General features: G+C 44.7%; 2 protein-coding genes across 2 annotated transcripts in view; both read right to left on the bottom strand.

The window, feature by feature from the left end:
• LAMB1 (laminin subunit beta 1) overlaps positions 1–24,536 on the bottom strand; it is a 42,327-nt gene extending 17,791 nt beyond the window's left edge. The window contains exons 1-23 of the mRNA XM_032105248.1: positions 24,349–24,536; positions 24,025–24,194; positions 21,582–21,717; positions 19,532–19,605; positions 17,482–17,670; positions 17,320–17,383; positions 15,639–15,841; positions 14,302–14,422; positions 13,944–14,132; positions 13,490–13,669; positions 12,960–13,072; positions 12,036–12,115; positions 9,384–9,519; positions 7,166–7,324; positions 6,322–6,449; positions 5,744–5,867; positions 5,003–5,207; positions 4,700–4,843; positions 4,372–4,603; positions 3,704–3,867; positions 3,025–3,249; positions 1,998–2,215; positions 1,794–1,890 (exon numbers count right to left, since the gene is read on the bottom strand). Coding sequence (XP_031961139.1) covers positions 1,794–1,890; positions 1,998–2,215; positions 3,025–3,249; positions 3,704–3,867; positions 4,372–4,603; positions 4,700–4,843; positions 5,003–5,207; positions 5,744–5,867; positions 6,322–6,449; positions 7,166–7,324; positions 9,384–9,519; positions 12,036–12,115; positions 12,960–13,072; positions 13,490–13,669; positions 13,944–14,132; positions 14,302–14,422; positions 15,639–15,841; positions 17,320–17,383; positions 17,482–17,670; positions 19,532–19,605; positions 21,582–21,717; positions 24,025–24,194; positions 24,349–24,385 — 3,388 coding nt within the window. The 5' untranslated portion in view covers positions 24,386–24,536. The remainder of the gene's footprint in view (positions 1–1,793; positions 1,891–1,997; positions 2,216–3,024; positions 3,250–3,703; positions 3,868–4,371; positions 4,604–4,699; positions 4,844–5,002; positions 5,208–5,743; positions 5,868–6,321; positions 6,450–7,165; positions 7,325–9,383; positions 9,520–12,035; positions 12,116–12,959; positions 13,073–13,489; positions 13,670–13,943; positions 14,133–14,301; positions 14,423–15,638; positions 15,842–17,319; positions 17,384–17,481; positions 17,671–19,531; positions 19,606–21,581; positions 21,718–24,024; positions 24,195–24,348) is intronic.
• Positions 24,537–28,899: 4,363 nt separating this feature from the next.
• Positions 28,900–70,743, bottom strand: LAMB4 (laminin subunit beta 4). Its single transcript, XM_032105249.1, has 35 exons — positions 70,254–70,743; positions 68,604–68,666; positions 67,235–67,392; positions 64,075–64,210; positions 62,388–62,461; positions 61,572–61,760; positions 61,355–61,418; positions 60,618–60,832; positions 59,648–59,768; positions 58,822–59,010; positions 58,033–58,212; positions 57,222–57,331; positions 56,679–56,758; positions 55,567–55,717; positions 54,494–54,625; positions 53,550–53,735; positions 52,245–52,366; positions 51,441–51,561; positions 50,331–50,508; positions 48,823–48,966; positions 48,361–48,592; positions 46,606–46,763; positions 44,869–45,093; positions 43,542–43,762; positions 42,276–42,372; positions 41,584–41,959; positions 41,060–41,220; positions 37,760–37,965; positions 36,680–36,883; positions 34,961–35,105; positions 32,927–33,131; positions 32,186–32,324; positions 31,751–31,927; positions 30,593–30,746; positions 28,900–29,252 (listed from the first exon to the last, which is right to left on the bottom strand). The coding sequence occupies exons 2-35, from the start codon at positions 68,635–68,637 to the stop codon at positions 29,113–29,115; spliced, it is 5,424 nt and encodes a 1,807-aa protein (XP_031961140.1). The 5' UTR covers positions 68,638–68,666; positions 70,254–70,743; the 3' UTR covers positions 28,900–29,112.
• Positions 70,744–71,048: the final 305 nt, after the last annotated feature.

The following is a 71,048-nucleotide window of genomic DNA, read 5'->3' as shown; positions in this document are numbered from 1 at the left end:
GGCCATACTGGCTGCTTGGGCCAGCCAGAACACACCAGGTGGCAAACGGCATGGCCAGGAGCCCAAGTGTTCCCCTGCAACTGGAGCAGACATCTTTGTGACAAAGCCTTGTCTCAGTTCCAGCTTCACTTTGGCTGCAAGCCAGATCTCAGCTATTTTTCCAGGGACACTGCTCAGCAGCTCCTTAAACAGCACGGTTTTCCAGCTCACCTGCAACCCGCTTACCCTTGAGAACTGCTACCTGCCCACGCAGCAGCTGCACGTCTGCCAGCCTGAACATCACCACTCACTCCCCAGGGCTAAATGAGGGCCGAGAAGTCAATTGTCTCCTTGCCAAGGAAAGACAGGAGACAGGCAGGAGGCACTGACCCCACCACACCAGGGAGAGTCTGCAGCACCACCCGGCTGGATGTGTTCCACGCTTGGAGCCTGTCCAGAGCATCACGCCGCAGACTGCCGCTGCTCAGCCCTGGGCAGCAGCTCTCCCCACCTGCCAGAGACCTCCTGCTGGATGTAATCATGAAGGAAAATCTGTGTTTCCACCTGAGTGAGGCTCCTCTATCACTAGGGCACAGAAGGGATGGCAGGCTGGAAGGGGAGTGTAGATCTTGCATGGTAAAGATGGGCTCTGAAGAATATATTCTCTTTTTACTTCAGAAACATTAGAACAGGTTTTCACATGTTCAAAAGACAGCAGAAAACTCCAAGAGAGACCAGAAATGCTGGTATGCTGCAAAATCCTGCTGATGCGGTATGCAGATGGACTCCATCAATAAACCCTGATGGAGACAACCGATACCAAGAGACAATCCCTGCCCTGGAGCCAGCAGGGTCAGCACACCCCTTACCACGTCAGAACACACACAGCCTCTGGAAAGGCAGCCTTTTCCCCAAGAAACCCAATATGTACTCAGGAACTAGGACAATTCCCTAGTCCTTTCATCTGCTGCAGTAACTAAGTAGCTGTGACTTGACTATCTACCAAGATAATGGGCTCTAAGGTATCTCTATTGTAAGGGATTGATTAAAGACCACAGCAAGCACATTCCTCCCTGCAGGAAAAAATACCTTCATCTATTGCAAACCCTCTTGGCAAAGGCTCCTATTTGAATAGATCAGAGATATAAGTTTGTTCTGGTCTGGACAATGTTTGAAGATTCTTTTCCAGCTAATGAACAGACTTGTTTATAATGAAAGGACAGAGGCCATCCAGTTTTCTAAACAACCTACTCCACAGTGCTCTGTTTCGCAGCATGTAGCTATGGCTAACCCACTGCATGGTCTCTGCTTTCTCCTTTATTTTCATGTGAAATATAAGGAAAGTCTCCTACTAAATAAAAAACCTTATTTATTCAGGGCAAGTCTCTGTAAGAAGACACAAGAGACAGTGGTCTTCAGCTACATACAACTGAAAGGCAAAGGGAACTGGTTTCCAGACCAATTCTCAAACTCAAATGCTTGTGATATGTTTTCTTATCATGCTGGCTTACCTGACAGCATAGCAACCTTACCCTTAAGGAAGAGTTGCTTCTAAACAGAGAGGTTTGTTTCTAAATACAGCTCAGACAAGAAAAACACAGACAAGCACAGGGCTGACCTCCTGCCTCACGTCCCATCCCAAAAGGCACCAAAACCCCAGGGCAGACCCCACCATGCCTTCCTCCCTCTTTTCCAAGGCTCAAGTGGGCTGCTCCTGCCAGGGGTGTCCTAGTGAACCAGGGTGTGATGGTGTGCCCAGCCACACGGACATTTCCAAAAGGAGCAGGTGGAGCAGGCACCAGGGCTGGACTCACCTAAGCACTCCACAGCTGGGTCGCCCCAGAAGAGTTCCTGGCACTCCCGGCAGGTCCGGCCTCCAAAGCCTGGCATGCAGTGGCACTGCCCTGTGAACTGCCAAAACCAAAAAACAGACCCATCAGGAGATGTGCACTCCTCAGCAGCTCAGCACTGCACCAGAGCAGAGGCCAAACCTTGGGCACATGCCCGTGCTCCCTCACCTCGTTGCAGGCTGGGCCGAGGGAGCGCGCAGGGTCGCAGTCGCACTGCTCGCAGCCGGTGCCGCTGGCCAGCCGCCACGTGTGCGGGGCACAGCGGTCACAGGTCTGCCCCACCACGTTTGGGAGGCACCGGCACTGCCCCGTGGCCGCCTCACACCGGCAGCTCTCCGAGCCCTCGCAGTCCTCCCGGACAGTGCCCAGGTAGTTGCAGACGCACTCTGAGGAAAAGAGCACGGCACCTCCATGTCAACCTGCCCTCCTGCTACCAGACTGCCATGGCTTCATATCTAGTTTATTCTCCGAGTCTGCAGAGGTGTGGGCATATGCCAGCAGCCAGGCCTGACTGACCCAACACTGAATGACACCCAGCACTGCCCAAGAGTCCTCATAATGTCTGAGGCTGGCCACCTCACACAAGGCCACAGGAGTTCCTCATTCAAGCAGCCCAGCCCTCCCTGCTCTTCTCTTTTCCTCCCTCTGTACAACCAAAGCCCAGGTCTGCCCAACCCTTGTCAGTCAGCTACGGTGGCAGATCCGCTTGAAGTTGCCAACTGGCTGATGGCGAGCTCTCCTACTCAGTGACCTGCCTGTCCTGCTGGGCTGTGCCTGATGCTGCAGGAGAGGTAGCTCTGCCTCCCCACCATCCACTTCAGCCTCCTGTCACGGCCCTCATTCCCACTGCCTGCGCACACCTGTAGGGAGCTGCTGTAAACAAAAGCTAAACCCTCCCCCCACCACCTTATCTCTGGAGAAGGGATAAACAGAGACCTCTATCAAGAGGGTTAAAAGCTGCCCTCCTGCAAAATCCTCCTCTTTTCAGCAAATGTCTCTGTCCTCCCTCTAAAACGTAGAGGACCCCCTCCCCGCCAGGAGCCCCACCCACCTGCAGGGCAGCTGCAGGCAACTCCAGCTGGAAGTAATAAGGTTTTCCCTCCACCCCAAATGCTCCCAGGTAAAAAGTGTTCAGGTGTCTGCTGCTGCCCCCGACAAGGCTCGTGCAAGGGCTGCAGCCGTGCCCCCCACTCACTTCTGCAGTCCTGCTGCAGGGCGCTCCCGTAGTAGCCCTGCCTGCAGAGGTGGCAGTTTTCACCCTCGGTGTGATACAGGCACTTCATGCACGCTCCGCTCCTCTTGTCACAGGCCTCTGGGTCAGTGGTGTCGATGTTGTTGTTGCACTGGCACGGCTGGCAGGCGCCGCCAACCTCATCAGGGCTCCCAAAGAAGCCAGACGCACATTCATCACATCGACTGCCTGTTTGAACAAACAGGCACAGTGGGAATTGCCAGCACTAGTGCTAGTGCGCAGCCCCGTAACCAGCAAGGCAATGAAGACCATTAGTGGGGGGCATTAACTGGATCACGTTTAAAGAAACAGAGACTGCACTTGGTGAGACCACAGCAACTTGCTGCAGAGCACGGATGGTACCACCCAGGGCCCCAAGGCATGCTGCTCATCCAGTGCTGTCCTGTCCACCCTTTGCTGACCACTGGTCATCCTTCACCACGCTGCTGGAGATGAGGTTCGTGCTGGCGCTGGCATCACCTGCACAAGTCACTCTGCCCTGCCACCTTCCAGGTGAGGCAAGCCCCCAGCAACAACCCACTGATGCTGGTGCTGTGGTCACATCTAACCTATATACATACAATACCCTTCTCCCTGAGAGGTTCAACCCAACCAGCCACCCCTCCATACTCCCACCAAGTACCTATGTATCCCACGCTACAGACACACACGACTTGCAGTGTAACTGGATCCTGGTAACAGCCACTGGCAAACTGGCGTCCACTCTCGGGGCCATCAGGGCAAGGGCAGGGGCGGCAATGGTCACCTGATCCCAGGATGGGGTCTCCATAGTAGCCAGCCTGGCACCTGCACAAGAGGGTACACAGCATACAGGGAAACACACTGCAGCCTTGCTGTAACCATGCTCAGATTTTCTACCACTGTGAAGAACCAAAGGGCAGAAACATCCTCATGGCTGTCCCTTACCACTCACACTCCTAGCAGCTGTGTCCACAGACACAAATTTGTCTGGTTTACACCGGTGTAAGAGCAGGAGACCCACGGTTGGATGTCAGCCCTGCCACTGCAAGGCCTCTCAGGCGGCTTGCAATGGCTCACTAAAGGCCTGGGGTCCTGCAACGTGCTCTGGGTCACTTACACAGGTACTGCTGTGAGGTGCAAGGCTGCAGGCAGGGAAGAGGGGATCCCCACTCCCATCATTTTCCAGGACCACAAACCCTGCTCTGATTCCCAGGGCCCAGGAACTTTCCCTGTGGCTTCACACCCACCTGAGCACTAGCACCTGCAGCTGCTGCACCCACCCTGCTGTGGGGAAGGAGAGGGGCCAGGGAAAAGGCACACATGCCGTACCTCTCGCAGTTGTGTCCGGCTGTGTGGTCGCGGCAGCTCAGGCACTCCCCGGTGTAGGGGTTGCAGTCGTCAGCGTGGCCATTGCAGTGGCAGGGCTGGCAGCTGGGGAAGCCCCAGAAGCTGGGCAGGCAGCGGTCGCACTGCCGCCCGTACACCCCGGGGAAGCAGTGGCACTGGCCCGTCTCCATGTCGCAGAAGGCGTCGTAAGAGCCTCGGATGTGGCACTCGCACGCTGTAAGGAGAGCAGGAGAGGGGCTGAGTTTCCACGACAAGCCATAAACTCAGGGTCCCAACCACAGCACAGCCCAGAGCCAAGGGTTTAACATACGTCGGCATCCACTTGGCCCAAACCCAAAGGTGCCAGGGGCACATCTGTCACACTGTCTTCCAACAACATTGGGACGACACTGGCACTGTCCTCCATTGGGGTCGCACACTGAACTCAGAGAGCCCTGGGGGTCACACTGGCATGCTGAGCAGAGAAAAACATTGGAAAGAGTGAGCACTGTGGCACAGGACATGAATCCCCTGCCTCATCCCACAGACACACCTTCCCCATGCAAACTGCTCTGCCTGCAAGTGCCATCCAGCTCCCAGGCATGGTTTGCCCTACAAGTAGATGGTTACGTACATAAAGCAGTCTCATGCAGTAGTGCAGAAATGCTGAATATTATGTTCTTGCAGACATCTGTCATGGGAGTTTTCACAACACTCCTGCTGTTTTCCAAACACCGGTATCTTTGGAAAGTTTCCCACGCACTGTTCATGACCACGTCTTCGCCTGAGCCTCCCACTGTGAATATGTCCAACGATTTGCAGTATGGCATGAGAACAAGCTACAAAACAATTTTACAATGACAAAGTGTCACTACTTATAAATATCTTCCACCAAAATCGTGAAAATTCAGTATTATCCCAGTTTCTAACCTTTTTTTGGCTAAAAAACAAACAGCCAGACAGAATTTGGAAGGGAAATGACAGTATTTTGCTAGTTTTGGTGGAATACTTCTGGGTATCTGACAAATTCTAACCAAATCTACCAAATTCTATACATTCTGAAGAAAAAGATTGACACTGACATTGATATTCATGACCTACATGACACACATTAGCTTCCCCAAAGAAACTACAGGTCTGTGGATTAGCTGCAGTTCTGTAAAACACCTCAAAAGCCTCTTAGCAAAAAAAGAACTCACATACTTTGAGGAACTTTTGAAGAAACCTATATTGCTTTACATTGTTCAGTTGAAATCTGGCTTCAGCTGCAAGGAACAACACTGCAAAATACTACTTTGGATTTACACAGACACATGCCAGAGGAGATGCAAACTTTCAGGATTTTAAGAGCCTCCCTGGAATAAATTCTGCTCACAGAGTCAATGAGTGTGTATGGGTTCTCTGTCTCCGTGTCCACCGAGGAGTACTGGGGCAGCTCCAAGCGGATGGTGTAATTCAGCCCCTTCTCGAAGCACACAGGCCGTGGGAGAACAACATATCTGAGTGAGGAACAGGAAACAATCCTTACTTCAAACATACGGCACCATAAAGCATTTCAGGTGCCCCATAAAGCAATCAAGATAACGGAAAGCAGCCAAGACCCAACCGAACAAAAGCTGTGATGTGAGAGAGGCAGTTTGGAGGGTTGTGCAAGTCGGAACTGGAAAAGGCTATCAACAAGGTAAAGAGCCAAACCAGTGTTCACTGACAGGCTGTGCAAACACCTCCCCCTCCCTTTACTCAGTGAACAAACCATCTCAGAAAATGAGAATAAACTTAAAAAAGCTTTGATTCTACAGACACACCACTGAATGTTTTTATAACCCACTGGAAATTAATTTTCACCTATTTTCATAGAGGCTACAGCAAACTGAAAATGTGACATTTTTCTATTTCAATTTTTAAATGGTTTTTTTTTCTTTCCTCTCCTTTTGCCCATCCAGTTATACCAACCTGGATCCAGGTGACAGTGAGACCACTTGATTATCGTCATCAGGAACTGTGTTGCCACACCGGCTACCTGTGGGGATCTTGCCTGGGCGCGAGACACTGATCACAGCTTTTTCCCACTGATCAGGCAACTGGGGGAAAAAAGAGGCTCATCAGTATCAAGTAATAATCATAAACTTCTGGAAGCATCCAGAGCTCAGGCCAGGAAAAGTGTGGGCATAGACGGGGTGGTCACTGTGCTTCAGGGTGGATGGGGCTACAGCTGCTACATCAATGGGGCATCTACCAGCTGCAGGCGTGGGATGAGAGCAAGAAGCAGGTGGCCAGCAGCCCCATCTGCATGGGGTTTGGTGACCTCCTCTTCCCTCATCTTTGGGTCCTGCATCTGAGTATTCACTGCAGTTAGTTGCTGACAAACTCTAGGCAAGGAGATGGAGGGATTTTTCTCTTTCCCTTCATTCCGTGAATTACCAGAGCCAACTGCTTGCAAACTCTTGGCTGCAGGCATTCAACATCCAAGGTGGGCAATTTGTTTCCCAAGGTGCATGATGGCCATCTGGCCAATAACAAATTTATAAGCTAATCTGTCCTGATGAGACTTGTCATTTTTTAATTTGCGCATTAAACAGGTGCTGAAACAATGCAATAGGGAAATAAACTGTAAAGCAAATAGTACTAGAAATAGTCAACATCATCTTGGATTTTCATGCATCTCAGACATTTAACTGAGCACCTGTTCTTGTCTTTGAGCCCTGATGACTCCTGAAAGTGCCAGGCTCATGTCAGTTGTGAAGCAGGACAGCCAGCCCCTGCTGAGGGGCAGCAATGCCCAGACTCACAGACCCACCTGCGGCTCATAGCGGATCAGAACATCATATTCCATGGAGTAGGGGATGTTGTCAATGTAGAATTCCAGGTATGCCCCCTCAGGGACCCTCACAAATCCTATGCCTGTCCATGATGGTGTACGGTCTGGCGTGTACTGGCGCTCTATTATGTTCACTCCCTACAAAACGGAACAGATATTTCAATACCCCACGGGGGCACACGAAGTGGGGGGGGTCTGCTGATGAATGACTTCTGAATCACAGTATCCACTGTTTGCATCCCAGACAACACAAATTCTCTTTTAAATCCATATGTGTGCACACCATTGCCCCTTCACTTAACAACATAACAAATGCAAGAGAGATAAAGCAAAACAAGACTGCACAACTCTTCATTTATTTCTCTGCTATGGTGCAGAATTAAATTTAAAAACTTGCTGTGAGTAACTAATTCACCAGCTATGACATCTCTTTTACCATACAGATTTCTACATCGTACTCGTAGCAGTAGGATTTACTGCAGTGGTACATTACTGTTCCATCAACCACCCAAGCCTGAGTGCTAATTGCTTCCTGACTATTCCAGGCTGTTTCAAACCAAACCACTGCTCAAAATAACATTTAAAAAGCAGATCATGGCTTTAATGAGCAGGGTGTCACTAAAGAACAGACATCCTAATCATCAATAGATAGTTCATAGCCAAATCAACACATGGTCACCCTTTTCAGTCTGAGGTGTCAGGTTTTTATCTATTTTTTATATAAAGCAAAGAAGAGGAAAAAGGTAACAGAAAATAGAAACATGGTGCTCAAATTTCCTGTTTCAAACATATCTGTATCCATGAATAGTTCTCTCCACAGAACAACATCCTGTGCATTCCTAAGGAAGCTGCTTTAGTAGAAAGGGATAAATGTAAGGAAATGTCTACATATATACGTATCACTTCAGGATGTCCTCTAACGTATTCTCACACTCTTTGAATAGAGCCTGGCTGTAAGTTATTAGCCTTTGGCTTTGCATAAAGATCAGAGCTCCCCAGAAAGGATGGCAGGCATGACACGAACAAGGGCATGCAGCTGTGAGGAGCAGAGGGGCTTGGCACTGCCTGTGAATCCCTGCAACCACTTCATTTTGTCTTGTGCTGGACCCCCCACCTGGGAATTCAGAGTTTTAGTCTATCATCGGATTTGTGAGAAAGCTTTTCAATATTGGTGTTTTTTTAAATTGTTTGTTCTGAAGGTTTCAAAAGGCAAACCAGCAGCACATCCCCTTCCTCTGCTTGGCAAGGTGGATTTTCGTGCTGGGCTCCTCCATCCCTGAGCCCTGGAAGGCGCTTGGGTACCACCTCTCCAGTTGGGCAGACACAAATACACCAAAAACCCTGTGCCAGCTCATGTGACCTCTGCTGTGGTACAACTTCTGCTCTGCGCTGTCTTCCCTTTCTGCAGTTATCTGAGAGCAAAAATCCTCTTCCTTGGCTGAAACTGAAAAGTGGTTGCATTTTGCTCAAATAAATTAGGGCACCGAGTGCCCTGATTGTAGGCAGACAAGGATCTGCTGCTTTAGAGAAACCATTATTTCCATCTCCCTGACTCCTTGCTGGAGGCAAAAGTGATTGATGTAATCACCTAGCTGCTGTTAATGAACTAAAAGCAAGGCTGTGTGATGGGCAACAGAAAGAGCCAGAGACCCTGTCGAACAGTACCAGCAGGCAAAACAAGCTAGAGGCAACCTCACTTACAAAAACAGTTTTTTGCACAATCAACTATGGTTTTAGTCACTAATAAAAGAAATGTTACTGATGTACAGAAACTATAAAAGCTGTGGCAATGTGCTTAAATGCGCGCTTTGTTCACTCCCAGTTTCAGCGGCACCAAAGAGAAGAGCCAGTGTCTGCGTCCCACCCCTCTTGAGATAAGAGGAGAAGTGGATGTGGTGGGTACACATGCAGTGGGGTACAGAGGGGGATGGTGACAGAAAACTAACTGTACAGTAATGATCAAAAAAACAGGTTTAAAAAGAAAAATGGCCATTCGTGTCCCCTCAATTACTACCTTATTTATTGATACTAAGATTGAAGAGCTACAGGTTAACGGTTTACTGATACATTTCAGTTTTGTGTTTTCCACGTTAATTGCAAAACACACAGGGTATAAAAGACACCTCCAAGCACCAACTGGTGAAACAACCTGCCCACACCTCTCCAGATACTCCAGACCACAAAAACTGCTACTCACAGGACCCAAGCTGGCTTCCTCCGCCTCGTAGATGTAATGATCAAGCGAAATGAAGTAATAGCCAGGCTCCACCTGGTTGCACTGACGTCCAAACATGTGGGGCCGGCATTCACATTGGCCAGATTCACTTGAGCAACTAAAACGGAAGAGAAATGAATTTACAACAGATCTTGGCTATGCTGACACAGTGTTAGAGCGATCTTCCACTTTGACATTTTAAACGACACAGGAGGAGAAGCACCACTGAACACAGCAGACGTGACGTGCTCTGGGGCTCTGCAGCTGGGCCATCTGCACCACTAAAGCAGGAGCACAGTCCTGGGTACAGACTTGGCTCAACCCAACTATCACTCTCCCAAAACAACATCTAGGCTCAGGCTGGAAGCAAGCATGGACCAGAGACCACTTCCAGCAGGCAGTTCGCAAGCAGTTTCCTTTGTTTGGATGGTGAGAGGATTTCATGCTATGGATGCAGTGGTTCCCTGGGGGACAGGAGTTTGGGGAAGCTTCACTTGCTACCAGACATAGCCAAGAGGCACATCTGCCCTGCAAGCCGAGGGCAGCCTTTGGCTCCAAGCTTGCAAGCCACACAGGCAGCATATCTGTTTGTATGGTCTCAGGCAGAACAAGAACATGCATGACCCTACATGCCCCAGGATGCTGAGCTGCTCTCACTTGTTGCAAAGCATCCAGACAGGTCACCATCAGCAGCTACACATGGGGAAAATTATCCCTGGCTGCTTTAGAGTAGGACAGACACAACCAGTGACATGGGGCAGTCAGGGCCATCACCAGAACGTCTGTCCAGAGTGACACACAGATCTCCCCTTCTTTCATAATGAGCCATTTTCTTTACTCAATACAGCTCTAACTCCAAACTGCTTTGGCTGTTTTATTGTCCCCAGAGTGTCTGCCCTGCATCATGAAGAACCCTTGAGCACATTGTAATTTTGCACACACCCAATCACACCTTTCCAAAGGAATGTTTTTTGGTCCACCAAAATACACCTCTTTCTTTAAACTTGAGTGGGATTTAGAAACATTTTTTAAAGGTAAATGCCTCTGGTTTCCATGAAAAATCTCCAGGCTCCTCAAGCCTTCAGACCAAGAGCAATTTTTAACTTAAACTGTTTTTGAAGTTGTAGAGATGCACTTAAATGTTCACTCCGAGATGCCAGAAGTGCCTTAGCTGTCCCAGAAGAGGAGATGGGAAGTTTCCCCTCTGGGGAGGCAGTAACTCCACCACCTGGGTTACACCACAGGGATGAATTTTGGGCGAGGCACAGCATCTCACACCCTGAGTGGGAGCCAGAAGGCAGCAATTCAGCAGCTGAGGAGAGGAGCCCTGAGGAGGGCAAAGCTCCCCCTTCCCGATGACGTGAGAGAGAGAAGTCAGGAGCCAGAGCTGGGCTTTGTGACTCTTTTGTGGTTGGAGGAAAGCACAGCTGCTGTCTGCCAATGCCAGGATGCTGCACATCCCCTCCCCACATGGTTTTGCAATCAACAGGCTCAGTGCATGGGAAACAGGCTGGGCCATGGCTGGGCTGTTACCCCAAAGCCCTGGAAGCAGCTGTGCTGGGGGAGCTGTTCTGAGCTGTGTGGTGTAACCCATCTGTGCGCAGGGAGCAAGCACGGGGGAGTAAATAATCCCTAACATCCACACTGCTGTCTGCCAAGGGCTAATAATTCACTCGGGAGCAGACAGGAGAGACGGCCCGTGGGACATTCCCACGGCAATCCCTGATGCAGATGGGGTGTCCGTAGGCTGTGACAACCTACGGGAGTCACACCAACAGCAGTCCCACACTCCTCCAGTGTGGCCCCATGGGCTCCAGTGGGAAACAGTTCATTGACCCCACTGGGAAACTTCTGTGGCTTTAGACAAAAGCATGACATTTCAAAGGGTTTGTGGAATGAAGGGGAGATGGGAAAAATAAAAGCAAAAGAACATGCTGCTGTTGATGAGCCAGGGGTTGGACACACACCTAGCATGTAGAGAACTGCTCTGGTCAGAGGAGCAATCTGGCTACCCAGCACCCCACTGACAGGGCATCTAAACCAGAAGCTTTCCATGCTGATACTGATGGATGCATATTGAAAACCTACAGTTTTCTCTAAAAAGCATCCATCTCCCCAGTGGGCACTTGCAGGTCCACATCCAATACCATGCAGCACCACTGCAGCAACAGAGCAGTACGGTGCAGCTAGCGTGCTTCCCCCAGCACCAGTGGGCAGACAGACTGGCCAAAGGGAGATTTGGGAGCACAGCAAGAACCAGGCCTGTCCATGTCACTGCCTGATTCCTGCTTTCATCGTGTAAGAGCAAAGCTTTGACATGGACCATACCCCAGGTTACAGCCAAGGCAGAGCTTAATCCTTGTCTGGTTCCTACCCTGGCTGACAAAGGCAGCGCTACACTAAAAACAGTTTTACATGGTCACTTGCATCAGTGGCACAAACAGAGGTTGCTCAGCACAGAAAAGACATGGGTACTCCTGTCACCCTTGCTGCAATCAAGACCTGGCACTTTCTGAAGCAGAAAGATGGGTATCAAGCATCCTCCCCCAGAGCACATTGAGCCCTGGATGTTGTGGGTGCAACAAGGTGAAACTGGGAGAACAATGACAGGAGAATCACCGGGCTGGGACTCACTTGTTGTTCAGCGCTCCACCCTGGTCGCAGTCGCACGGCCGACATCCGTCCATGTCATTGCTCAGGCCCCAGTGCTCAGGCTGCAGAACAAAACATCACCAGCACTGTAACCTGGTGCAGACTTAGTTCCATCTAACACAAAGGCGTATTTTTAAAAACTTAGCATAAACTATCCCAGACTGCCCCACAACCCATGAATCCTGCTCCCCTGGTTGTGGGTCTACCCCCACAAGCACCAACACCACTTCCCCACCTGCTCTCCTCCTACTCTGTTGAAGATTTCAAGGGCAAGAGAGCTACATGTGGGGTGGTGGCTATTTGTGTGGGACACTGCCCTTGCAGGGCTGCTACTCTGCAACTTGCTTGCTGGATAGACAGACAGACAGACTTGTTTGTTTGGTTTTTCCATGCAATTCACTGCTAGGTAAGAGTTTCTCAGTGTTTGTACAAACACATCCAGTTATCTGACAGTGTGTTTCTATAACAGTCCAGCATGCATAAACGCTACATGGAAATGTAGGTGTATTAAATAATCCCTGCCTAAAATAATGGCCTGTTTAGAAAGCAATTTTTTTGGTAACACTGTTTCCCTCACCATTTTGTCTTTCACCCCAGCAAGGACTTCACCAGAACTGCCCCAGATCCTTCATTATCACAGAGCAACCACAGGTCTCCTAATGTCTCATTCCTTATGGTCCCAGGAATTAAACTGGATGCTCCTGTCTGCCTTGACATGCATCCCAGCTCCCCAAAACACAGCACACTTCATGGCTCCTGACAACCCGAGGTGTCCTCCCCAGCCTAATGCCAGGCATGGGCTAGTAGGCAGTCAGCGACAGTGGCCAGCACCTTGCTCCACGCTTCCCACACTCCAGCCTCCCCCACACCAGTGTCTCCTAATTTATTTCACGGTGAACTACTTGCCAGACATTGATTGCACTGCTTTCCTGTCACCAGACGCTTACAATAGCAGTTTCCTGTCTCCGAATCACAAGGATTCCCCCCAGGGTGGGTACCCAGAGGATTACACGCACAAGCTAGATTGGGAAATACAAAGAGGCAGGTCAAAAGCAGGATTGGAGTTATATTTTAGACAGTGTTCAACTTAAATATATACCTTAAAGTTTCCCCTGAATTCCCCAGGACAGAAATTAATTTCACTCTTTCCCCACCACCCATTCCAGTAAAACCTCCCTGGCTTAGAGACTTGTAATTGAAAAGAAATAAGGAGGATTACGCTATTTCCACTGAATACACTAGAAGGATCAGCTGGCAAACTATGTTTTAAGGGCTAGTGGACTCCAAGCTACAGCAAATCTAGAGCAATGTTCTCCCTTTAGCAAAAACGTGAAAAAAATTTTAAAAAAATCCATCCCACAAACCATCTTCTCCCACACAAACAGCACCTCAAAGAGTTTTTGATCACACATAAAGGAACATATGGTTTTACTCACACTGACAACCCGCTGGGTCATCAGCACTCAGGCCATAGAAACCTTCTTTGCAGAGGTCACAACGCTCCCCCTCGACAAATAATTTACAACGGCACTGTCCGGCAATGAGGCCAGTGGAGAAATCAGTGTAGCGATCGCAGATCCCACCATTCTGGGAGCCAGCTGGGTCACAGTTGCAAGCTAGGAAGGAAGCATTGCACATGTTTTATTAACTGCTGCAAAATTAAAGGCCAAGTCTCACACTGAATTATTGAAACTCAGCTGCTGTGTAGAAAGACTGTCACTCCTGCAAGTATTAGGCATGACATGGGTTGGACATGCAAGGACCAGGTAAATTTCCAGATTCTCAAAGAAAAAACAAAACCCAGCCAGGCTCACTCAAGACCTCCAAGACAATCCCCTGTCCCCAAGGATCCCAAGGCCATTCCCACACTGTGGATGGGGCTGCACTTACGCTCACAGACGTCAGGGTCCCGCAGATCTCTCTCTGGGTGCTGGAAGTAGAAGGGCTTGCACTGCTCACAGTTGCGTCCCATGGTGTTGTGCTGGCAGTCGTCACACACGCCCCCGCTGGTGTTCCCCGTTGTCATGTACACAGCCATGTCGAAGTGGCACTGGCTGGAGTGGCCATTGCAGTTGCACTCTGTGACAAGGACAAAGCAAAGTAAGAGTCCTGGGGGAAGTGCAACTCTGCAGAAAAGACAGACCAGTGTCAACCAAAGAACATGAAGGATTTTACACATGGTCACAAGTTTCCAAGTAACAGAACATAATGCTCATGGCACCCAGTTCTGCATTTTACTCCAACTCACTTTTGCATGCGTTACTGTTGCGGCCTTCAGCAGGACGCCAGGGTAAGTCATGGTAGAAATCCAAACACTGCTCACAATTCAATCCTTTGGTATTATGTCTGCACATGCAGTGACCATGAACCTGTAATCGAAAAAAAAAAAGGAAAAAAAGAAAGAATAAAGAGTTTGTTATAAAAGAAAAAGAAAAATCCCAAACCATTCCACAGTTAATGCAAAATAAAGCAAGCACATAATGGACATATACTTTTGGAGACTTTAATCCATGTAACTGCATTTAGAAAGGCATAAAGGGCCATAGGAATGTTCATCACCTGCCCAGGTGTCCTCATACAGATTTGTCCTTCTTTCCTTACTGAAACTAGTGCCTGAATAAATGCTTTCAGAAATAAACACCTCAATAATCACAAAAGCCTACTGGAACTAAAAGTTAGCTGTTTACTAGCTGTTAATTAGCTATTAACATGCATCTATTTATAGGTCACTAGCCCAGTGCCCTCTTTCCAGCCCTGCCTTGGTTCTCAAAGCAAAGATGGGGTTTATCAACATCAGCCCAGGCTTTGCCTTCAGTGTGTATAGAACAAGCACGAAGAAGACCAACAGTGGTTGTGTAACAGCTGCTGCAACAGACTGGCACTACCAGCACTGCAGCCATGATGTTAAAGGCAAAGCTTGGGTGGAGACACTGATCCAAACACAGAGCAGTGGAGCAGGCCTGGACAACCCACACAACCTTCCCACATGCTTCCACATCTCCAACTAGTTAATAACTCACCCATTAACAGGGTGCTATTACTGCTTGTCAGGCAAAAATCATGGAGAAAAGCAGACCCCAGAAGGGATGTGGCACTTGTGCAGCAGCACCCCATCGAGGCAATCAGGGTTTTCCTTCAAGGCCTGTGCTTATTAGGGCTACAACCTCCACTTCTCAGCTGGTAACAACCAATACAAACATAAATTACGTTTGATTCATAGGTGTTTCAGCCTTTGATGCCTCTATTCACTTCAGCTTTAAGGTAACCAAGTCAATGCATACACTGATCTCTGACCTAATAAGGTTACACTCCCTTTCTTCATTCCTACCTTTTCATTTCATCAGCTCTTTAACATAATTAGAAAAGGAATGTTAAAACAATTATCACCTAATCTGAGATCTGTGTTTGATTAACACCAACAATGACAGATGTGTTGGCTGAGGAGTAATAATTTAAACAGTTTTGTTGTCTGAAAATCAAGCATGCAGAGGTGAGGGACAGAGTGTCATATTTACATTTGTGTACAAATCACTTAAAAGAGGCACAGACAAGAAGAGTTTTATGCAGAGAAGTGTGACTATTTACCATTCCTTCCACTTCCTCATCGAAGCCCTCCACTGGCGCACACTCACTGGCGTGTCCGTAGCAGAAACAGTTCCCGCGAACCACCATGTCATAGATGGCATAGTAGTACTTCTCTCGGATCTCCATCCTGGAGTCCAAGAGGTTATCTCCCAGCGTGTGCAGCTTGACGAATTTCACTCTCAGATTCGTGATCTTTAACAGGTCTGCAGGGGACACGCACAAAAAAACCCTAACCAGCGAGCCCATTTTGGAATCATTTACCAGATACTATACTGAATGGGAGAAAGCCAGGAGTGACTTCCTAAGCATGCTTCCTATGGGCAAATTAGATCAGATTTAATTTCAGCACCTACATATCACTTCATACTCCCCAAATTAAAAAAAAAAAGAAACTACATTATTTTACTACAGGTTGATAACTGTGTAAGTAAGTTTAAGCATAATTAAAAATACTGGTCTATTTTATTAGAGACATGCACAGGCACATACACAAATGTTAAAGGCAAGCATAAAGCACCACCTAAAAGACATTGGTTCTTTGGCGTTTTAAAATATGAGATGGGCAAGGACTTGACATTAAGAAACTGCTGCCAAGTGGACCATGAGCTTTAAGAGTTACGAGACTTTTGGAAAAAGTCTTAGTTGGAAACAAAGACAAATAATTCTTCTTTTGTATACGCCCAACTTTCCTAGCAAATATAATTAGTTACATTTTGTGGAAAGAAGCAACACCCCATCACGGACCAAATACAAAGAAGTTCTTGAAGGATAACCCCTGGGAATACAATATTGCAGTAATTAATACCATCTACATGTTTACTTTGAATCCTGTGTAATTTCTTATAGCCTTGAACTAGGCTTGAAAAAGCACTTCAAGCCCATGAAAGCAATTTCTCCTTTAAAATGTTGAGTAAAAAACCAACATTAAACTCATAGCAACCGGCAGACACTCCTCTACTTCACATATTTCCTTTTGCTCCAGGTAGCTTTACACTGAGGGCCATGAACCAAACCTGAGAATGCATATTAAATCAGAGGTCAGCTTAAGGCCAAGCACTGCAGTTCCCTCAGGCCAAACGCCCCACAAGGTTTCTCTTTAAGCCACACTGAGCAACAGATCTCTCCACCTCTGCATTCACGGATTGCCATGACCATACAGGAACATTACAGCAAGCTGTGGTTTATAACCACATCTGTGTGGCCCAGCCATGCAGTGCTACCATGGCCAACTGTTCCAAAGCCACGACTTCGCTCTGAAAAACAAACCACGACCCCATTGATTTTAGCTAGAAACACACAATGAAGTAAGTACCTTTGTAGCGCTGTTTATTTGCTTTCTGAATACTTACAGTCACAGGATCACATTCCAAGGTTTCTCTTGGCAACTGCATGTATTTTGGGGAGAGGGGTTCTTCAATGAAAATAAATTCCTGATCAGTTAAGAAAAGGACCAACTCCAATGAAGCATGGAAGAGCAATCCCTTGAGTTCACAACACTGATTCTTACTGCCCAGCACATCACTGTCTGAGCCAGGAAAAGGAGCCATACACAAAGGTATTCATATGACTTCAAAACTGGTATTGGGGCTAATGCATGACTTTGTTTGTTGCTTACCATTTTTTGTAAGCAAGTAAGTACTGAAATGCTTTCAAATCAGCCTGAAAGGAACTGCATACATACTCTGAATCCTTGGACTGTATGGATCTTCAATTCGAAAAGCAGGATCTAGAACACGATATATTACCTGGGGTAAAAATCAAACAATGAAAAGATTCAACTTCAATCTGAATTTGTAAGCAAAAAGTCTACACAATAAACATACTGGAAGAAAATGCCTCTGACCTCTCCCTCTGTTGAAGGTTCAATGTCAGAGTATCGGGAATCACAAATTATATCATCCACTTTCTTCATGGGTCCAGTTGAAATCCCAGGAAATGAGCTCTCACAGTCATAGGCAAAATACCTGTAAACTTGCCAAGTCTGTCCAAAGTCAGACGATCTTTCAATCAACATTGCAGCAGGACGGAATGTCTAACAGAAAAACAAGAGATTTTATTTGGTTAATTATTACTTGCATTTACATTGAGCCTTGTTAGTGTAAGCAGTCCACTTATCTGGATAATAATCTCTCTCCCCGCACCAACTATTTCCAATATGTGGAAATATTGGAAATATTTTTCTGATGATATTCAGCTTTCTTCTCAGAGGCAGATACATGAAGTAACACACATCAAACCATAGACTACCTGTCTCCAAAAGATGGCACTCATTGGCCAAGTGCCTAAACACACAGTAAGTAAGAAAAACTTGTAAGTTTTTTGGATTCCAAACCCTTTCTGAAAAGTGGAGGTTAAAGCAGGGCTTTACAGAGACAGAAGGATTTTTTCTCACTGCTTGTGGAAAGCAGCACCACCTTCCTTGCTGTATCTCTTCACCTGGTCTTTTACAAAGGACCTAATGGGCCTCCTCTCCTGCTGTAGGGACCAGGAGGCCACTGTCAGTGCTTCCCACCCAGCTCTGACGCCCAGAAGTTAACTGCTGAGCAGGTACCTCTGATGCTCAGAGAAGCCCCAGCATCTCCTACCTCTTTGTCTGATCACATGACCTTCTGCAGCATCTCTGACACTCAGTGCCAGCTGTCCTCTGTGCTGCCTTAATAAAACCTTCTTTAAGGAGATTGAGAGGTTCAGCTTCATCCACTCATGCTGCACTTGACTCCCCCAGTCCCCAGTGACCCTCCTCCAGCTGGCCTTGCCCACACTCTGTCAGGCTGCATTTGCTTCACACAAACCAGTGTCCTTCTTACCTACATGTATTCAACTCTAGAACAACTAACTAATGAGATTTTGAAAATATTTTTATCCCTCTGACCTAAAAAGTATCATGTTTTAATTTATGTGCTGCCTTCCAAATATTCAGATATTAATTTAACTCTGGCTTGTACCTACCAAGAAATGCCCACAGTCTCTTCCTTAGTTTTATGTATTCAGAGGATGACGTCCCAGAGCCAAGCACAAAAACATTTCAGTCACAGCTGGGAAGAAATTTTCTCTCTCCTTCCTGGCTGAAAATATCACCCAACTTAGAAACCAGTACCTCACCCAACAAAAATATTTAGCAACCCAGAAGTAAGGCAGCTCAAGTGTCTACCACACAAAGTCCACAAAGTATCATTAAAACTGTCTTTCCCCTGCAGTCTTCCTCCTGACAGCAGACCAAGCTGCAGCACCGGGGTACAATGGCTGCAGCACCCACATCAGGTCAGGGGTCTTTTGGGGGTCCCTCACTGCTGACTCCAGCAGAAAGGACCAGCTTCCCACTCAGCCACCACCTTAAGGCAGGGGGAGAAACCCTAGTCAACACCACAGGAAGAGGAACCAGCTGTCCTAGAAAGCTGATGCGTAAAAACGAAGAGATTAATTTGTCCACATGGGAAGAGCATTTAGGATGTACAGGACATAACCTACCATTCCAAGACATCTGTTTGTAAAAAAACAAAGACACTTAGTGTACAGATGTTCCTTCTTCCTGAAGACCTTTCCATTTGCCAAATGAAAACTGATACCATGGCCAACTTTTTTCAGGAAAAAAACCCTTGCTACTATACAATTTAGCTAACAATCTTCTAGAACACAACCACCAGAGAGACACACCAACACAAAACCCAGCTTCAGTATGACTCCTTCTTCAGCCTCACTGGAGTTCAAACATACGTCACAACTCAGCCTTTCTGCATGACTTCAGCACTGGTTAATGGTTGGCAGCTCCAAAAAATTCAGGCCAAACAGCTCAGACAAAGCCCAAATCCCAAATTTCAGACAGACCTGAAGGACTACGAGACCTCTTGTTTCCTCATGTTTTAGGGTTTGGGGTAAGGCTGTGGCTTCCTTACCTTGAAGGTCATAATGAGATGAGTGAAATGAAACTCAGCCTCCAGGTTCAGCTGGATAGTCACGTTTTCCAAACCTGCAGGGGCAGAGAAAAGGTGTTCAGCAAGCAAGGACACCTGCCAGTCTCTGCATCTAAATTCTGCCAAAGCTCTTCACTCTGCTGGCTCACAGACTATTTTCTTTACCACTTGGCTCTGCTGTGAAAAAGGAATATGATGGCTTAGTGCATTCCTGGGGTACAGGGGGAAACACCAAGGACCTGCTGAAGAGTATCACACATGGAATTCCTGTGCATGATCAGCACCAAACACACCGCACCCAGAGCATGAGCCTGCAGTGCGGTGATTTCAGACTGAGAACTGTGGCTGGCATCACCGGATTTTGGGCAAGGACAGAACCACCACGGGCTGAGTCCTGGCACCAAAGCCCCCAGTACAGCTAGGGATGCTGTGCCCAGACCTGTGTGGTGGCCCCAGGCTGTCCTCCCACACCACAGCCTCTCTGGCAGCAGCAGCAGCTTCTACAGCCCTCCCAGTCTCACTGATGTCTGCTGGGGGCCATTTCCTACCATTTTTCTCTCACTCTGGACTCTCCTGGCCACAAGAACAGCTCCTTTACAACCTAGTTTTGAGACACTCCTAAAGCAACTATCACAACCCTGCTTTGTGATCCTGAGGGTTAAGAAAATGGTGAGAGGCGAAAGGTTTTCCAAACTCTGCTGTACATCTACCTGCGGTCAAGGACTCTACACAGAAAGGAAGAAAAACAGCTACCAATATTATTTTGCCTTGTGAAAAGAGCTCTCGAAACACCTGGATACTAATTATACTGTAGTTAGAAAAAAAAAATAAAATCAAGATTTACAGAGAGGAGAAAGGGTAAGAAATGAAAATAATAAAACAAAAAGGCACTTAAATTTTTGACCAGCTGTAACCTTCTGTGAAGCATGCAGCAACGGTCCCTTACACTGTATGCCTGAATAGATGAAAACATTAATTGCACAGAAAGAATCATTTGTTTTTTATTGTTGAAGGACATTTTCATGACCTTATGAGCTAAGAACTTTTCTGTGTGAATGCTGCCAAGCCTGTTGCAAAAAACATGAATTATCTGGAATGCTGGAAGAAAGCTGCTGGAGGCAAGCAGCTTGCTAGGCTGATCTAAATGGTTAAAAAGGATTTAGTGAAAACCTTTCTTTAACAGGCAGCAAAACTGTTAAAAATATTACCTTTTTTTTTTTTTCATATACAGTAAGGCTGTTACTGCCAATGCATTTGCAAAAATCCCATCCTGTCCAGCTGGCTCTAAGGCTTCAGGGTAGGACTGCTGTTTGAAAAACCCTTGCTGCCTTGTTTTATGTATGAAGGCATGCCAAAAGCATAACCAGAAAAGTAAAACAGGCAGAGGAAGGATTAAAACAAAAAACAAAAACCCCACCAAACTAATATGCAATTTTTAACTAGCTGGCCTGTTTCTGCAGTTCACTTTATTGTTTGGCATATAGTACAGAAATTCAGGGAGCTCAGGAGGGAGAAGACAGCTTGTACGGTAAGAAATATCCCTGGCTTTACTCTCCTGGGATAGGAAAAGGAAATGGGAGGTCTGCAGGCATGGCAGCAGCCCCCAGCTCTGTGCCCAAACCTCCTCCTTCTACAGCCTCCAGCCCAGTGGCGCGGGGAAGCCCTGTTGTGCTGCCTTGGCAGCGCAGCCCTGGGATATTTACTCCTGGAAGGCTGCTCCGCTCCTGCTGCCCAAATATGAGGGAGATCTGAGGCCAGTGTGGAAAACTCTTCTCTTTAGGAAAGGATTCTTGCAGAGTGCTTGGACGGCTGTTTCCAACACTTCTGGAGGACTCGGGGGGTTTTGTTACAGATTAAGGACCGCTCCAGGGCACACAAAAGCAGCCAGTTTTACTCATCTCCTCACGCAGCATGATCCTTCACAGGGCAGTAATGAGCGGGCCAGCGATAACAGCAAACCCACAGGTACCCTTAAACAAAAGGAGGGAAAACAGCTCCCAGCCCCGGAAATTGCTCTGGACAAGCCGCATACCATTTTCCGACTGCCACCAGAGCTTCAGGCGATTTGGAGCGAACGTGGTGACGACATTTTCAATGAGGTGACTGTCGGGATTGAGAGTATCGTGGAAGGGATCCTTCGAGTCACATATGAAACATTTTTTGTCCTCCTGAAACAACACGATAATCAGCGTTACTGATTTTATCCATGGGGCAGTAGTCGCTTCCTGCAGATAAGAGTATTTTCCATCCATATCACATTCCACTCATTTTGCCTGCAGGAGTCATCAAAGATATTTTTTCACTGAAATGCTAAGTGTATTTACCTTTATGAATTAATGCAAATTGCCAAACGGAAAATATGCCAGGAATTCCATAAACTTCATTTTTAGGGGAAGCATGTTTTCAATCAAAATTGCAGTTTCAGGAAATCTCTTCCAGTGCATGTATGGAAGTGGAATTCAAAACCAATGGCAGCATATACAGAAAATTGCTGAATTGCTTCTGTAAAAATGCACACGTGCAAAACTGCATCGTAACAACTTGTGTGAAGTAACTCTGGCTTTTGGAGATGCAAGTTGCCTGCATTAGGGATACCTCCCGTGAGGCTCAGTGCACATCAAGGGGCCCTCAGTGATTTAGCCCTTTTTCTCTGAATTCAGCTTGTCAAACTCCTACCCAAACCTTGTCTCTTCACCTGCCATTGCAACACCAAACTGTGCACATAAAGTCCATTTGCACACATTACAAGGTGTGCCCAAGCAAAACCAGCTCAGAGCAAGTTTGGCATGTGCTGTTTGGGAAAACTGGAAGCTTCTTCACCAGGGGGACAAAACCCCATCATGGCTATTACTACAACCAGTGCTATTTTTGCATTGTCCTAGTGCCTAAAACCACCACTTTGTGATTGCAAGGTAGGGTGCAAACCAAACCAAAAGGGAGGGTTCCTGCCCAGATCAGCGGGACAAGGCAGATGAGGGAGAGGAAATAATAGGATGGCAGTGAGGGAGCCCCAATACACCAGCAACTCATCCTTGTCAAAAGCTACACAGGCATCGTTCCTCCAGCACGTTCATGGAGACAAGCACAATTCTTTATCAGCCAAGAATGTGAGAACTGGCAGGTCTGCGCCACACAGGCTTTCCATTTCACCAGTTCTGGCTTCAGTGGCTTCTCCCAAGCTCAGGGATTCACCTCCCACGAGCCCTCAAACACTCCTCCAGCACAAAGAATGGCAAGAGCAGAGGTCCCAGGGAAGACGATCTGTCTGCTCCAGGTTTCTCTCCCCCTGCACCTCATGCCACAACTTGCTCCTTCTCTGACTAAAACTGAATCCTAGAAGACCTAACTCTGCAAAGCACTCAGCGCGGCCAAGCCCCATGTTACTAAGAGGATACTGGCACTTTCCCACGAGTTGTTCAATACCACACATTATGGTTCAGAACTAACCAGGGACATCCCAAATGCTGAACCGGGGCTGGGAGATCAGGAATACGGGCACGTGAGAACTTCTGAAGTGATGTTTTTTACAACGGCACTTCAACATTTTTTGAGACAAGAAAACATAACAAAGCACCTTGGTTACTTTGTTCTACCAGAGATGCTTATATTGTTAAAGTCAATTGCAACATACTCTGAAATCCCACGTCAAATAAAGTATTAACTCTAATAAACAGAGCTTATATGGTAAAACTAAATGTGGGGAAGGGATGGGGGGGAGCTTTGGTAACTTCAGGGCACAAATGAGTCAAGTGCTACAGCCCCTTCTGCTTCCCATGGTTTTCCTTCCAAGTGCCAGAATCCGGCCCTATTGTCTCCACAGTAATTCGTCCGGAGATTATCCCTTTACTTTCAGTTCAACAGAGTTCCACGTATAACTGATAGTTTATTCTTCTCCATCCTTTCTGTCTCAGAGATTTTAAGTTTGATGAGCTGCTTCTGGCTTTAAAAAGCAACAGCTCACCAGATGTGCTGAGACAACTTTATTTGCACCCTTTCACTCCGAGACTATACACATGTAATTACATTACGGGGACTTTGGACAAAACATTGCCGGGCCCTACAGCCCACTCTCCATCAGGAAGCTGTCTAGACGGCTCCGAGCGAGCCTGGAAATAAAGGATTAATTGAATTTACTGCGGCACATTCTTCCTTATTGACCTCGATCAGGAAAGGGGGATCGGGAGCCAAAAGCCGCGAGGGATTCCCTGGACTCGGGGCTTGGGGTACCGCATCAGGTTGTGGGGTCCCGATGCTGCCCCACCGGAGACCGCTGCCCGCGCCTCCCTCCCGCAGGCGGCGGCTTGTCCCGCCGCCCCGGCCCGGGCGCTGCCTGCGGGCGTGCGCCCCGCGCAGTCCCCGCGCCCCGCGCAGTCCCCGCGCCCCGCGCAGGAGGCGATGCCCGCCCCACCGCCGGCACCGAGCGCGGCAGCCGGCGCGGTGCCCGGGAGCGCTGCCCGCCCGCGCCCGGCGCTCACCTGGAGGTGGCTGACGATGCAGTAGGGCTCGGGCTGGCTGAGGCCGCAGGTGGAGGAGGCGGAGAGGCGGGCAGCGCGGCCGATGAGCAGGTCGCCGGTGGCGGGGTAGCAGCTGCCCTCGGCGCAGCCGTAGCTGTACTCGGGTTCCTGTGCCGCCGCGGGCCACAGCGCTGCGCGGCCGCGGAGGGAGAGAGGGGAACAGAAGGTGAGAGAGGGGAGCGGGAGCGCGGCCAGACTGCGCGCCCCGAGCCTCCCCGGCGGGCGCTGCAGAGGCGCGCCCAGCCCGCCGTGCCCCGACGGCGGCCGGAGCAGAGCGGGAGTTACCGAGGCAGCAGCAGAGGTACAGCGGGAGGCGGCCCATGGCGGGCAGCGGCGGGACGAATCGGGACAGGATGGGACAGGACGCGACGGGACGGGACGCGGCAGCCCCTCCACGCGCCACCGAAAGCCGCTGCTCCGGCTGCTCCACGCAGGCGCCGCCGCTCCCGACCGCGGCCCCGCGCCGCCGGGCGCCCCCCGGCCCTCCCCCTCCTCCTCCTTCCCCCCTCCGCACCCGCGGGGCTGGGCCGAGCCCCTCCCGGACGGCCCTCCGCCTCGGGCAGCCTGGCCCTCAGGCGGGGCGGGGAGCGCAGCCGTCGAGGATGGGCAGGTCAGTAGGGGTGGGAGGCGGGCTGGGGAGGGGAACTTCGGCCCTTCTGCAGCCAGGGAGCCCGGGGCGGGGGACGGGGAACTACAGACCCCCGGCCCGCAGATTGTGCTGTTCCGCTGCAGCGTCGGGAGCGGGGTCGGGGCAGGATGCGACAATCGGAAGGGGGTGGTGGAGAGGTGGGAGGAATCACCAATCGGGTGCCCCCCTCCCTGCCCCTGTCGGTGGAGAAACAGTGAAGGAATGGGGTTATTGACCTCATCCTGTCTTCTGCTGGTAGTGTGGATGGAACCGGGCCCCTGGGATGGATTGGGATGGATGGATGGATGGATGGATGGACGGACGGACAGACAATGGAGCAGTAAGGCCCAAAACCCAGCAAAGAACCAGGGGGTTGGCAACTGTCACATGCGATGCTCAGTGGCCCCACTTTGCCCGGTGCTGTGGTGCCAGCACACGTGGCTCAGGAGTGCCATTCCTGGGGGTGGTGGCCGTGCTGCCATACATGGCCAGGTCTGGCCCTGGCATGGGCAGAGAGGCCCGACAAGCCCAGACCAGCCGCTGCCAGGCGGTGTCGCAGTCGCTGGAAGCACACGGCGCTGTTGCCTTCCCAGGGGCACTGGGGCAGCTGCAAGGAATGAATGGCTGTGCTGGAGCTGCGTCTGCACCCCAGCCTTCCACATCAGTTCCCTGGCCTCTGCTGGAGAACGTGAGGGTTTCGTTGGCCGGTGGCAGAGTCCCCTCAGCAGCCAGGGAAAAGGGTTACTGGTAAATAAACACCAAGGAGCATGTATGAAGGATGGATGTGGCTGGGACAAATGCCTGGGTTTATATACCCAGGTTTTGCTTGCGCACGTGTAACGTGAACTTGTGTAAATCTTTACCAGGTACCAGTGTCCGTCAAGAACACTTTGCCCTCGCTATTTGCAGTGCCAGAGCGAAAACACACCATGGTCTGTCTGGCCCAGCAAACCCTGCCGAGGTAGGTAAATATGTTCATTCTCATTTTACAGATGGATAAGCAGAAACAGAGAGATACCAAGTGACTTGCCCTAAAGGTTAAACACCAGGTTTGAAACATAACCCAAGACTCCGGATTAAAGAACTTGTGGAGCTGTTTCATTAAAGATATCCATGAAATGAAGTCATTCTTAACTGTCAGGGCAGGAATTGTAATGTTCTAAACTTCTTCTGCAGTGTGGTCTTCTGAATTCACAAAACAAATTCCGTTTCATAACACTGTCATATTTTTTAAGCTTCAGTACAACAAACATTTTTGTCCCCTGCTAACAGAAAATGTTTTACTTTGCTGTTGTTAGAACCATCTCTGATCCATGGCAGATGGGCCGCAGTATTACCCCATGTGCGACTGTTTCATTGCCACTGGACTTTTTTCTGTCCCATATTTTTTCAACTTTTATTGAAGTTTTCTCCTTTTTTTTTCCTGTTTCATAGCCTTGTAGAAGTCCTATCCTCCCCTATAGGCTCCTTTGTGCCTTGCCACAGACAGCATGAAAACACGCTTTGTTCCAGCCTGGGGGTGACCCTGCCATGCGACATCAGGGATTGAGCTGGAGCTTCAGCCACGGACCAGGGTGGCCACCATCACCCATAACTGTGGTCTTCTTTCAGAGGTAACTGAAACCACCACATTTAGTGTGTGAGTGATTAGGAACAGCAAGCCTGTGTTCCTCCCTCTCTGCAGTGCTCGTGACAAATAGTGAGTGGGAGTATTTTAATTTGATTCTTCCAATGATAAAAATTCAGTTTTGTGTCTTGCTCTATCCTTGCAGTTGGTGAACCACCCTTACAGCCCTGGAGTGTCTGTGTTTGTGCAGGGTTGGAAGTCTTCTCAAAGAACAACATTTCAGAAATTGATCCCAGTGGGACCCACTTGATCACCCGTTTTCTTAAACACTGCAGTGGTTGAATGCCTAGTAGACAGGGCTGATATGATTTTGATTAAATGTATCTTTGATTATATGTCCATTTGGTTAAGTGTTGTTTGCGTTTTGATTAATGCCATTGAAGTCAAAATGCTCTACAGCAAGATACTTATTTCAAGTTTTTTCAAGAAACAGTTTTCTGAAGCCACTTCTCCCCACAAGGAAGAGGTCCAGGGGGAGCTACAAATAGGTACCTTTTATCTAGAGACAGCATTTTCCCCACAAATTGACTTTGAAAAACACTTCGGAAGTTTTTGCATCACTTCCAATAGGAAATGCTGCACAGCTGTAAACCTCAGAAGCTGTCACAGACTGGATTTGGAGTTCTGTAGTCGCTGATCCCATCAGATCTGCTTTCTTTGTGTGTCTGAGCATGCTTGGAGGCAGGCAGGGGAGGTTAGACTCTGTGCTGACTTTCTTCTTCCTGCTTCTCTCTTCCTTCCAGCGATTTCTGTTTCCCCCGGTGGATAAATCTCCCCTCCAGGCCTGTTTAACTGCCTTGTGTTTACAGATTTCTCATCCATGCAACTTATGGAAAGCCATACCACAATTCTCATAGTCAACAGTGGATTTTAGGAGGAAGTTCTCTTTCAACTTTTTGCTTGTGAATTCAGATTTTTAAAGCCATGTATGAAATAATTTTGGTTTATACGCAATTGGGAATTTCTGTTTAAGGGCTTCAGTTTGCCTCTTCCAGGAGCAGTGCAGCAGAGATGCACTGAAACCTGCAGAAAATCCTTCCTTACTTGGAGACCTGTGTGTGAACAGCTTGGTGTGTGCTCCGAGTAAAACAGAAACACTCGATTTCATTAGGGCAAAGTCAGTCTAAATACAATTACCTGATTACGGCCTAATAACTTAGAACGAAGCCTCACACCTCACAGATTATTTTTTTTAAGTGCTAAAGTAAAGAAAATGCTGACCCACAAATTGTGTGCATTCCTGCTTTCAGGTGGCTTTGTTAGATTATATCAAAATTATAATTTGATTCCATTATTTTCGCAATAGAATGTGTCATGGTGCAATGTATGTTGCACATTGCCCTGGAGCACAGCTGGTTTGAGTTAGAGGAGTATCTCTGAAATCTCAGCCAGCAATTCCCACCCAAGCCCCCAGCGCATACCAATGCTACTTTAGCTCTTGTAAACACAGGGTGATAACTATGCAGTGTTTATCTCCGTTGGATCGATAAGGATTGTTTTACGGGTGCTGCTGGCATGGGTAAATGTTAAGAGCCCTGTGTTCCCGAAGAGCATTCCTCTTTTTACAGATGTGGTCTGGGCTGCATCCGAGCTCTGAAGCAGCGCCGTGCTGAATGAAGTCCCTCGCGCTGGGACAGTCCAGACAATCCGGGAATGACACGACTCATTTTAACTGAGGGAAACCCATCATTAGTCTGCTCTGTGTCCTGCAGGAGTATGTATACCAAGGGCGGGATTTTTAAACTGAGGCATAGCTCACTGCAGTCTTTTTAAAACTCTGGCACTTCTATAACATTTGCTTAGCTGCAGTTTCCTTTATTTTTATTAAAAAAAGGAATTGCAGAATAAAATTTAGGTCAATTCATGCATTCTTTGCGGCTACAAGAAACTGCTGAGTAAACCCTGACTTCTGTGAAGTGCTGCATGTGGGAGAAGAGCTGGAGAAACTGGTTTTCAACATTTCTGGCCCTTAGACTCACTGCTTAAACCTAAGAGCTGGAGTTATTCTCCAGTTGTTGTTTGCATTAATGAAAAATGTGTGAAACCCCTTACAAGCATAAGAAAAACAGGCATCGCAGGAGCGCCATTGCCAGAGAGAAGATTTTTAAGGTGCTTTCGGCATTAAGCATCTGAGCACTGCCATCCAGTGGGCACCGGGGAATCGGCCTTGTCGCCCACCGCCAGTGGCCCCGCGCTGCATGGAGGTGCTGCCCGTCGCATTTTCAGTGAACCCAGCGGAACCCTCACATCGTCAGGGTTCCTGGTGCACCCCCTGCTCTGTCTCAGTGAAGATATGGGGTTGGAGCAGTGACAGTGCCTGGGGATGCTGCTGGTTGCCAGTAGGGTTGGCTCTAGGAGCCCTCTAGGACCCCAATCCGGGTCGGGGCAGCCCCGTGTGGGGTCGCGGCACAACCACGTTATTTAGGGTTTGGCAGAAGACACAGGGTGTTGGGAGTCTGTCTTTGAGGCCATTACCAGCAGCTCTCTGAGGAATCTTCTGCATTTCCAACCCCGCTACCACAAGATGCCCTAGACTGTGCACAGGAGTGTATTGCAGAGCTTCCTCAAAGACTACACCTGATTACTAAATCAGATGGTTTATTAGAAGGTGTTTCCTATTTCTATATAAACTCAACTGGACAAAAGAAGAAAAAGAGAAAAAAAAGAGAAAATTGCAATATTCAGTAGGCCACTTCAGATGCACTTCCAGAGGACAGCGTCCTGTGCCAGGATGCTCAGGATGTGGTAATCATGATGACTTCAGCTGCATTTTACCTGATGGTCTGTTCAGATCCTAACTCTTGCATGTTGCATACTTGCTTCCCTGCTCCATGATTTCATTTTTAATGGCTATCACTTGTTCCTCTAGTTGTCTCAGTTGCTCTGCCTTATCTTGTTTGGTTTGATTCAGTTCCTGAAGCTTCTTCTCCAGATCTGGAAGAGCAGAGACATGCAATGATGCTCACATTTGTTGTAAGTAAAATCCAGGGATTAGCAGCATTTCTTTTCCCAGAAGTTTTAGAGGCAGTACTCCCATTTCAAATAGGGAATATTATATATGCAACTGGAGGGAAAAGTCTGGCTTCTGGATAGCAAGAGGAGCATGACAGCCTTGAAGAAATTAATTTCTCAGCATGTGCTTTTGTCCATCAGCTAGGATGGAGCTCTTAAAGGACTTGGTTTAAATGCAGACACTCAGAGGAACAGTGTGTGCACTGATGTGTGTAAAGCCTAGACAATTCGGGCTTAGGTCTTCCTCACTTGTGTAACTGTTTTCTGCTGGTTCCCATAAAGCTACACCAATGTAAACATATTGGTAATGAGTTAAATCCACAGTATTCACTGCCTGTTTCTAATGCCCTTATCATCTGGGCATTTGGAGTGACTGGGATGCTCTTAAAGCCTTTCCTCGAGATATGTCTCAAAATATTTATTTGGATCCTGTCCTGAAGAGTTTTCTCCTGGGACAGAGTTTCAGCTGTTTTGCTGATGTTACATGGTATTTTCCAGTGTTGAACCTGGCAGGATCCTAGGCCTAAGGATTCCTAGTGAGAATGCCCAGACCTTCACTACAAGGAGAATTAAGTTCCCTGTGTGCAGGGACATGAGATGTGCTCTTCCTTTTTGGTGACCCTGTAAGCCTACATGAGGGCCTGCGTGGGCAGTGGTGCCAGTAAGGCCACAGCAGCCACAGTTTCCACTGCCCATGACCCCTCTGCCTGACAGTCATGGCCCCACAGATTCAGGGCACGTCAGCTTCAGTCTCCACAAGCTGGTAATTGTACCTGGTTTGTTTTGCCATTGCTCAGAGATAATGTCTGAAGGGGAACAAGTATGGAAAACAGCTGCCCTACAGCTCTATCACACAAGCCCTCGCTCAGGTGGGAGAAAGAGAAAGAGCATAGAAGGATCAAAGGTCCAAATGCCCAAAGCAAGTGCATAAATCAGGGCCTCCAGCTAAATCTGCAGCCAGGTTTTATGCAGATTTTGCACTTGCCCTGTTTTTAAACTGAAGAAAATCACTGCAAGTTCCTGTATGGACAGTTCCTAAACTTTGCTTATAGCAATCTGTTTATGTCAGAAAAAGTACCTAAGCCACATCAATTCATCTGCTTTTAAAATGAGTAGCTTCAGGCAGGGTTTTTCACCAGGTAAATTGTTTTAAACCTAATTTCAAGTGAACCTAGTGTGTTGGTGTCTGTGGGCAAGGGCTTCAGCCTTGAATTCATGACTATCACAGTGTTTACCACTCATTGGGGAAGTAAGAACACCACCTGTTATTCTTTTTATCTTCTTTTCAGTCTCTTCAGCCAGTTTTTCTGCTTCTTCTTTCAACTGCTTCACTTTTTCTAGTGTTATTTTTAGAGGTCCTTGGGTTTTTAGCTTTTCTTGAAGAATGGTGTACTTTCTTTTAATGTCAGCAACTTCCTGTAACAAAATGCCATTACTTAGTTTAAGAGCATCTCATAAGTAATCTGGTGTACAGAAGGAGGTTTTAATACTTTTTTTAGTCATCCTCTTTGAACCAAAGTTTAGATTTCTCATTCTCCTAAATATTAAAAAATATATCCCTAATTTGTAGATACCAAAAAATGCTTTTTAAAACGTGATAGAAATCAATTAAAACAAACTGCCAGTGGAGTAATCTAAAGGAGAGAGAAGGGCAAAGGATATAAAGAAAATACTACTTAAGATATTTTAAGTGTATGCTGTTTTTACTTCTGTTGATAGGGCTTTCCTGTAAATTTCATTTTGCCATAAGGCTTAATTAAAATTTAATGAATTATCTGTAGCAACTTTGGGGTTTTCATTTTTCAGTTGTGTTAATATTCACTGGCTAATCCATCCTCTGCTGATCTAGGTTGCTGTTGCGGCTGCAGTTTAGATTTTGCCTATGGTTCTTGTAACTTGGAAGTATACTCATGTTCCACTCTTGTGCTGTGGTTACTCGGTTGTTGCCGAAATTTTAGCAAATTTCTACCTGCATTTTCAAAAAACTGAGCTACTGGAAAGCACCAAGCCAATCAAAAACTCCAAGTAACTCCCACAGCAATTTTCTCTGAAGGAGAACAGCACAGGATGAATGGTCAGGCTGCTTCCATCACTCATGTATTTTAATATCTGGTTTTGTGATTTGTTCTGTTGTGTTTACTGGTGCCCATGGTGACTACAAGTCTTATACACAGTGCAAGAAAAAATGTCATGGAGTAGCCAGAGAAATGTGTATGTTTTCTTTCATTCTAGCAAGCAGAAGTATATGCCAGAAACCTTAATATAAAACACAAATTCTTCTTAACGTGTGGCATTTTACACTGCATGGCATAAGGAAAATGTTAACAGTTTTGATGACAGCAGGGCAATGCTTCTGAAGCAAAAATACTCTTAAATATGGAGGAATTTTTTTTCCCTTAACACGTGACAGGAGAGCTTACATTGTCAATATTCTGGGCTCGCTTGTGAGCTGCTTCTGCCTCTGCTCTTGCCTTTGTAGCTTGATTCTTGTTCATCAGTGTTTTTGCCTGCCATGTGGTGCTTTCATCTTCCATCTCAGTCTGTTTGGCTGACAAGTCATTTAGTTTATTGTTTGTCTTGTTCACTTGGTTCTCAGCCTAAAACAGAGCAATTGAAGGCTGTGATTTCTTGTGCAACGTCCATCCAGCTTGCAGAGGGTGGTAATGAGGGACAATCAATGGATTAAGACACCCTTAAGTAGTATGGATTTGGTGTCATATCTGTGCCACATTCTGGTTTTATTTATTTAAGTTTATGTTAAGAAACTTAAAGTTTCTTTAAGTTAAAAACTTAAGAATGAAGTATCTTTTTCTAATAAATATAGCAAATAAATTAAAATATTTACAGCAAGATACCTGAGAGATTTGTGTTCTGATGCCTTGTATCTCTTCATTTAACTTCATGATGGTGTTTTTGGAGTGTCCTTGGGACTTCACAACATTTTTTAGTTTATTATTAATTTCATCTACAGGTGGAAGAGCTTTAGCTGCTTTGCTAAAATGGAGAAAAAGAAGCATGTGTAGTATCATGGTGTGGTGAGCAAAACAAGAACATGTTTCGAATGCACCTATGCTGACATGCAGGAACGTTTCCTCAAGTCCAACAACCACCATTAAAATTGTGGTAAGTTGGTAAAGCAAAACCTCAGAAAAGAACTTTGTGTGGGAGCACCTGAGCTGCTGTTCTCAAGGTGAGGTTGGATGCTGCTGGCTGCTTGGTGGTACAGTGCTAGTAGGGAAGACTCAGGGGTGATCATGTTTTTTCAGTTATTGGTTCTTTCTCACCCTTCAAACCACCCAGTGAGCCAGATGTAATGCTCCACTAGGTCCAAGGTGGAATTAAGTAGCTGCTTTGGCCCCTTGGACTCAGCAGGCAGAGGAGCCAAGAGCTGTCAGGAGCTGCTTCCTTTCAGCATGTTGGCTCCTGCAGCCTGAGCAGCGATGGCTCCTTCCTGCTGGAGAGGCCCTGTGGAAAGGGCAAGGTGAAATCTCCATCTGAACTTTTTCTCCAGTGTTACTGGATACTGCCAGGGGTATGGAGCTGTTCTACTGCGCACAGTTCCACTCCAGTTGGCACATCAGTATGAGAATACTTACTCAGCTTCTTGTGCCTCCACCAGCAGTGTCTGAGCATCCTCCCTTTTTATGTTTCTCTTATTATTCAATTTGGACTTCTCACAGTGATTCATAATGCTTTTGAGTTTGCTAAGCATGCCTGTGAGCTCTTGTGGAGTCAGGGGAAGGTTTATTTGCAGAACATAATTTGCCACCTTCTCAATGTCTTCTGGAGGTGCGCTCTCATCTGCAACAGAAACGGAGCTGAGAGTATCCTGAAGTAGCTCCTTCCTTCCTTCCTTCCAGTAAATGGTCATTATGGCTGCCTACCCTTTGAGATATGTGGGAGAATAAAGCTGACAGGCACAGCAAGGGGGTAAGAGAATTATCTCCAACATTTTGTAATTTAATATTATGCTTCCAGGTACTGCTGTTAGTGTTGTCAGAACTGGCTAAAATGAGGATTTGAACCCACTTTGAACTGAGTTATTAAAATTCTGATGTAGGACAGAGCCTGTGGAGGGTTTTAAATCAGTGTCCAGCACAGCTAGATGTGTCAGAACCCATTTCTCCCTTGGCCCACAGATCAAAGAGGTGCTGGCTAGGTTGGGGTGTGAACGGAGCTTTTCAAGCTGGCCACTGGGTGTAATCCCTTCCCTGGAGTTGCCACAATATTGAGAAAGTGGTTCCTTCACTGGTTAATGAGAAAGGCTAAGCTGCAGAGGGAACCTGGGTCAGACTCAGATAGAATGGGAATTTACAATAGAAAAAAACCATATTTTGACAATTCCCATTACAAATGAGTTTGTCCTAGCTCTTTGCTAAGAGGCAGAGGCATACACAGAGAAGTCAATGCCTAGTGAAGTCACATCATCAGTTCTGTTTTCTGCTCATTTCCTTTTATAGACAAGACCTTGTGTGATAAAACAGTTGAGACATATTAAATGTTTGTGTTAATCTCCAGAGTAAGTCAGCAAGCATTAAATAGAAGACATTTAGTGTGCAAACAGTAGTGCATTCCTGAGAGCTATTTTCTGTAGAAATATGTTCATGCAGAATCACCATTCACATCAATGTTGAGTACAGCAGATTTAATATGTGTATGCTTCTCAGCTGTTCTGTTCTTAAACTTCAATTAACAAAACAAAGATTTGAAGAAATGCTTTTATAATTGTTAGTAAATGCTGTATGTCTAGTAAGAAACATAAAAGAAGAGTAAAAGATGGAATTTTCTGTGGCTATCAAATAAAAATCTGAGACTCTTAAGGAATTAAATGGACCTAAACCTTCCAATTCAATAAAATAATGTAAATGTTTCTGAACAAAAGAAGTCCTCTGTCCTCTGCCCTCGCTCCCATTTGGATGTAGAGGCAGGAATGTCAAAAGACTGCCAATGTGCAATCCATAGAAATTTATGAGGTCAGCTACATTGAGGAGATTAAAGAAAATCCTGCCACATTTGAACTCTTTGATGTACATCTGGTAAAAAAATTTAGGATCTGTTTTGTACAGCATTTTTCTGCAATCGCGAGAGTGGAAAATTTTTAGCATATATACGGTTGTTTTGCTATTTTTTTTTATGAGAGCTGTGAAGTTCTACCAGAATCCTTTGATTCCTCGAGTTACAGCTTTATGGAGACGATGGAGCGGGATGTGTCCTAATTCCCACGCTCCCTATGGAGAGCCTCTATTTATGGGCCTGGAAGAAGGGGGTGGAATAACAATTTGAGGATGCATTGGACATGCCTGGCCATTATATATTGTATGAAATTATCTTAGTAGTCCTTTACTCGGATAAACCAGGAACAGAGGGAGTTACTTGCATGCTTCAAATGAAACACAGTAAAAAAGATGATAATCAGAATGTAACAGATACATCATAAAATTGGTACAAAGTACTGTCACCTGGGAGAAAGAAGCACTAGAAAAAAGGGATTGAAAAAGTTTGCACAGCTCAGGAGGTAGATGAGAAATTTCATGCATACACAGCAAGATCATCTTCTGGCTGTCTATTATGCTGTATTATGTTAGAATATATGTATAAAAATTGAGTCAAAAAGAACATTGCATATTTACCTAACAAGAAGTCTTTCACTTTTTGGATGAACTCCTTAGTGATCTCTCCATCAACTTCAATTTGATTCTTAGCCATCTCCAGTTGCCCATTAAATTGTGAGCCTTTCAGTTTGCTGTCTTCTGCTATTTTTCTCATGCTGTCAACCTGGAAATATTATTAGAAGCAGCAGTGCCATTTTCTGGAGGTTATCTATCATTGCTTCACAAGTTGAGCTCTGACAAAAATGTAATTTTGATCCAAGCCTCAGCTGGAATCACTTGATGTGGCTTTGAAAAGTAGTAGGAGACCCCTTTGGGGAACTCCAGAAGCTGCTACATCTTGGCCTTCATCTGGCCTCAGAAAAAGCCTAAATCAGGCATTTTTTCTCCCTGCAACCACTGCTACACCACAGCCCAGTTGTTTCTAAAAAACAGTACTGACAGTTATTGCAGTACTGTAGCTTGTCAGTGATCAGATTCAGACCTAAGCAGATCTTACCAGCTTCAGACCTGATTACAGAAAACATAATTTCATTTGTCATTTCATACTGGGCTTGCTGTTAAAAAACACTTAAAGAGGACACAAGGAAGGTAGAGTTAAGGCTTGTCTTTAAAAGTTACATTTCACCACTAAATTAGTATTCTTGATAATTTAAATGAGAACTTTAGATTAATTATAAAATTCCAACAGTATTTTACTTTGATAGGGTCTTTGCCTTAAAGAATAGCCCAGGTACATCTGTGGTCTGCAGAGGGAAGAGATTTGGTCTTTTCCCAGGCAACAAGAAACATGCCGATGCTTTTATTTCTGAAATGTCTCAAAATAGTTCACCCATATTATCACGGAGCTGCCTGAGGCTGGTGCACACCAAAGGCGATGTCCCGGCAGCCTGGCTGGCGCTCCCCAGCTCGGCAGATGCCTGTGGCTGCCGTTGCTGCGTGTCCTTGGGCCCCAGGGCGGTGCCCCAGTTGCTAATTTCCACGCCTGCTGGCTGGGATGCAGTGTCGCGTGCATTTTCAAAAGAGGAAATGGATGCCCAGGCATCCTGCAGGGACAGGACAAAGCCACAGCAGAATGGAATTTCTGCTGGAAAATGTGTTTTGCCTATAACTGTAACAGGCATCACCTCTGACTGTTAATAAGAACAGACTCTTTACTGGCGTTTTGGGATTTGTCTGTTTTGTTTCCTTGGCATATGTTGCACTGGCCACACTTTGCTTGAATTATTTTTCACTGCTACTGTGCAGTACAGTCGACTAATTGATGCCCTCTTAAATATCACTTGGGGCAGAAAAGCTTCATCTTGAAATTAGTTTCAAAAGCTATTTATTGGCAAACATAAGAGTAGTATGAAGTTGTATAAATAGAGCTTAACACCATGCACAGCAGTAATCTCATTGCAATAAGCATGTCAGGCTACTGACAAATGGTGCCATTTGAATCTTTCCCAGTAAAAATACAGACAATACTAGCCTGAAACCACCAACTCCCATAGACACAGGGCACCATGACTTTTGAAATCTTGGCAGCTGTGAGGAGGAAGACCTAGATAAAGCCAGTCTCTTGGTGGGGCTGGCACCTGGTACTGAATCATGATAGGTCTATGATGTTGGCACAAAGTCCATCACTATGTCACTGCTCTTCGTCCTAAGAGCAGGTGAGTTTTTGTAGATTTGTGACCTCCCAAATCTCATCCTCCATCCATTTCACTGAACAAAGGCAGGTTTGATATACAGCACCTGATTCTCAGGTTCCTGTAGCTGAGTAGTCAAGTTATTTAGCAACACAGCAGTCTCCTCAGCTTTCCTGAAGGCCTCAGAGGAGAGAGGAAGAGCTCCACTGCAGTCTGGGCCACCACACTGCCTTAGTCCGTGACTGTCCTGGCACAAAGCTCCCCCACAGGCTGCTGTGGTACATGGCTGGTCTCCTGGCACACCACAGATCTGCAATAAGGAAGATGCTTATGTCAGGACTCCTCTGGGGGCCTGAGATACATTCCTGAGGGAATGAAAATGTTTGACATCATATGAACATTGAATATAGGATGGGATTTTCCCTAAGACACAGCATCTGGTCTCTACAAAGAGGAGTATCACTGCCAGTTACAGGTCCCTCTCCCCTGATTTGAAGGATGCAATGGCAGCCCATGGCTCTGAGCATCCTTGCAGGAGCCATCTGTTAGGCTCCATGTGTTACACTAAGAGCCTTGCTTCACTCTTCTTTAACAAAAGGGCTGAAACCATTCCCTAACCATATCCAGCCCATGGGTCAATGGCTTCTTGTAATGGATCCAGGTAATCTCTAACAGAAAAAAGTGCCATGTCTAGCCCTCCATGTATTTTGACACAGATGTGGAACGTAAAGGCTTAGGTGGATGATCTCTTCCAGATTTGTCATGAATTGGTGCTATCAAGTATTCATTGCTGCCCTGCAAAAGAACAGAAATCCCCTTCTTTCCCATAGGTGACACAAAGGATATGTGAGCACTCCCCATCAACCCTAGGACAAAGTCACTCTGCTTGGTTTAAGTTACTCATGGAGGAGGTTTGGGTTAATCTTTCTGAAATTACTCTGATGTCCTCTTGAGACTAGAGAGTGCTTAAACAGTTCCTTGTGCTGGGTCTGCCCTGGGAACAATGGCTTCCAGAAGGTTGGAAATAACTACAGCTGGGAAGTGCAACTGTTTTTGATGTGACTACATGGCTGTGGCAAGGAAGTGCCATTTTCTAGAATTAAAAATGCATGTAAGCACCATTTAAAAAGAAAACCTACTACAACATCAAAAAAAGATACTTTTCTTTAGTTTTCACAGTGCCTACCTTTTCATTCAAGTTTTGGATGTCAGGGCTTTTGATCATTCTGAGCTGTTGCAGCACATTGCTTGCTTTTAAGACCTGATGGTCCAACATAGCGAGTGCATGGTTCCTGGTGTACTCTGAGTATCTTACAACAGGGGTTGTCCCCCTGCTCTTCTGTTCTGCCAGCAATGATACTTCCAAGTGTTTCCTAATGTTGCTGACGGCCTCTGTACCAACAGAAATAGGGTTTAGTACCAACTGTATTTGGTTGCATTCAGTTTGTGCATTTACTTGAATTCTGGACAATTGGTGAGTGACAGGTGATTCACTGATGTTTGATTTGGGACAGCAGGGAAAGACAGGAACTGTCATTTCCTCAGCCAAGCTTTTTAATCCTTTTCTTATCCTGTTGCCAAATAGAAATAGTTATCGATGCTCATAAAACCTGCTAAACTAGATGAAAATATGGTGAATCCTATGTCATCCATAGGGTGCCAAGGTGTTTGAGAAGCCAACAGAATAGACAAAAGTGTGAAGAAGATCCCATTATTTGCACTAACTGCTACTGAGCTGTATTTATCAGTAGCTCATGCATTGCTGCCATTGTCGATTTGATAAAAGCTTCTGACATTTACAATGTTTTGGAGTTTAGGCAGGAAAACAGTTTCTGCCAGTTGTCATGAAATGATCAGTTCCCTGATTGTGAGTCAGGAAAGCATAGCACCCAAGAGTTAAGTGATCTGCTAGACTGAGACCAAAATTTAGATTACAAATGGGACTATATGAGGGCTCTTTTGTCTCTGGAAAATCCAGTTTCAGGACTGATGCATTAAAAAATGCACTTCCACGATAAGCCACGATAAGGCCAGGCAAAAAATGCTTTCCGGCAAGAGTCTTGTTTGGTCAGTAAAAGCTTTTCCTTAAGTAGGCTCAAAAGGGTTGGAGAATATTACATTTTTTGCAGATTAATAGCCCCAGAAAAGGATTCAGGCCTTTTGCAACACACATAATTTAAAGCTGCTACTGCTGCTGTTGAGGTTTCCTAGATCTCCAGGGAACCCAGATTTGTCCCCAGGTTCCTAGACAGAAGTATGTGCAGAGCCAGAAATGATGTGTCAGCAGTGAAAAAGCATTAGAGGTCTCTGATTAACATCTCTCTTTGTGCTGGTGACTGACTCAGTTACTAGTTGAAGTCAAAGACAAGACACTCAAGTCCTGTGTGCTTTGATTCAGGCTCTAAAGCCCTTGGCTGTGCTAAACATTGAAGCTGAACAATGTTTAGTTATCATGTGGAACCAGGGCTATTTATTTATCTCGTAATTCTTGGAAACAATATACAGTTTAAAGTTAGCTCCTAATACAAAATACCTGGCAAGAGACTGCTGTAACTCTATATCTAAGCCAGAGACTTTTTTTCTGTGCAACAATCCCATTGCAGGAATATTTCACAGTGGTTCAGCTCTGCATTAAGTGGCCTGAATGCATTTTCCACATTTGGTTTGTGATGGAGCTGCAGAGACTCCAAGTTCCTTTACATTAAACACAGTGTCTTAGCCCAGGCTTGATTCACAGCCTAGGAAGCTGCTCTCACTGCATTACTGTACTGCAGCAGCTGCAAAGCCAGGGGGCCAAGGCTGGAGAGCCATAATTTAATGAGATCTCATAGACTGCAAACATTCTTCTAAGGACACTTGTGTCTTGGTTTTTCCAATGGTTTTAATTCATCATTAGATATTGATGTTTCCAGGTCAGCTAGCTGAATGTATGCATGTGAGGAAAACGCTGACTCCCAATCCTCTGCAAAGAGATGTAGGCAGGAGCTCATTCTTCACATGTGTCTGGGGCACAAGTGCCAGATGCACCCCAGATGGTGTATGTGACCATATCCTGCTCCACCCCAGCAAAAAAAGGGAAAAAGCAGACAGAACCAGTTAGAGGATGTGCTTCTGGTCCAAAATGAAGATGAAGAGAGGAGCTAGTCTCTTCCCTCAAGCTGGTTATCTTGAGGGAAATGTTACTTTTATGCTATTAGATGCTTGGTAGCAGAACCAATGAATATTTGTGGCCCTGATACGAAATTCAGCGTAAATTCAAGGTCTTCCCGTCCCCACACTCCTATGTGCTTTTTATAGGGCTGTTTATCTGTCTCCAGAGGCCAAAAGATGAAGTGGGTTTGGAATGTGACCAGAGAGCACCATGGATGCTTCAGCTGTGCGTCCACTGACCTCCCTGGGATTTATTCTTTGTCTTTCTGCCTTTCTCAGTCTACACAAGGCTCAGTTGAATTGGGAAGCAGAGCCTGGGAGAGCTGTGCTGGCTGCTCACACAGGGACCTGAGCTGAGGAGCTGCTCCAGGGGGCTGCCAAGTACAACAGGGCACGGGAGCCCTAAATCTTAGTTAATCCCTCTTTTCCCCTCTTCCATTCCCTCCACATCACATTTTGTTGACTTTTCCTTTTTTTTTTTTTTTTTTTTTTTAAATCTTATCTAGGCCGAGTTTTTCTTTCCTGAATGAAACACAGAGGAACTGTAAGTGGGAGTGCATTGCTTGTAGCTTGTGTGTTCTGTGGTGGGCACCCTATCTTCTGGGGGTTCATATCTTGGCAGTCATCTCTTGGGAGAGGATTCTGCTGACCATCTCCTGCCATTGTGGGTGGTCTAGCATCTGTTCAGAGCCCTGCCTGGTACATCCCCATCTTTATCCAGAAACCAGTCTGGGACATCATCATTACAGCTATTAGGAGCTGATGGAGACTATATTTAGCTCAAGCACAGACGGTGTAATTCTTTCAAAAATGCCAAGGAGCTCTGTTCTGCTTTCACATTCTTTGATGATGGAGAGCTACTTCTGTATCACATAAAGTGAAGTATTTTCCCATGGGAACACTAAGAAGCTGCACTGTGACACTATGCTTTAATTAAACAAACCATTCCTGTACAAGATCGCTTAAGTATTCCTATGAGCAAGAGGAGTCAAATGTGGGGGGAAAATCCTTTGCTGTTCTACTGCATGGTCTGTGAGTCTGTACTGAGAAACTGGGTGACTTTTATATTATTATGTAAGCATTTGGATTCATGAGACTTCTGACTGATGTGACCCTGGCACATGCATCTGAAGTTTGGGATGCTAGAAATCACAGCATTTTAAGATAAAAGAGAATTTGGAAAGTCAGTATAAAATGTTGTTAGTGTCAACATTTTTGTGCTACCACAGGAAGCTAAAATCTAGGGATCTTTGAAATGTTGTATGGTTTAATGATGAGAAAGAATCCCAGAATTTCAGGGAAAATGTCCACCCATTTCAATTCAATGCTGGCTTACCTTTGAAGTTCAAGTAATGAAAACTTTGATGCAGATGTATTTTCTGTTGTAGAAGTTCAAACACTAGGTCAGCTTCTTTTCCAATATCTTCTATGTTCTTGTTAAGGTCAGGAAACTCATGGGGCAAACTGTGAAGGGGATCCATCTGTGTAACTTTTTGTCTGAAGGGGAAAATACAAGTATGCAGAAGTCAGACTAGATTGTTCTTAAACTAGAACTGAGTTGCACAATATTTTAGAGGGCAAGAGATACATTTATAAATAAGCAGAAACATTTAATTGTAATGGCTTATTTAGAAGACCTTTAGTATGAACTGGAAAATTCCAGCATTTAATTATGTCTGTATGGGTTAGGCATGTATTAAGGATTATTTTGTTCACAGATCTATTGAAAACAGTGACTTAGTAGTCCAGCATCTGTGTGCTGATCAGAAGTGGGACTTGATGTGTAGGGAAAGCTGGTGGAGTCTGGGGGATGACAGTTTCTCAGCCAAGGGATTTTTTCAGGAGCAGCCTAGCCCTTACTGAAGGTAGCCCTGAAAATCCCTGATGCCTGAAAGGGCCTCCAGTGAAAGGACAGGATGTTTCAAAATTTGTTCAGTTTCAGAAATGGCATCTTCAAAGGCTTTGAAGCGCATGTCACAGCTGGGCATTCGTCCTCCTTTATCTTCCAGCTTTGCTGCAAACCTCATTAACCCCTGCACAGTCTGAGCAAGGGCAGCAATTTCAGTGTCCCACTGATCAAAACAAAGATGACACTGACGGCAGGAGGGAAAGTCCTTCTCAAAGCCGCGGCCGCACTGGTCGCAGAGCCGGCCAGTGACGCCAGCACGGCAGTTACATGCGCCGGTGGCTTTGTCGCACGTGGGATGGCGGGTCCCATCCAGGTTACATTCACATGCTGCAAGAAAGGAACACAGGTTACATCCAGTTTTTCCCTTTCTGTGGGATTAATGCTTGCAAAAGGTGCATTTCAAGGTAATAAAAGCAAACCAGTGTTTGAGTTAGAGCAAGTTGGGCTGCACAGTAATGGCTCTTCTTCATCTCTGACTTCCATCTTAACCATTGAAATAACAATATAGATAATATAGATGTCCATCTCATACACACAAGTATATGAAAGGCTGTTTCTCTACGTGTATGCCCTGTGAATATAAAAGGTAAGCATTTATGTTGAGGCAGTTTCTAATCCAATTGTCCCACTTAATAATACTTACAAGCACAATGCATCTGGGGATTGCCGAAGTAGTTTTCCTCACATTCATTACAGCATCTTCCACTGTAACCTGGCTTACATGGACACTGGCCTGTAACCTGTAAAGACAGTTAGGACTGAATAACTTCCAGCAGAGCCATAGGGCTGGATATACATTATTTCAGCTGTACAAGGACTGCAGCAACACTGCTTGCCCACAGTCTTTGAACACCATGGTTTATACAGTATTGGCCCAACTTTCCTGTCTTCCTCCTGAAGGTTCTGAAAACAAAATGCAGTCTGAGAAATGGCTTTACTTTACTAATGTCAGAGATTTTGTATGATCCAATCTACTGATGCCCTTTGAGAACTCATCCTTTGTCATCTGAGAGGATTCTTTTTCTTTGCAAAACAGACTACTTTTTTATTTTTGCTGGATCAAAGTACTCATCTGAACATTTCAACTTTAAACTACACGATATATCAATTGTAACTGAAAACCTCGAAGGTGTATCATGCACATTGCCCTAGAAAAATTATTTTGTAATTCAGCTGTTAAATTAAACTGCAGGGAATGACAACTTTGATAACTGCTAGTAGTTCTTTGAGGTCAAGAACTAAGTTTGCTATAAAAAATAATAAATCTACTAAATAAACTGGAACAAGCTGAGAGCATATTGAAAGAAAAATGTGCAAACACATCAGCAAGACCTTAGGATAAGCTCCTGGTGCTCTGAAGTCAATAGCAAAATTTCTGTTGACTTCATGGGATCACAGTTTCACCTCTCCATTCTGAAACTCTGTTTAATTTTTTCTACATTCCAATCCTAAAATGTGCACAGGAATTAAAGATGAGAAAAGGTACTCTAGTAGTCTGCTAGATGAGGCATGATTAATGTAATGGCCACAGCTGCTACTTTATGAAAATAAACACTTTAAAAATACTCATAAGACTCTGGGGTCCAAGCTTGGATTTCTTTCTTCCCTATATGCATATTTATGAGGCAGTTTTTTCCTATGTGACATCTTTTTACAAAGTATTTCCAAGATCCACTTGACAAAGAAACAACAGGCAAAGAGAAATTGCTTACCAGCAAAGCCACATTATCAGAACAGCACTTTTGATTTAATGACTCACAGTGTGATTGCACCAACTACAAACTTTCAAAGAATTTTTTGTTTTCAGGGAGTATGGCAAAAAACCAATCCTCATTAATAAGAGGGTCCCCACTTTGTCATGTCAAAACACCAGCACCCTGATTCCTGGAAAGCAGAGTAATTTTCTTGCCTGGTTGCACTGGTTGCTTTGGGAATTTTTTGGATCACAGTCACAGGTCTGACATCCTTTTCCGCTAGCCAGGTCCCAGTAGCCAGAGGCGCACTGGTCACATGTGGCACCCAGCACATTGGGCAGGCAAGGACAAGCTCCTGTGGCTGGGTCACACAGGCAGGCTGCATCCCCCCCTGGGCACATGGCAGGGTGAACACCTGCCAGATTGCACATGCAGCCTGGAAAAAGAAGGACAATTACTACAGCAGACAGTAATACAGACAGCTGATGGACAGTCAGAGCTGGATATAAAGCCCATGCTGTAGGTTTCTTTCTAGTGACTTCGAGCACGTTTACTCCAATACACATTACCTATCTTTCTATAATGACTTATATAAGGCTTTGAGAAAACTTACTGTGAATGTTCAACACTTTTAATACAGGCACAAAAAATGAAGGCTCAGTGAATTTTGAATCTTATTAGAATGCAATGTTAAATATGTTGGGTAAGGATAAGTTGATTTACAGTAGGCATTATCCAGTGTGGGAATCCCCAGTAAGCCAAGTAAGTTAAAAAGCCTTCCTTGTGAGGAGCCAGAAGTTCTTGCTTAACCATTTCTAACAGACATCTTCCAAGAATGAACAAGGGATGGGCTTGGACTATATTTTAGAGATTCCCAGAAAAACAGTTTCTTGACTACACTTATGATTATCTTGGCCATAGAAATTAAATCCTCGATCAGGCACATTTCTGAAAATGATTATTGAGAAAAATTGTGAAGAAGCTCGTGCCTTGCTTTTCCTTACCCTCCTGCCGTTCTGTTCAAAGTGCTGAGTTATTGATGAGTCCTCATGGAATTTATTAAATTGCCTTAACACTCTCACTCTAGCCACTTAATGAAAACAACTGGTAAGGCAGGAAGTTCAGCAAGGGATCATTTGGTTAACTGAGCATTGCTTAGTTGGCATCAGCCAATGATGTGGATAAACAATTATCTTTGATTCCTTTACTCTTGATTCCTTCCTGAATAAGCTGAATGAATATTTATTTTTCTAACAGTGAGTACGGCCTTCATTTCACAAATGAGTATTCTCTAGGAGTGATATTTAGTATGAGATTTAGTGAGACTTGGATTACAAAGAATTTAATAGATGTCATATTATTTGTATCACTGATATATTTATACCTGGTAATTAGAAAAATGTATTTGTGATCTTTATATTTTGCTCTATTCACCTGCTTTAGTTTTGCTCTCCCTCCAAGGTCTAGCCTCTCCTTATAGCCTATTTTTGTTAAAAAATTTCTTGGTAGTAAAACACAGTTGCAGTGCTGTTACTTACTTACTTTGACAGTTTTGATTGAGGGCTGAGCCAAAGTAACCTGGTTTGCAGAACTGGCAGTTTGCACCATGGGTGTTGTGTAAACACTTGGTGCATTCCCCGGTGACCCTGTTACAGGACTCTGGGTCTGTCAAATCAATGTTGTTGTTGCAGGGACATGGTGCACAGTCAAGCCCAGGGCTGCTTGGGTTTTTGTAGAATCCACTAGGACACTCATCACACTGATTGCCTGTCAGAGGAAGGTAAAAATAATTGCTGGCTGATGGCAATTCAAGTGAAACATGTAATTTCCAGTAATATTGTTAAAAGGTTCAGACTGCCTGTTCAAATGCACATTTCCAACGGAAAATATCCACCTGTTTGAGACCATTGCCCTTTAATCCTCTGATCAGTTTAAATTATATCTTCCTCACTGAAACCTGATGGAAATGCACCCTCCTCATCCCAAGTTGTTTATACCAAGGAAGTCCTTTCAGCAAGAGCAAATAGATGCCCCCTCACACAACACCTCCAAACATCTTTTTTCATTGAAGTCCATTCAATGGCAGTAGTCAGGGTTGACCATATTTGCAGGATTTTCGTTGGCCCTTCACTCCAACAGCAGCATTGGAGGGTGGGGGGTGCCCAGGAGTTCAGATGAACTCTGAAATGCTCTGTCCTTGTTTGCTGGCATTACAACTATTTCTGCATTTCATCCCAATGCCTGCTCTGATTTGGGTGCTACCTCTGCATCTCAAAAACCTTTTTTGTGCAGGCTGGTGTTCCTGGAACCACATCCACTGGTTCATCCTCAGCCAAGGACTCTGTTCCTTCACCGTGCTCCTCAGGACCCAGAGCCTTTCTCAATCTCTGAGAAAGTGAGAGCACTGCCACAAAGGTGACCAAGTCTTGCTGGAAAGGAGCAGGAGGAATAAAGTCCAAAACTGAGGAGTGCAGCGATTTGTGAGGACAGAAGTCCCCTGGGTGAGTACCAACAAGAATAATTTTGGGCCTATGACAATTACTCAAGCAAAACCACTCTTGACTTATAATGGAACCTTGCCTAAGTAAAGATGACAGCATTGGTTTAATTTTCAGCAGTGCTTCCCATTAAGCTTTGGTCCCATCACAGGAGATCTTTCTAATGCCCAGGGGAAGGGAAATATCTTCAGCTTTCACTTCAGCAATTCAAGCTAAGTCAACAAGATCTTAGGAAATGAGGAATCAGTTTGCTGCAAAAATATCTGCATTTGAGACAGCTGAGAATAGAAATCTCATTTCTAAAGTGACCATTTGAACCATGAAGCAGTCACTTTTACGCATAAATGTCAAAGAGTTTCCTCTACATGGAGAAAGACTTTCTCTGATTAGGAAATCTTATCAGCTGTTTTTGATGCCCTATTCTTTCCCATTTGGGCTTCCAATGCTTCTTTTTCAGAGGTGATGAGCAACTGCAGTTCTCCCCGCACTCCCCACCAGATTAATGGAGTGCCCCTGGAGAGGAGATTTCCAGAGAGTGACATCAGAATAATTAATGTCTTCACTGTATCCACATTTAAAACACTAACTGCACAATTCCCATTCTTCTTAGTCAGAACTTACCCACATAATTTCACTAAACCTGAGTGCTAACTCTTCTTAGCTGTTTTTTTACCATTACCTCACTTGTTATTTCTGAACATATGACAGATGGAGGATGATCATTTTTTTCTCTTATGTTAATTTTAGTAGTATCAAAACCGGTCCTTACTTTGCTTCGTACCTGAATATCCCTCGAGACAATTACAGACTAGCTGTGCAGACTGGGAGTCCTGGTAACAGGAACGTGCAAAATACCTATTGCTTGTAGGTGCCCCTGGGCACATGCATGGGCGGCAGGGTTCTCCAGCCAGAGGATTTCCATAATAGCCATCCATGCACCTGCCAAAGCAGTCAACACAAAGCAGGACAAATTGTCAAGTGCTCCATGCAGGTGAATCAATTTATATGTATATATTTAAATTAATATTCCAGATCATTGTAATGCTATCTCCGTCAGTTGGTATACATATATCAAGCTTCAAAGGTGTTCTAAAATGGAAAATCAGAGCTTCATTCTCAAAATCTGGAGCAAAAAGAAAAAGACACGTTTTCCTTTCAAGGAGTGTTTGGGAAGACTTTCACCTACTCTGGAACAATTTTAATCTAAATGATTATGATATGGTATATCACACATGTTCTGCGTAGGCAGCTAAAACCTGCCATGTAAATATTCTGTATATTTGCCTATCAGCACATATATTCATCTATTTCTATACAGACATACACAGAGTGGTTGGCATGACATTAGAAAATGCTGGCACAGGCAAAAAAAGCAATGATTCATAACGAGCACTCAGAGAATACTGCATATTTTAGATGGAACATATGTATTGAGCCATGCTCTGTCTGACATGTTCTGCAAACCTGGGGAAATGGCTCTTTCAAGGTGCTGGTGGGTGTGCTGTTACCTGGACTGGTGGGAGACTTTCAAGGCTCCCTGGGGGCTCAGCCACCCTTCCTACCACTGCTGTTTCCGCATCCCAACCCCCTGTGGTTCTGCAGCTGTGGCAACAGCAACACAGTGGCTTCTGAAGCATCCTGTCTTTGATCTGCTTTACTATGGCAAATGGGAACACAGTTCTCCATATGTATACAGGCAAGGCTAAAAGACTTGGCTATCTAATTATCCTCCCCCTGGGGTCTGGAGATCCTGTAGAGCCACAGGGCAACAAGTGTTTCCGTCTCCCATTTTTAATCTGTTTGCCGTCTACAAGTACAACAGCCAAAGACTGTACTGTCTAAAAGCACCGCAGGAAAAGCTCAACAGGTTTCATGGGGAAATCCTCTTAAAAGTGAATGACAGGTACAGTACAGCCAAACTAAACTAAACAAACTTAATTTTGATGTCCATGTTGAACTGTGATACTGCTTCCAGTGTACAGAATAAAAAATAGGAGCAGTGTTCTGAACGGAGCTGGAACATGTGGGTAAAGTCATTTGCTGCTGATATGGAACTAATACGACCAGCAAACAGGGCATGTTTACTTATGTTCCTTAGAGGTAATTGCAGGTATTAAAATGAGTATTCAGCACGAGGTTAGCCTCTTGATTAACCTCGTGCTGAATTTTAAATTTGAAAGCTGGAAATTTGAAAGCTGGCAGGAGTCAGTTTATCCCACATGCAGTGCTTTGTGTGTGTCTCCAAGCATATGGTGTCATGGCCTCCGTGTCTCAAATGCCTTCTTGCAGGGAGCCCACTGCAATGCTGAGTGCATGCCCGACCTGCAGTCCACCCACAGGCATTGCATGCACACTCCCACATGCATTTGCCAAAGAAATAGGTACCTGACATTCAGTAGCCAGGCTCGGTTTCATCCTGGTTTGGGTACATGTTTCCTGTTAAGGTCATCAATGCATTTGTAGACCCCCAGCTACACAGGCATTTTGGAGAGCACCAGTGTCTGGGGGAGCTTTGCAGCACTGCCCATCAACTGACCTTTCACAGTGGCTTCCAGCTGTAAACCCATGGCAGTTGAGGCACACTCCAGTCAGAGGGTCGCACAGCTCCGCATGGCCATTACAAGGGCAAGGACGGCAGTGGGGGAATCCAAAGTACCCAGCCAAGCAGCGGCTGCAGCGCTGGCCATCCACCTCCCGGCGGCAGGAGCACTGCCCTGTCACCTGGTCGCACAGTGTACTCAGCGAGCCTTGCGGGTGGCACTCGCACGCTGGAAAACACCAAAAGCAAAGCTGTATCCTTAAAGTATTCCTGCCAAGCCATCCCATTGCTGACGCTGCTCAAAGGCAGCCAGGCAGCAGGGATGGAAAATCTGTTATTTGTGGAAACATTTTTTATATTGCTTCACACATAATCTGGGATTCAAAGCCCTAAAAATTGAGGTATGGGTGAAGAGCCAGCTAGTGGTACTGGTAGTGGTGCTGGCTGCTGAGCACTCACCGTAGCAGCCATGGAAGCCAAAGCCGTAGCTGCCTGCAGAGCAGGTGTCACAGCAGCGTCCCACGACGTTGGCTTTGCACTGACACTGGCCCCCCAGTTTACTACAGTTGGCATTCAGCGACCCTTGGGCATTGCACTTACATGCTGGCAAGGGGAAAGAAAATCGAAACAGGTTTGGTTGTCAAGGAGTGTTACTGCTTTCATCAGCTTGCAGGTTTCACACTTTGAAATAGGTAGGAAAGAGCTTGATTATTCTTATCAGGGGTTCACTAACCTGATGATGGCCATGGTTTAGATCATTTCATGGTGTAGCATCAATGGTGATGGTATATCAGACACCAGCACAAGTCTTGGTGTTGCAGTTGCCACATTGAAGGCACTGCCTTCAGCAGGCATTTGGGGTAGGACAAAAAGGGAGTAGCAAGTGTAGATCCAAATGGAGATATCCTGAAGTCTAGAAAGGTTTGCTACAAATCTGCATCTAGCTGGAGCATGGGACATAATCTGCAATCTTGTACTTAGTCTGCATCTGTATACTATTTGTCTCTTTCTGGACACTTTGGACTAACTTGTTGAGTGAAGATGCTCTGCTAACTCACAGAGGATGTTTTCCCAGAATGCTCTGGAAAGCACTAAAAAACCAAAGTGCTGCATTTCACTGGGGGAATCTCATCACTTCAGGAATTAGGCTAATGGGGAGTTAGCACAGCCCAAGCCTAAATGAGGGGTATACTGGTTGCACAGCCATGACCTCATCACCTGATACTAGAGTGAGGCATCAGTCCTTCTAAAAATCACCCAATCCAAGTAGATTCTATCTCTTTGGAGGCATTGCTGCATGGCTCCCTGAAAGGAGCAGGCCACCAAAGTTGTTCGGAAAGGCCCCTCCTGTTACTGGAAGTGCAGAGAAGCTCCATTTCTCTGGGCCAAATACCTGGGAAGGTCTGTGAGCCACTGAGCTCAGCTAATCTTTCCATGGTGGGTCCAGGAGGCTGCCTAGGAACTTCAAACCCCACCTGCCATTGCCTTCTTGTTGGAACATCATCAAGGTTTTCTTGATGAATCTCTTCCAGTATATTGACTTATGTGCCATCATGCCTGGAATCTTACTAAGGCATCCAGCTGGCCTACATCATCTAGAGAGAGGGCTTAGAAACTTCTCTGTCATTTTGCAGCAGCCAGAAAAGTAGGAAGGTTACTCCCTTGGCCATATGGTAAAGGCATCTGATACAAACGCTCTTCAGAAGACACAAAATCACTGCCATGGTCCCTGACATGCTGCTCCATGAAGCCCCTCAGGAGTGATGAACTCGGAGATTCATGCCACCAAGAGGTGTTTGTAGCACACATAGGATTCAGTGGGATGTACCCTGTGCATCCATGGATACCATGTGCTGACCAGGTTCACTTCTACTGCGGGCTGAGAGCTCTACAATCAACATATCCTACAAACTCAAGGGAAAACCAGCAACTGCCCAGCCGAGCTGCCTGTGCAGGCTGGTCCTTACCGACGGCGCCGTTGTGAATTCGGGCTGACAAGCTCACTATGAGCCGTGCGCACGCTTCGGGCAGGACGTGAGGCCCAACTTCAGATGCAATTTCAATACAGTGATACTTCTGGTACTCATCTAAATCCTTTTCACTGCATAAATTCTCCACAGAGCTGATTCTGGGAATAAGTCCAAGCTTTGTCATTAAGAGAGAAAAGAAAATATTTTTGCTTAGATATATTGAAAACCAGAATTTCCCACATTCTCTTAATGTGCTTTCCATTGCAACAACAGAGGCCTGGAGCACTGGGTTTCCAAATCTGCAGCTGTGCCATTCTGTCATCTAAATTCACATTTATTCTGAAGGTCTAGACATTCCCTGAGTTCTTCAAATAAGAGAGACTGTGTTTAAAAAAATAAAATTATAATAAGACCTCAGATATGTGCTCAGAACTGGTCTTGCTGTGCTGGGTTAGTGACTCCAAAAGCAGCATCTGGCCAAAATTTTTACTTGTATTACTACGATAGAGAAAAATCAGCTGAAGGTTCTATGTCCAAGTATAGCCAGCCCTTGTCAGGTCCAGTTCTACAGCAATAATTAGAGAAATAGACTTAAAAATATTTTTCTCAAGAGAAGGACCTAAAATTAACACCCAGTTCCTGACTTGATGGAAACTTGGGAAATATCTGGACCTGATTCCCAGGAAGTACACGACTAATTTTACTTTTCCATGTCATCTTTAATAATAATACCCATGATCCCTACAAATTAGAGATATTTTGAAAAACCAAGTGATGAGGAGCTGCACAAATTTATATCCATAGCTACAGCATCTTGTCAGCATATGTGGGCTGTGTTCATAATCAATGAGCAACAGATAGAGGTACATACTCTGACTATGAACATGTGCAACAAGTATGGCTTGATGTATTGCTCCATGAAAATTAAACCAGATACAATTCTGCCTTTCCATACAAAAATATGCAAACAGTGCCAACAGAGATAAGCAGAACCTGAACTTCTATTAAAACACACTATAAATTATTTTAAAATACTTCTAAATAGTCTGTAAAAAAAATCACTGTGTATAAATACAACCTCAAGGGACTTGTGACAGAACTACTCACTGAGTCAATCAAGATGAATGATTTTGCCTTTTTGTCAGAGGCAGAGAGCTGAGAAAAATACACATCCACAAAATATTCCGTTCCCGGCTCCAAGCAGACTGGAGTTTGCAGAAGTGCAATCCTGTTTTGCAGAAATTAAGTACAGTTATAGCCGGGAGTCTGGACAAGGCAAGTTTACTGGGTGTTTTGAGCTCTCCCTTCCCTCTGTGCCTGCAAACTAATGCCTGCAGCCTGGAGCAAGCCCTGCTGCTGTGAGGAGCACACCCAGCCCCAAGCTTGCAGGCTTCAGGAAAGCTGCTGGACTTCTGCTGGATAATTCACCAAGCGTAATTTAAACCTGGGGAGATTAAACTGAAAATGGCAAAGAGGTTTGCAATTCACTGTTCATATTCATCCTCTCCTGTCCCTCTTTAATCAAGACATTGGTCACATCCTCTTAACTTCTCTCTATTCCTTACACAGGTCCAGGCTGAAAAGCTGGTTTTGAAAATAGGCTAGGACAGTGACTTTAAGTCAATGTTTTCTTTCTATACTGAAGTAGCTGTAGTTGGATCTTCACCAGAGCAACAACCAGCACCAGCTGGATCTCAGGCTGCTCTTCTGGGTTTGGCAAACCTTTGCCAGACTGAGGAGTGGGGCATCAGACTTCCTTAGAGCCTACATAGTATTGTGGTATGCCAGCTACAGAAAAGGCCACACATGTGTTTCTGATCCCACTCTCCCACACATGTGTTTCTCTGCAATGCTTCAGTAAACGATTTGTACACAGAAGATCTACAGGCAAAAAGACAGGAACAGTCAGACCTCTTTGTAGCTGGGAGAGGTAACTTGTGTGGCTCCGGTGAAAGGACCTTGTTTTTGCAGCGTTGATCTGACAAGATACCAGCAGGCTGGATGGCAACACTTGCAAGCCAGTCTTCCAAGAACTATAAACGAAAGACAAAAATTATGGTAATATTTTGTATCTGAAAAACCTGCTTTCTCTTTGCAATGGTTAATGAAAGCCATCTGAATGATTGCACACTGCAGCGACAAAACAGATTTTATTCTTTACAGCACTGAAAAACAACGTCACTTGTGAAAAATTTATTGTATTCGCAATAGCTAATGAAAAGCAGAGACGGAAATGGGACCTCAGCTGGTTCAAATGGAAACAGCTCTGTTAGAGTCATTGGAGTTGTTTCTTTTCTTAGCACAGTGTTATTCTGGAGATATCCTTCATTAGCTGCCTTCTCACACATCTAATAAGAAACAATAAACATAAAAGACTTTGTAACAAATGTATTTAAAACTCAACTCTTCAATCCTTAGTCAGAAAAAGCTACCTCAAACCAACCCACTGAAAAATTGTTCTCATGTTTTAAGAAACTGGGAGATTTTTTTACCTTAGAGTGACAGTCAGAGAACAGAATACAATAGACAGCAGGAAAATCTTGAGTTGTGGGACTGTCCCAGAGAATTGCAAAAGAATAAGGCGTATACAAAAGCTGGTACCAATAAAACGCTTGTGTTTTTGAAGACATGGGTGAGGACCTGAGTTTAACCAGATTTGGATTAACAGATTTCCCTAGACATGTCTTCATCATTGAGAAATCTTCTCCAGGCAAAAATTAGTAATTTGGCTATTTTCCTACAATTTTCACACGTCTCAGAGTCCAGCTGGAACAACTGGGAAGCTAGATGCCTGCAAAAGGCCTGGATAAATATCTATGCAGATCACTCCTGCCTGTGCCAATTTTACTGCCCAAAAAATCCCAGCTAGGAATACAGAATGCTTATCTAAAAGGAACTGCATTTTTCATGTGTTTGATTTGTGAGTAAAAGTATAGTCCAAGTATAGGTGCCAAAAGAGAAACATTCAGAAGATGAAATCTTGGCTGATGCTTAGAAAACAGTTGTAGTGCTGATTTTTCATATTTGAGTGGAAAGGGTTAAGGGGGTCAGTGGAGGGCATATTACTTGGTTGGCAAGGCAACTTGCTACTGGGTGAAAAGGCAAGGAATTTTAATTCTAAATATAAAGAATAGAACAAGTTTCTCATCCTATTATTGACAAAATAGACCCTGCCTCTATCACAACATCACAAGACATGCAAGACATCACAAGTACCTCAGGCTCATAACGAATTGTGATATCAAAGTCCATAGCAAAGGGAACATTGTTGATGGCAAATCTCAGCCCAGCTCCACTGGGAACACGGGCGAAGCCATGTCCTGTCCATGTGACAGCTCGAGCAGCACTGGGCTGCCGGAACACCACTTCTGAAACCGAGTCCTGTCCAAACTGCATCGCACCCTGCAAAGACACATTGACATTTCCATCAAGACACAGAGTAAAATTACAAAAAAAACAAACTCAGAAAAAAGAAATACTTTTGCCACACTGTTTACTTATTTTAGCCATCAGTCTCATTTTCTGAACAAGCTCAAAATTGACAATCTAAGAACTCTCCCAAAGATAGGATGTTTAGGGTCACATGTAAAGAAAAGCTTCCCACAAGTTTGCAGTAACAGCAATAAGAGGGACTAGAATAATCCACTCACCTCTGAATATTTGGCATCTCCAAACATTCACGTTGCAAACCATAAACAGAATAAGCCTGTTTTCATACCTGGCTGGCCATTTCATTATAAACTGGATACATAAATATCAATACTTAAAATGGCTGCATTTAAGTGCTAATGTCTTGGTAAACTTGTTGGAAATGTCTTGCAACCAAAAAAAAAAAAAAAAAAGACCAAAAAAAAAACCCCAAAAACTTTACCTTCCATAAGGATTTTTCTCTTCCAAAAATTCATGGAACTTGAGTCTACAATGGCACTGGACATAGCAGAGCAAACCTGTCAGTGTGAATAATAAAATGTCCAACCCAACAATTTTTTTCTTTTCAATATTTTTTATTCTTTTTTATTCTTTTATGATTTAATTTGTGTCAGGATTGTAATGTCTAGGACTGTGAATCCCATGTGCTCAGGCATTTCCTTGCCCTTTGTTACAAAATAAAATTTTATTATTTGGTGTAAACTTAAGTAACTACTCAAGTACTAATTTACCTGTTCCAGTCCAGATTTTCTTACAGTTCGTTTCTTGTTCCTGTTTAACACGATCTTTCCATTTTCAATCATGAACTCATAGCCTTTCTTCTGGAAATAGATGTCACACCTTGGAAGAGTGCTTGGCTGAACCTATGAAGTAATAAAAAAGGAGCAGCACTGTCTCAACAACACTGAAGGGGGGTAAGCAACTAAATGAAAATCCACATTCTTAGAACAAGCTCTATTCTCTGCTGGGTGAAACTCTAAACTATGACCCAGCAGCTGTTGGAAATCTCTTCCCCTCACTGCCTTAAAATTAACTTGCACTTTTCCCTCATAAGCTATGTCCCAGACATCCGTTTTCCATTTAATTATTGGACTGTAGGATGAATACTGGTTGTGATTATAGCTAAATATTTGTGGATGCGACCTGCAAATAAACAGTTTTTATTATTTCTTATCTATAGTTTCTCTACAACATGCCAGAGAAAAAATATTAGTAAAAGCATAGACAGAGGAAGGTATGCATTCCAGGCTTGTACTCAGCATGGGGAACAACTACCCCCATGTTGAAGGGGGTAAAAAAAAAGTAATTAATTTTTCTAAAAACATTACAGATGGATGCCAAATTCTTGAGGAAATTGGGCTACAATCAGTGCCTTTATATAAGGCAGCAGGAATTAGTCCAGTGGAGCAGAGAGTAACTTGATTCTTCCCTTGATGGAGATTCCCAGAAATAGAACATTTCATGAGAGCTATTGGCAACTCAAACACTTTCCTCTAATTTAAATAATTAAATTAATTTCTCTAATTCATGCTAGTCCAGCCTGCACTTAAGAAGCAGCAAGGGCAGCTTTGCAGGTCATACCACGCTAGACTGACTGTCCCTTTTTAACAGACACAGTTATGGGATAGTCATGTCCATGAAAAACTAAGACAAACTGACGATGGTCAAGGGACTTGCTTTGCATTCTCCTGCTAAAGAGCTGCTCCAGCTGCTCCCTGAGCAAGGGCTCTTCTCAGCCTCAGCTCTTGTGTCACCACCACAATGATCCCCTCTCAGTACAACACCTAAAAAGCCAAATACCTACCAAGGGTGCAGAGCCAGAAAGGGGCTTTGCATGCTCAGCTTCATAAATATAATAATCCAGGGGTAGAAAGAAGTATCCTGGAGCTGGCTCGTTGCACTGGCGGCTCACGATGTTGGGCAGACACTGGCACTGACCATCCTTTGGTGAGCACCTGTGGGAGGAGTTGGTAAAGGGAGGACATCAGTGTGGCACAGCGGGGTCCTCACAGCATGAAGGCAGCTCCAACCCACCCTTGTTCCACCTTTGCTTAATCTCATTGCTGGATTGCCTCCATTACTAAACTTCTTCCTATCACCCACCTCCTCTGTTTCTGATGCTGGATTTATTCAATGCTACTTTTCCATGACTTCAGAGTCCATGACTTGCTTTATCTTTGTCTGTTGCGTACCTGAAGCACTGATCCTTTTGTTTCCTGAGCATCTGTTACTGTATTCCTGTATCATTTATCTTTTTCTATGAGAATCATTGTATCACAGTTCTTAATAATCTGTCACCCACAAATATCAAGGCAGGACATGAGATCAGAAGGACCTTTGATGTGATATGGAATGTTTTCATATACTTACACTCATATTTAACACACCAGGTGATTTACCTGCTCACAAAGAGCTGCTCTACAGCATGGGACTGTGTGCTCCTATGTCTGAAGTCTAACAGCAGTAGTGAAGATCCCTGCCCAACAGATTTCCAAAGGAGCCCAACTGAAACCGATCTTGCTTCTAAAATTACACATTTTAAATAGGAGCTAGAAAAAAAAATTCTCACATTTAAGGTAGATGTAGGAAGCTAAGTTAAAAATGACACCTCTAACTTCTAATTTCTAATAATATTAGGGTCTCTGGTTCTCTCAAGGCATACATTTTGTATTTTATATTAAACACATCTTGGTTCAACCTGATCCAAAGTTGGCTTCAAAGGAAATAGTTAAATCCCCATATCACAAATAAATTTCCAAAATCTCCACCCAACTTTACACTGTTTGTATATGATGAAATTCCATCTACATTCTATTTTCCCATCTGCACTGTGACTGTATTAACCTAACCAGAAAATCTAGCCTAAGAGTTTATAAAAATTAAAACCAAGAAAGAACTTGAAGAACTTTAACTTACAAGTTATTCTGGGATCCACCAATATCACAGCCACATGGAGAACAGCCATACAAGCTGTTGCCAAGACCCCAGTATCCTACCTGGTACAAAAAGAAAGATTCTTTTATGGCAAATATTTAAGTATGCAAACCAAAGCAAAACAAAACTCGTTCTGCTGAATGAACAATGCTCTCCACCACTGTGCTTGGCCATGGGAGACTGCTTCTCTTACCAGATAGCAGGGGTGCTCAGCCACTGCAAGAGCCAGATATTTACCCACTTGTGCAAGCAAATAGCTCTGTAAACAGCAAAGATGGACCAGGGACGTAATTTTGCATTTCCTTTTCTTCCTGGGAGTGCTCCTTCCACTGCAATTTGATTGCATAAATGTTTGGGAGCAGTGAAAGAGAAGCAGATATGTCAATGCAAAATGGGAGCATACAGCTGTAAAATTTTTTCGAATTTTGACTAATTGTTTACTTTTATGGCAAGGAAAAGGTGTGGGATGGGTGAGGAGACTTCCAAAATCACATGCAGAAGCAAAACCAAAAACTGAGTACATACAAGGCATTTTTCACAGTGTTGCCCTGTGGTGAACTTCTGGCAGAGGCACTCTCCTGTGGCAGGATCACAGATGGAGAAGGGCAAACTGCCCAAGGGATCACAGTTGCAGGCTGCAGGGACAGAAATGTGCAGTTACCTATGCAGGCCCCAGTGACAGCAGCAGGACTGGCATTTATGTTAGATGAGGCATCAGCATGACAGGCAGTCTCCACCCTCCACACAGACATTCTGCAGATGAACATGCCCTGGCACCCTCCAGCCCTCAGACTGCCCTTGGAAAATGAACAATTTCCTCAGTGGGTTCCTCTCTGGGGGGACCAGAGGCATTGGCAGAAAGTCCTCTGCAGTGGTTTGCCAAGTGCTGTGTGCTGATATGCACTGCAGTCCTTGTGTGTGGCTGAGCACCTGGTATGGGCATAACGTGCTTACAAACCCACAGTGCACCTGGGCAGGAGTGGGATGTGTTTTTCAGCAAGCTTCTCTCAGAGGAATGGTTGGCTGGAAGTTCTTTTGGCAAGGCAGTGGTCCTGTCATCTCAATCTCCCTTTTCAATTAAATTGCATATTTAATAACCCTTCTATTAACAACAGCCTGATCTGTTATATTATATTATGCATTCTGAAAGTGATTTTGCATTGTTTCAGTCTTGGATGCTGCGCCAGAAACCTTGAATTACATTGACATTAAATTACAGTAGGCAACTGGGTATTTTGTGACTCAATAGAGCATTAGTGTGTGGATCTGTGCATTCAACTACCTCCATGCCTTAAAAATGCTTTGGAAAGAGGACTAGAAGAAGTGGTTTACGTACGCTGGCAGCCCAGGGGGTCGCTGCTGCTCAGCCCGTAGTAGTTTGCCCTGCACTTGTCACAGCGAGCGCCCTCCACATTTTCCTTGCAGGGGCACCGGCCCGCGACCGTCCCCAGCGTGGGATCCGTGTGGCTCTCGCACACGCCCTCGTGCAAGGTGCCCTCGGGGTCACAGTTGCATGCTACAGGCAGGGTCAGGGAGACACATTAAAAAAGCTCGTCTAGATGTAAGCATGAAAATGCAATTACAGAGCTGCTGGTAATCTGCCCTTTGCTCCTTAAGGACTTCTCATGTCAATCAATTGCTACAATTAAATTACACTCAGAGTATTTTCTCCATCCTGTGTTAATAATGAATTTAGGTCATCTTTCAGAAGAAGAGCTTTCCTGTCTGAAAGACTATTTTTCTTGCATATAGCAGGTATCTAGCAAAAGTTACTTACTCCTCCCATCATTTTGCACCCTCTTCTGTAATCCCTGAAGGTCACAGAAGCAACATCACTACTGATATTCATATTTATATTGACATTGTTCAAGAAAGACAATAGCTCTGCTGGATTTCTAAGCTCAGTTTAGCAAGGAGTTGGAATATGCAGCTCTTTTTAGAATGCTGGTTCGAGGATATTGTCATGCAGTGACTTTGTAAAGCAGTTTGGATGTTACAGGTACGGTAACATTTTTACAACCATGTGGACATTTAAGCATGGGGCTGGCTGTAGGGCTCAGAGCAAAGAGAACCATAACAACTCTGTTTTGAGTCATTTTTACAGAAGTTAAAAAGGGAAGCTTACGGAGGCACGCCTGAGGATCTGAGATGACTTTGAGTGGATCCTGGTAAAAGAAACGTTTGCACTTGTCACAGTGTTGCCCAGTGGTGTTGTCCTGACAGTCCTCACAAACGCCACCGCTGACCCCACCGCTGGCCTGGTACACGGCCATGTCAAAGTGGCATCTGCTGGAGTGGCTGTTGCAGTTACAACCTGAAACCAAAACAAATGGGGTATTTCACACCATGCCAATATTGTGGTCTGGCTACCACTGCTGTCTACACTTAACACAGAGTTACTGGTTACTTGTATCATTTCAGTGCCCAGCAAGATTATTCCCAGGCCTTGTGTGTTACAACTGGGAGAAAACATTGGAGTCTTAGGACAGAACTGTGTCCTAAACTTGGAAATGCAGATGAGTGTGCCTGATATGCAGTGGGGAACACTGCTCTGCTGAAGAAAGCTCTAGCTGAATATTTATTACAGACCCTAATACATTATTTTCGTGTATACTACATTACTCATTATTGTGGAAATAAGTAATTTAGCCTTGTCTAAATTCTTCTACTCACATGAAAAACTCTGTGCAAACCAATGAATGATCTTTTTTGTATTAGCTGCTTTTTCCTCTCCTTACTGTTTTTTTTTCTCTGCCTGAAGAATAAGAACATGAAACAGCTCTTCCTCTTGTAGGATAACACAGCACCTATGGATGCAGCAATCTGTTTTTCTGGATGAGGCATGAAAAAGTCTCCCTCTCAGAAACCTGGCCATCCCATTATGAATTGAACTAGGATTGTGCTACACCCACCCCCTGCTATTAAAAAGGAAAATAGCATGTTTGAGTTACGTTTGCAAGCATTATCTTGTGTCCCTTCAGCTGGCCTCCAGGGAACATCATTGTAGAAATCTTTACATCTTTCACAAGACAAACCTTCAGTGTTATGGTGGCAGATACATCTCCCATGGACCTGTAATGTGGTGAGAACAGAGAGATGAGGTGAGGTGAGGTGAGGTGAGGTGAGGAGAGGAGAGGAGAGGAGAGGAGAGGAGAGGAGAGGAGAGGAGAGGAGAGATCTGCTCAAGGTATGTCAGCAAGATCAGGAAAATTTGAAGCTCTTTGGCTCCCTCAGCTGACATAATTTCCAATAATTTGAGTAAAAGATCTGGAGAATACCTGCAAACTTTAAGCAAATAGTTTTAAAGCCACTGAACAACATTTAGAAAAAAAGTATTTATAGAGATATCAAAAGAGACTTCAACATTTTAGAGTCTTTCTCTGTCTGCCTACATGTCTTCATATTGAGATACATGCTTTCCAGTAGAAAAAACTCTTGTTCCCAGAGGGAAAGAATTTGCAATCACATTCCTGAGATTTTTAATAATCCATTTTTCATGGGTTAGCTTTACATTATCAACTATTCTTTGTGCCAATGCCTCCTCTCCTGCTGCAGAGCCCCCAGGCCCAGCTGGAGTGTGGAATGCACCCAACAAGTGGCCATTCAAGTCTGCACATGCCATAGGCTACTTACTGCATTACATTTGAACCATTACAGCTCTGGTATTTTGCTGCTATTATCAACATGTCTTGCCCCAGTTGCTTTTGAAACACCACAGTAGTGCCAACAAAGACAGCTTCTGTGCATTCCAACCCAGGGTTTAAAAGAAGAGTCTGCATTGAAACATTTAACAACTAGCAGTTGCAAATGGTTAATCCAAAGATTATCAGAGATCTTCCTTCTGATCCCTCCCTCCATCTCTTCCTTCTCACAAAACACCCGAAGGGACTGCCCTTTTTGGAGACAGCATTAACGACGCACCATCCCAGACTGATGGAAAACATCTCCCCGCACGTTCTGCACAGAATCACACTGGCTGGCATGGCCATTGCAAAAGCAGCTGCCCCGCACAACCATCTCATAGATGGCATAATAGTACTTCTCAAGTGGATCACTGTGCCTCCTCCCAAGCAGAGCATCACCAAGGGTGTGGAGTTTAGTAAAATTGATCCTTAGGTTTGTCAGTGTAATGAGCTCTGGAAGGAAAGAAGAGAGATTAAGAGCCTGAGTTCAGTCTAAAATGAACAGTATGAAATTTTCAGCTTGAATCAGTCATCCAAAATTTTCCCATAGTGAAGAAATAATGAAAAAAATCCGATATTGGCCAAGACCAGTAATGCCTACAGTGCCAGGGCAAGGACCGACTCCTGGCATACTGCTGCATAAGTGTTAGCATGCTGCTTGATATGCCTCTGCATTTTCCCAGCCACTTCATGGGTTCATGTGTACCTCTGGGACTGCTCTCAAAAAGCAGTGTGGATTGGGCCAGAAGGAAAGACAGTTTAGCTAGTTGGATGAGGCTCCACAGAGCTTTGCCATTTGCCCCCAGGTCTAGAGAACAAGACTGGCCCATTTCATTTATTAATACAATGTCTCCCTAAGATTTTTAGGTACCTAATTTTCAACATCACTGACTTACACCAGCTGGTGTACCTTTCAGTGTACAAAACAAACAATACCCACAAAGTACCTCTGGAGAAAACCTGTAGAGTCCATACCTTGGATATGTGGCACATATGGATTTTCTATTTCAAAACTGGGATCCAAAGCTTTTAAAACAACCTGCAAAAAAAAAATGAATAAGGCTCTAGAGATGGGATGAGCAGCCACCAAAGGGATCAAAGGACAGGCCTCTGCCTTTAGCAGACACAGACAAGATACCACCTTCAGCTCCACATATGATCTGAACTCATACAAACAGACACTTGACAGTACCTCGCCTTCAGTGGAGGGCTCGATGTCTGAATATCTTGAATCACAGACAACATCTCCAACACTTTTTGCTGGACCAGAAGAGATGTTGGGAAAAGAAGCTGCACAATCATGTGCAAAATATCTAAACACTTTCCAGGTCTGACCAAAGTCGGTAGAGCGCTCAACCAGCATTGCTGCAGGCCGAAATGTCTGCAAGAAAAATTTCAAGAATTCCCTAAGAAGGCATTAATAAGACACCTCAGGGGTTGCTATATTGATATTCCTCTTTGGAGGATGCTAAAATTTTGTGTTTGAGAACTTAGAGGCTTGTTACAGGTGCTGTGATAGTTGCATGGTTCTCTGAAAAAGCTCATTAGAACCTCTCTCTAGCAAAAGGGAAGGGTAACATTTAATATAGATACAAGATTACTTTCTAAGTAAGGAAGTTTACCATAACAATATAGGAATTTTGTACCAAAAATATTGTAATCATCTGGATCATAATAGATATGCATGAGCTGAACTAAATTGAAAGAGCAACTGCAGTTCAGGTATGTCTTAATTTTTAGGGTTTAGTTTTGCTATGTATTTTTTCAGCTTTAATTCTTGGATTTATAGAAAATAGGACCAGAAGGCACATGAATAGGAAACTATTCGGTCTATCCTCCTCCCCTAAGGCAGGATCAACTATAATTTAACCGTACTTGACAGGTGTTTATCTAACCTGTTCTTACAAACCTCTAAAGATGGAGCTCTCATTGCCTCTCTAAGCAATTTATTCCTGTGGTTAAGTAATTAGTGTATAATATTACATAAAAGCTCTGGTAAAAGATGTACCTTAAAGGTCAGGATAAGATGGCTGAACTGGAATAAAGTTTCTAGGTCCAATCTAATGCTGACATGGTCAATGCCTGAAAAGAGAATGAAAATGAAGTGTACAATGCGTACATTGAAGGGGTTGCTGAGACAGTTTTCCCATGGGGGATTTAAAGATGCCTTTTCCAGCAGAGCTGCTAGACTCCCTAGGGCATCCCCTGTGCACAAACCCATGCAGCTGGACCGCTCTCTCCGGGGCAGTATGATATGCTGCCTTCCTGGCACTGTCACCAGCAATGCTGCATGTCACTGAGACTGCAGGAGGTGGCTGAAGGTCCCACTCATGCAATTTGGACTGTAAATGATGGTCATGGTAGGGTTGTGGGTTTGTGTGTTTCTATATCCAGTTAGGTTTATTTTTTTTAATCCATTCAAATAATTTACTTATCTCTAAGAAAGAAAAAGAAAGAAAAATAAAAATGAGGTGTTTTCTTCATGCTAAACAGAACTGTTAAACCCTTCTATACTACCAGATGTGAAATTTGTCATGAGCAGAGCTACTGCACCAGGCATCTTCCAAAACTGCAACAAATATGGAAGAAAACTCCACAAGAACACATTCTCTGTAGAGAGTTGCAGGAGCTTAGCCAATATCCCCATTTTTCACGTCTGCATGCACCATCCCAGGATTCCTGCTGACTAGGCTGTGCATGAGACCTCATCCCAGAAGACAGGGAGAATAAGGAAAACTCCTCTCACAGCTGGCCCACAGCTTTATTGGCAGTGGTGTCCAAAGCTGGTGAACAGATCCTTGCTAAACTCCATGAAAAACAAGGCTTATGGATTTTCAGTTGGATACTAAAATAGGGTTAACATATCATCTTATTTTTCTATACCTTAACTTCCAACCAGGCAAATGTTTCTTACATAATTATTGTGTGTCAGATAAAACAGAGTAAATGTTACTCCTCCTAGCATATCTTCCCAGAGGAGCTGTAAGGATAGTATCTTCGTCAATTCTGGGATCGCATACATCCTCAGCAGTTTGCAGAGGACGCCAAGCTTAGTGGTGCAGTTGACACATGTGAAGGATCAGTGACCATCTAGAGGGACCTGGAAAAGCTCAAGATGTAGGCCCATGGGAGTCTGATGAGATTTGTTGAGGCCAAGTGCAAGGTGCTGCACCTGGGTTAGCACAACCCTCAGTATCAATACAAGCTGGCAGATGAATGGATCAAGAACAGCCTTGCAGAAAAGGAACTTGGGGTATCAGAATAAGGGAGCTGATAGCCAGGCTTTATTTAATTTTTTCTTAAACTATTAGTGCTTTAAAATACTTTCTTTAAATGGGTACACACTGTCTTTACATTACATCTGTAGGCAACCGTATCTTTGCGCCAAATGACGATTCCCTGACAGGCAGACACACTGTGGAAAATACATGGCCTCTTTGTATAACCCAGCATTGCCACAGGTCCTCTGGCCAGCTCTTGGAGGTACTGAGCTTAAAACTTGTCCACAGAAAAACAGACTTTCTGAAATCCTATATTGCTATACACAAATGGGTTTAAATCACTCCGTATTACTAAATCAAAGAAACAGATGTGGTTTTGTTTCATCTCTTCATGAAGGCAACTACGTGGAAGCCAATTACATAAAGAAATCTCACACTAACATTTTGCAGTAATATTTTCTCTAAGAAACGTACCATTTTCTGACTGCCACCACTTCCTTTTCCTTTCGGGCTCAAACGTTGTGATAACATTTTCAACCATGTGACTGTTGTGCTGGCTATAGGGATTATATGGGTATCTGGAATCACAGAGAAAGCACTTCTCCTCAGCCTAGAAAACAAAATGAGCAGAATAAAAGCTTAATTTGGTTTCTTCACTAAAAATCAGGTAGACATAAATATATTTATGCCATTGCAAGACTTGAACCTGTCTTGTTGCTTTGGGTGCCTGTGCTTTTAATCACTCAGGCTTTCCATATACAAGCCCAAGAAAAACATCATATGCACAAAGCATGAACATAGTAAGTGTTGGTGATGATCTGCCCCAGGTACTTTATAAAAATTACACTTTTTCAGTTGTGGAGAAGGGACCTCAGTAAGACCAGGTACAAGGTAAGTAGTTGGTTTAGGCTGACACCACCACCCTGACCACTGTCAGTGTCTTTTGAAGCTTAGGGAATCTGGGAAAGTTTAAAACCAATGCAAAGGAGGAAAATTAGGATACCAATAGGAAAAAAGGGTCTTGTTTGAAAATGTTACAAGCAGAAGATGAAGGTAGCAATGATTAACCAATATCTCATGAATGAGAGGCTTTGATAAGTGAGGGCAAGGAACTCCTATTTAAGGTAACAAGACAGGGATTGAGTGGGAGACTAAGAAGAGGTGACAAGTTTACATGCTGGGCTGGGAGATGACTCGTGCTGAGCCAAGTGGACAGCCCAAGCAGCCATCACAGCCAGCAGAGTTTTCATCACAGCCAGGGAAGTTTTCAGCAGGGTGGGCAGGGGTGGATGCACTGCACAGACTGACTCCAGGAGATTTGGGCAGAGCCTGAGTGTGAGGATGCAGGAATAAGCCACAGCAGAAGGTGATGCCCCATCTGTGTGCCTGGCTGGCAGGGACAGTGGTAGGAGGAAGAGGGGATGCAGCACCCCAGAGGGAGCTGAAGGAGGAGGCATGCGTTCAGGGCCCATGGCTGGAGGCTGGAAATGACCCAGAAGGAGATGGGTGGAGAGGCACCCCACTTGGCACACTCAGGATCCACAGAGAATAATCAGGAATGATTTTAACATCTTTGCATTATGAAACCACCTGGGAATTATTCACATTTAAATAAATGATGAGATATAGATTTACAGGTATGGTATAATTATGTACTATATTCAGTCATTCTATACTACACTTGACAAGTGTATGAATGCACATTTTAGAAGATGAGAGAGAGTACAAAAAATACTCTGTAATGTCATTTCACAAAGCTCTGGTAAGGAGAGCTCAGATTGTTGAAGCAGTTGGCAGGACTGCGCACACTCACTCTGGTTTATACAGACATACAATATGACACTGGGGCAACTTATGTCTAAGGCTGCTCCATAAAAATCTGCTTCAAAGGACAAGCACGTGCATGTCCATGTCTGGCAGATCCCATTTGACTCTGAATTGTGCAGTTTTATACTCTCCTCAACCCTGAGTGCCCTGTCTTTTCCTTTCAAAACATGTGTAAGTAGTAAATCCAATTATTGAGCTAAAACCCACTTACCTACATTTTAAAAACAGTAAGACATATTAAAGACTGAAAATTATTTGCAGTGCTTCTTTCCAAACACAAAGCAGTTGAATTCTACATTTTTCCCATCTGAATCCCAGCTAAATCCCAGCTCTTGGTAGCTTGCCACATTGACTAATACGCACTTTCATGAGTAAGGTTTCCTCTTATCATGAAGCCTGACACAGGTCATCAGGAGGGGAACTGGGGGAGGAAGAACTTTGCTTTACAAGATGCAAGATGCAAAGCTTCCTGGCCTGCCTCCAGCAAAGCATTCAAAATGTGCTGGTGAGATAGTGAACTGAAAGTGAAGTGGGACTCTGATGCACTGTAGGTGACAACACATTTAAGGCAAACTGACAGAACAGAACACATTGCCAGAGTGTGTCTCTCTCTTGAACTCTGCAAAGCAGCAGAGTTTGTAGTTTTCACCCTCTTCAGGAGACAGCCACCACGGGTCAAGATATGTTGAAGCAGCATTAAATCACAGGGATTATTGAGGAACAGCTGCTCCTTTTCATGAGTCTGTATTTATATAATTCAAAAGATAAGTACAGGCAAGTGAAAATATTAATTTTCTATTGCTCTTTGATCTCCTCCTAAAAAGCAAGAATAAAAGGCAACCATCCAGCTTTAGGGCCAGAAAGATGATTCAAGCTATTTCAGCAAAGGAAAGAGAGATATACATTTTGCAGAAAACTGTGGATACAATGTGCAACTTGGAGCAGTGTTTGGTTCCATGTCCATACTTTACTTTGCAAATGTGTCACAACATTAAGCTAGAAGGTCATAAACTGTAATTATTTTCAATTGTTATAAATTAAGCTGTATTTTAACTTCCTCTTCAGCCTAAGCTGTTATTTAGTGAAAATATTTCTATTTGTGACAATTTATTAGCTCAGTGGGGCCAAGTCCTCCAGGATGTGCAACAGAGGAATCCTCATTTCTGCACACCTTCCGTATATCCAGTGGTTCCCCCTCATTACTGCAGCCAGGGAGTGAGAGGCATCCCTCTGATCAGCCACATTGTGGATCTGCTGACCCACTCACATGGCCAAAGACTGGACCACAGCATTAGTTCTTCCCTTTTCAGAGACAGCTTTCTGCTTTCAGCAACGTTGGCCTCATTTCAGATCAAAAGAGAGGAGAGGGTATGGTGTGAATCTCTTAACAGGCTGCCTCAGGTCTCAACACCATACGCACACGTCCTCTGGAGAAGGTCCTGCAGCCTGTGGGACCTCACTACCCTTGCACTCACACACACAGACCATGGGCTTCAGCTCTGGGGCATGTGTGAGAAGAGCACTTGCAGAACAAAGCTCCTTCAGAAATCCCTGTGCTCAATCCCAGTGCATCTCAGGGATGTTTCTCCCCCTTGAGAAGATACACACCACCATGGAGGCTGTTCGCTGCCAAACCCTCCATATGTGCTGCAGTGAGGCACAGCCTTCCACCAGACTTAATGTCACACTGTCTGATGATTATTCAGAAAACTCCCACAGGAACTTCCTAGTCTGGGCAAACTCCCTGTACAGATGAGAATATGGTTAGTAAGAATTCAGTTTATTTAAAAAGAAAGAGCAAACCAACCTCTAGGTAGCCTATAATGCAGTACTTCTGAGGGCTATTCATCCCACAGGTTGATGAGGCTGTCAGTTGCTTGCTGCGACCCCGGAGAAGGTCCCCAAGGGCTGGGTGGCAGGACCCAGCATCACAGTCATGCTGTGCATGCTGGCATCTTATCAGCACTGAGCATAAAAGAAGATCAAAGAAAGATTTAATTGTTTTGTATAGCCAGCAGTATTCTCCAGACAAAATCAGTTAAATCCCAACACACACAGAAAACTCAATTATCCTTTGCCTGTACTCCTTTTGCTCTTAGGTATACATTTTTTTAAGAACGTCAGTAATGAACCCACCCGCTGCAAAATAATCATAAAAAATATAGATAGCATATTGAAAATCCATGCTAAAACTTAAATTTTCAGCATATTATTTTTCAGTAAAAATGCCAATCTGCCACAAGCAATAATTTACTATGCTTCCCACCCTGACATACCCATTGCCAGCATTCCTACAAAAGAATAGTGAGCATTTCAATTGACTCTGTGGGCAGAGCCAGATTTGAATGAATTCTGCTTATTTCTGTTGATATCCAAGTCATAACGGTGGAAATGAGACCAGGATTGACATCAGGGGTCTCTCAGATTTTCTGTTAATTTGCAATGAATCCCTAGTTCACTGTCAGAACCCTCTCAGACCCCATGGAATGGTCATTAATAAATAAACAGAATAATTATGAATTTTCTAAATAATTGCAGGATTTTTTGTTTGTTTTGCCTGAAACAACTTTCAGTATCTTCCCCATTATATTAAGACTTCCCTTACAGGGCTTGTCCTTTTAAACAAGTTCTGTCCTGAAATTCTGAAAAGGAATGGGTACCTCGGAGGCTTTATCTGTTCAGCTTTACTTGGCTCAACTTGTTAGAAAAGGTGCAGTTAAAAAACCTCAACAATTGATACATGAAAATCCCACAGAATACTAGAAATGCAACTACAACAGCAAAAATACAGCATTTTATGGCCAGATTTCAGTCTATGGCTCAGGCTGTAATTTAGATGATGAGGGACACTTGACTCTTTAGGTGTAAAGCAATGCCTCTGTTTAGTTAGCCTGCTCTTTTTAGTTATACAAATCCATGCTCATTATTCATTAGCAGATGTTGATTGTCCCTCTCAGGACCTGAATCAGACTCAATTACTACATGTATGTCTTCTTTGTACTTAAAGGTTTCATATCACTTGTGGGTCCCTGGCAGGAGAGCGGGGAAGATTCACTGTCATGTGTTTCTCAATAGCATTTACTTAAAATAAGCACTTTAACAAAATCTTGGAGAGATATGTAAATCACATGATAATATTTCAAAATTGGCTGAGTAACTGTAGCATCTGTACTTACTGAGGTGTAACAGGATGGCGAGCCTCAGCCTCATGCCTCCCCATCAAACTCTGACTGGTACTGCTGCAAGAGAAGAACTGCTCTGTCACTTGGTGCTCTCCCTCATCAGGGCACCCCTTGCACACAGCTGTACAGTGAGCCAGCCTTTAGTAAAGTGACAGAGATGTAATAAAAATATAAAGACTAAAAGGAAACCCTGGCTTTGATTTAGTTCTAGAAAAAAAAATCTCTCATGATGAAAATTTCAGCACTGAAACTGGGATGAAAGCAGAGGAACACTTCACAAAGGCTTTCAGAGACGACTGAAAACATATTCACACTTAGTATAAAATATAACCAGAATGCTATCAGCTAAAATATTGTAGTATTCAAATACAACCAACTTAATTCTAAGTGGATTCAGCAGGGCTGCTTGCAGAGATCTAGCTCTTTCTTTGGAGGTTCTTGTTTCTTTTCATTAACTTAAAACATAGCCAGAAGTCCTAATGAAGACACCACTGAGAAATGCCTGATGTCAGGCGCTATGAATTTTGTCAGAGACAAGATATAAGTGCATCTTAAAGTGTAGTGAAGAAAACCAGGTAATGTCAGTATCAAAGCAAAAGACTCATACAGGAGAACCTCAGCATGAGTCCAAGAGAGGTTCATTGTGGCATCCTTCGTCTTCCTACTTACCTGGAAGAAAGTGAGACTTGCCAACACAAAACTTCTGTTGGAAAAACAAAAGGCAGCCATGGGTATAAAAGATGACCCAGCATCCTGCCACCAAGTAGAACTCCCAAACCAAACTCGGCCCCATCTTTTCATCTTCCACCTCTTTCTCCACCTGTAGGAACCAGTGAGGCTGGTGTGCCCTGAAGCAGTTCCAGCTGCTGGGGCATCCCTGTATGAGCATGCCCCAAGTGCCGCTTCCCAGCTGTTATTGTTTCTCACCTTCATACAGCCATCACTGTACTGAGTGAGCTAAAATGAAATATGCCCCCAGAATAGTGGGAACATAAACAAAAGCACTTCAGATGCTACAGGGTCCACATGGGCTTGGTGCACACAGCTCTCTACAGCACATGACACAACAGCTGTACCTAGATGAGTACTTTAGCAACCACAGGCAGGGAAAGCTAGCAAGGGTCACCAGGCTTTCATGCTGCTGCAGCTACTCTCATCTCCCACAACCACAGAGAGCCTGGCATGTGACAGGAAGATGATGCTGGTGAGCAGCCATGCAGCTGTGCCTGGCTCCCTGGCTACAGAGAAACCTGGCCACAGATCCACTGTCTGAGGCAAAATTGAGCAAATATTTACCTCCTGTGTTGGACTTTAAATTTTATACTCTGTCAGAATAATGGACAGACTCAGAGATGATTTAAGCTGCAACCACTGCAACAGCACTGTAGTGAAATACAGGTATCCACGGTGAGCGATCTTGGCAGGTACACATTCCAATTCCTACCCTAACACTGTGACATTCAATACCAGTGATATTCTCTAAACCTGACTCCCTTTAACAGAGAAACAAAGACCAGAAAAACCCCAACATACTTTAGTTCCATGCTTAACAGCAAAAATATTGAAGAGGTCTTACCTGGGTTCCAGGCAGCCAAGTGTTGCAGATGGGAATGAGCTGAGTGAGGGAAGCAAGCAAAGGCATACCTGTGCACTTCAGCTGGAGAAGATAGCACATCCCCCGAGGCACCAAGGTGTAGGTGAGAATGAGACCGAGCCTGCAACCTGTCAAAAGCTTGATTTGTGAACTCTTTCTGCTTCTGGCATCGGCAAATATATTCATTGAAAGACAATTGTGACAGGTTAAGTTCACGGCAGAAAAAGTTCATGCAACTGAAAACAGAAGGCTGATATTCTTAAAGTGCTGGCAAACAACACCTTGACTGTTGTTTAATTAAACATCTGTTCAGTTGGTCTTGTTTGAAACCAATCATCAAAGTCTTTATAGCTACTTAACATCAGAAGTCTAGTGGCACTGGATTATCTGAGCATGGGTTAAAATGGATGACTCCTCACAGCAGGAGCGTGAATGGTCTGGGAGGGCTGATTTGGGGTTCTGAGGTTACTGTAAACATGCTTGCCAAACAGCTCTGATTGCACTTGTGTGGACATATTGAGCCAACTTTGAAATAGTTCAAACTCTGGATCATCACTGTGAGCACTAGGTTTTTCTCAAAGCTAAAGACAACATGGCAACTTGAGTCAGAGCTTTGCATTTCAGCACAAGTTTTACCTGTGACTGTCCCCGGCAGCAAGCACGGAGCAGGGATTGATCTGTGGGATACAGGGCAGTCACAGGCAACATGGTGATGGAGCAGCTCTGAAATGGTGTTCACCAGCTCATGTGCAGAACTGGCCACTGTTTTCTGGTGTCTTTATTGAAACCTGCGGCACTATGATTCCAGTTTTCAGAATGGCAGGTTGTCTTGATACACAATTTTA

Source organism: Corvus moneduloides, chromosome 4 (assembly GCF_009650955.1).
Source record: "Corvus moneduloides isolate bCorMon1 chromosome 4, bCorMon1.pri, whole genome shotgun sequence".
Classification (NCBI taxonomy): Eukaryota; Metazoa; Chordata; class Aves; order Passeriformes; family Corvidae; genus Corvus; species Corvus moneduloides.
Note: the sequence above shows the minus strand (reverse complement) of the source record. Positions and strands in the feature narration are given on the sequence as shown.

Excerpts from the sequence above, each read along its gene's own strand:
- LAMB4 (XM_032105249.1), bottom strand. The coding sequence starts at position 68,637 with ATGAGGCTGAGGCTCGCCATCCTGTTACACCTCA. Across the intron at positions 45,094-46,605 it reads TTGTCTCGAGGGATATTCAG|GCAATCAGTGTGATGAGTGT; the intron begins GTACGAAGCAAA and ends TTCCTCTGACAG. Across the intron at positions 43,763-44,868 it reads CCTCAATCAAAACTGTCAAA|GCTGCATGTGCAATCTGGCA; the intron begins GTAAGTAAGTAA and ends TTCTTTTTCCAG.